Source organism: Eublepharis macularius, chromosome 15 (genome assembly GCF_028583425.1).
Source record: "Eublepharis macularius isolate TG4126 chromosome 15, MPM_Emac_v1.0, whole genome shotgun sequence".
In the NCBI taxonomy this organism is placed as follows: domain Eukaryota; kingdom Metazoa; phylum Chordata; class Lepidosauria; order Squamata; family Eublepharidae; genus Eublepharis; species Eublepharis macularius.
The window spans coordinates 28157116-28226972 of record NC_072804.1 but is presented as its reverse complement, the minus strand read 5'-3'; the positions used below and the strand labels follow the sequence as shown (position 1 = coordinate 28226972).

General features: G+C 44.6%; 4 protein-coding genes across 6 annotated transcripts in view; 2 read left to right on the top strand and 2 right to left on the bottom strand.

Annotated features, from left to right (window-relative positions):
- UBXN11 (UBX domain protein 11) overlaps positions 1-17374 on the top strand; it is a 32504-nt gene extending 15130 nt beyond the window's left edge. For both annotated transcript variants that reach the window (XM_054999166.1, XM_054999165.1), the window contains 10 exons: positions 1267-1321; positions 1837-1916; positions 3415-3526; positions 4214-4431; positions 7660-7737; positions 11071-11191; positions 12561-12664; positions 13587-13657; positions 14970-15116; positions 17172-17374. In XM_054999166.1, the coding sequence (XP_054855141.1) occupies positions 1267-1321; positions 1837-1916; positions 3415-3526; positions 4214-4431; positions 7660-7737; positions 11071-11191; positions 12561-12664; positions 13587-13657; positions 14970-15116; positions 17172-17331 (1146 nt within the window). In that variant the 3' untranslated portion in view covers positions 17332-17374. The remainder of the gene's footprint in view (positions 1-1266; positions 1322-1836; positions 1917-3414; positions 3527-4213; positions 4432-7659; positions 7738-11070; positions 11192-12560; positions 12665-13586; positions 13658-14969; positions 15117-17171) is intronic.
- Positions 17375-19399: 2025 nt separating this feature from the next.
- Positions 19400-23880, bottom strand: SH3BGRL3 (SH3 domain binding glutamate rich protein like 3). Its single transcript, XM_054998871.1, has 3 exons — positions 23680-23880; positions 22913-23080; positions 19400-20765 (listed from the first exon to the last, which is right to left on the bottom strand). Exons 1-3 carry the CDS (start codon positions 23878-23880, stop codon positions 20700-20702), a joined length of 435 nt encoding a protein of 144 aa, XP_054854846.1. The 3' UTR covers positions 19400-20699.
- Positions 23881-26970: 3090 nt separating this feature from the next.
- CEP85 (centrosomal protein 85) lies at positions 26971-45706 on the bottom strand. 2 transcript variants are annotated; one of them, XM_054999623.1, is made up of 14 exons: positions 45638-45706; positions 43313-43446; positions 41568-41631; positions 40503-41188; positions 38647-38780; positions 37954-38071; positions 37611-37796; positions 36672-36824; positions 36273-36427; positions 33656-33773; positions 33179-33229; positions 32977-33084; positions 30383-30608; positions 26971-29702 (listed from the first exon to the last, which is right to left on the bottom strand). In XM_054999623.1, the coding sequence occupies exons 2-14, from the start codon at positions 43340-43342 to the stop codon at positions 29539-29541; spliced, it is 2193 nt and encodes a 730-aa protein (XP_054855598.1). In that variant the 5' UTR covers positions 43343-43446; positions 45638-45706; the 3' UTR covers positions 26971-29538. The 2 variants fall into 2 exon arrangements, with proteins under 2 accessions (XP_054855598.1, XP_054855599.1); XM_054999624.1 differs by lacking the exon at positions 41568-41631.
- Positions 45707-51234: 5528 nt separating this feature from the next.
- Positions 51235-66248, top strand: TMEM222 (transmembrane protein 222). Its single transcript, XM_054999633.1, has 6 exons — positions 51235-51396; positions 54600-54684; positions 56174-56205; positions 58480-58576; positions 61585-61715; positions 62944-66248. Exons 1-6 carry the CDS (start codon positions 51242-51244, stop codon positions 63029-63031), a joined length of 588 nt encoding a protein of 195 aa, XP_054855608.1. The 5' UTR covers positions 51235-51241; the 3' UTR covers positions 63032-66248.
- The last annotated feature ends 3609 nt before the right edge of the window (positions 66249-69857 follow it).

The window sequence follows — 69857 nt, the reverse complement described above, 5'->3', positions numbered from 1 at the left end:
AAAATCTGTGGGTTTAGAACTATGTTACTCTATAGGATTAAACTTTATTTATTTACAAGTGACACCAAAATGGCAAGCAACACAAGAGATAGCTGTATGTGTGTCTCAGTATTAGGCAGAGCACAATATGCAATCCCATCAAGTTAATATCTAATCAGGATGTTTATGATCCACACCCAGGGTGGGATCTGGCCCATACAGGTGTGTGCCACAATATATTTTTAGCCTTTGTGGTGCCAATAAGAGTCTTTATCGCGACGGATGAACAAAGCTAGAAGGGACTCTACAAGCAGCAGATTGTCCAGCAGCAAGATCCAAGTTCTGTGATTTTGAATAGTTTTTTGCACGTGTGTCTGATGCTCAAAGCATGTGGCGAGCTGGTATTATACCCTAGCATAGCAAATGGCTGGTTCCTGGAAGATACAGGAAATGAATCAGAATTTGCAAAGGCTGCATAAAAATGAATGGATGGCAATTGTGTGTTCACCCAAGCTGGTGTTATTTTTCCTTGATTATTTGGGATAGTGAATGATATGCCTGAAGATAGATGTATGCCAATTAGCTTCTTATAAGTGGGAAATTTGCCTGATTTAGCTGCTATTAATATGTTTGAATTTAGCCCTAAAGGTGCCACCATTTATGTCTAAAGTGAGGAAGAACTGTTTGTTTTGTTTTTAAACAAAAAAAGGAGCATAATGGCAAAAGAAGCTACCCCTTACTGTCTCCCCTGCTGTGTCTCATGTTTTTCTTACAACCTTGCTCTCATCCAAAACTGGAGCCAACTAGAAGAAAAATTATTTATTTTTAAATTTTAAAATTATTATTTTAATGTTTATTATTTTTATGCTATTTAATATTGGTTCTTTTTGTTTCTTTGTTTATTTTTTTAACAATTGTTTTTATTCCTTACCTTTCTCCCAGAAAGTGGGACCCAGGGCTGTTCAGGAAGTAACAAATAAAAATATTCCAACTATAACAAGTCTCAGGCACAAGAAGTCTGAAGCCTTTTCCCAGGAACTAAGGAGGGCAGAGCCAAGCAGCCTTGGCTGGAACAGCAACAGATTCCTAAGGCACCAGTTCTTCCACAGGGAATGCAAGTGACGAATGGAAGGGTCTTCTGGAAAAGCAAAATAAGGTGGCAGAAGGGCAGCATTCAGCTCCCCTTGTCTGCATGCTCCATTAAAAAAATGCACAGAGATACTGCTTTCAGATGCAAATAGATGGACACTTCTAAAATATTTTGCTCTCTTGCTTTTGGATCTGCAGGACAAGAAGATCAAGGAGCTTGAGGAGCGGATGAAAATCCTTCAGCAAGGCAATGGTAACCCTGGTCTGCCCTTTGCCCCTCCTGTCTACCCTCAAAATGGGCAGGGGCCAGGTCCTGCTAGAGATATGAGGGTGGGAATGCTTAACTGGAGGCCAAATCAGTGCCTTACCAAGGGTGGTGGAATGGGCCTGTATGAAGACTTGAGGGGCCCAAATAAGCCTGCAACCAGCTAGGCTTACCAGAGCAATTGGCTTAATTTTGGAAGAAGCATTCCCAAACTGACATCAGTTCATTGTTCTTTCCATTTCACAACAGTTGCGGCTGTTATGAAGTTCTCAAGTATGCTGGGCCCGAGTCAGATCAGGACCATGGCGCAGGGGAGGGGCTTCAGCTTCCCCCTTCCCGTGCCATTTCCTGAACCTACCCTGGAAGGGTGCTGTTTGTCCTGTTAGGTCGCTGCTCTTATAAAGTTCTTTGGTCTGCCTCTCTTCTGTTCTTTTTCCCATTTGACATTACACAAAAAACCTGAAGAATTTCAAATCTTTTCTGGGTTTGTTATTTTTCCCTAGATGACTCTTCAGGGTTGAGCAGAGTGGAAGAGCTGGAAGTGATTTGCCTTCAGCTACAGCATCAGATCTGGGAAATGGAGGTGATGGAAGAGGCCAGAGACAGGAGCCCAGCTTCCTCTTCATTCATTCCAGAGGGATTTCATTTAAGACCTTGGATGTGATGCTCCCAAAGTACTGCATGAATCAGTTTGAGATGCAAGAACTTGTTCCCTGGGGACATGCAAGACCTCTTTCTTAGGCTTTTTCTGTTTCTTGGTTTTGTGGTTCAATGCTCACAATTCTTGTTCTTCCTGAACCAGGGCAGTTTGCTTTTCACATCTGCAGATTGCTCCCCATGCATCAGATCACCTTTTACCTGCTAATACCCCGGGGGAAGCACTAGTCTGCTGTGTGTACATGCTTTGTGCTGCACATGAATCCTGACACCAAGGAAACCTGAGTAGATGGGTGATGTGAGTGTTACAGTGTGATCTTCAGCAGGGTTGAAGTCACCCTGCTTGGGATTGCACTTTAAATCAGCTAATAAAAGAATACTCTTAATACTGTATATGTTTGCATAAAAGTAGCAATGGTAGTTCTAAAGAAAGTGTACTTTGTTTTTGATGATCCATGTGTAGCAATGAGCACCATTTCAGAAGGGGGCATTCCCTGCCTGAAAATGAAGTTAGGGGAATACCTTTTCTAAAATGATGCCTATAGTTCATTTCTGTGATCACTTTATTAAAAATCCGCACACACACGTCTGGCCTGGTACCCAAGGAACTAGGAGGCACCTTTTTATCAGAAAAATATATTTTCAATACAGAAAGTTGGTGGTGGTATTTGACAATTTTAGAAGGGGCATTCCTCTCTCTCCTTTCAAGCAAATTAACACTTCTAAATATTTTGACCCTAGTATACGTGAAATAGTTTGTGTGTATTTGTGGAGAAGGCATGAGATTGACATAAAAATATCATTGCTTTAAAGTAAAAAATACAGAGGTCCCAATCCAATGTTAGTTGTGCCTAAATGCCATTGAAAATAGTGGGATTTAAATTAGCCATTAATCATTTGTCCCATTGGTTTCAATAGGACTAGGCTGTGGCTAACTTACAGTGCAATCCTAACGGCACTTTCCTAGGAGTAAAACCTGCTGGAAAGTCCTGAATAGGACTGTGAGTAGCTGTGCTTAGGATTGCTCTCCTGCGCAGATTTGCTGCAGTCTAAGTCGGCTGTTGCTGTATAATTGCACTGTTAGCATAATCATTTTTAACTCAGTACAGGAGAGAAGTTACACAGGAACCCATCAGGGAAGTATTTACTTCTGTCACCCACATGAACTTCTCATAAAGCAGAGGATGGGAGGTGTCATGCCCTTAGAACCCAGAAGAAATGAAGGTGCTGCTGTGCTCAGCGTGGGAAGCTGGGGCTGAGAATTTAGTATTTACACAAAAAGTTTTTTTTTAAAAAACCCTTCTCCTTAGGCCAGTAACAACTTTATCTTGTCTATGTCGTCTCAGAATCCCGAGGGTTCCTTTTTAAACCCTTGATTGTGATCCACACCCTTTGCTAACCTGTTCCCATTTCCTTCCACGCAGCGGTTTCTGAATGACTACGGGTTGATCTGGGTGGGAGAAGGGAACGAATCTCCAGAAGATGAGTCACTTGACAGAGATGGGCATCGATCATCAAGGGGTCTTTGGAAACCAGGTTTGCCAGAAAAAATAACAGCTCATTAAAACTTACCAGCATCCTTTTAAGATAACCTCTATTGGAGCTTCCATTGTTGCTTTGACTGTAATCTCCCTGGGGCAGCAACTTGGGGTTTTGCTCATGAACTACATAAAAGGCTGTGCCAGTTGAGGCTGTCATATGCATTCCTTCCATTTATTAAGTAATGATGCAAAGTATTGGGTTGTGGGAGCCAGTGTGGTATAGTGGTTGGGCTGGGGTCTGAAAGATCTGGGTTCAGATCCTACTCTGCCAGCTTGTCTAACCTGCCTCACTGGGTTCTTGTGAGAATAAAATGGGGGGGGGGGAGCAGATTCTGTAGGCTACCTGGAGCTCTTTGGAGGTGAACTGATAAGTTCTCATTCAATCAGGGAGCAAGCAGTCCTGTTTCCAATATAAAAGAAATTTTTCCTCTGGATTTTTACAATGGTTATAGTTGCTATCCCTGCTGAACCTTAAAAAAAACAAGCTACCCCTGGCTTAAGATGCCAATTTGTAGCTGTGTATTTAGTTGAAAATGTAACCTCTTGCTAATCCCTTAATGGATTGTGGAACGGGTTTTGCACACCCTTTTCTCCCTGAAGCCTGGAGTTAAATTCCAGGGCACAAGGGCAGCCTGGCCATTTCCTTCCCTTTTAAGACATTTCCTTTTTCCTTTGGCCATAGGCGACTCTGTCGTTCCAGAATCTTCAATCAATTTTGATACTATCTTTGAAAACTTGAAAGATTTAAATGTGCTGGCTGGGGAGGGTGTCTCTCAAATTGAACATGTGGCAGGAGGTGCTCGGCTGAGGCAGCTGGACCCAGTTCCCCTCACCTTCTACCAGAACGGGATTGTCATGTTCAATGGCCCTTTCCGGTCATATGAGGAACCTTCCACACAGGTACAGGCCAGGTCAGAGAGCAAAGAGAAGTGCTGATTGGAGGTGTCCCCATAGTAATGGTTGTGTCGGTATGCCTTTTGTTCAAGCTCCTGTCTACCTAAGATCCCCAGGTTCTACCCAGAAGGTGATCGAGAAAACCCATGCCGCTTAGGGGAAGTCTCAGTACCTTGTTGGTTTATTGTAGGAAGCCAGAGAAGGGGACATAAATAAACAGGGCAGTCAAGCTACTGTGGAACCACATTTGCCCTTATTTGGTCAGATGAACCCTCTTTGTCAAAACCAGTTTTGGTAATTTCCCGCAGAAGCTGGCTGTGCACTGCACTGATTGACAAGTACTTATTACATGACAAAGTCATCCACCCCCCCTCCCCACACACACATTTTTTCAACTTAAAAATAATCAGGGCAGAACAAATATTTTTTAAAAAACTGCAAGCCAATTTTGTGGTTGTAGGGGGCAAATCAGCATTAGATTTGGAGGCAAGTACATATGTCATTTGTAGAGAGAAGGTAGAGGCAGCTGGAACTCAACAGGAAATAACTCACACTGCCTTCCATTAGTATATAATCTGTATGCACCTCTAGTTTCGGTCAGGCAGAACGTAGGGTTTGCTTTCTCTCATGCTTTGGGCTCAGCAGGAAACTGATCTCTGAATTCCTAAACACAAATCCTAACCCATGACCTCTAGAGTGAACTGCCATAGTGAAGTAAGTGTTGGGGTCAGGAAGGCCAGCACTTGAGTAGTGTAAGGAAGGGCTGATGGATCCCAACAGACCAGAAACAAAGTGAAGCAAGGGGGAGGGTGGGGAAGTGTTCAGAGCGATAGCAAACCTGATTCCCTTTTTTAATCTCTCAGGACAGGAGAAATGGCTGCCTTGGAAGTGATTTAAGCAGGGAGCTTTTCAGAAAGTGGAACTGGTTACCATGCATTCAGTAAGACCTGGGTGATAATTTAAGCTCCAACCCCACCCCTTTTGCTTTAAAATTAGGCCTCTTTCTGCATGATTCGGGCAGTTCCAGGTGATGCTCTATGCTGCTTCCTTTGGTCTCTGTGATATTTAATCTGCCCTTCTTACTTTTAAGTTGAAGCAAATATGTGTGTGCGTGTGTGTGTGTGTGATTTTGTGATCTAATAAGGGCAAGCCAATCAGTGCTATGCACTACCATGAACTGTATTTACCAGAGAGATTAGAGGAAATTCCTAGAGCATCACTATGTGGTGGCCATTTTTGCTCTCGCTCCTCAGTTTCTTGGGGACAGTAAATTGGGGCTGAAAGCTGGTAATTCCCCATCCCTGGAGGGAAAATGGGAAGCTTTATGGATATGAAATGGCCCTGAAAAAGCTGCAGAAACAACATAGGGGACTTTGTGCTTGCCTGATTGACCGTGATTTCCTTCACATTTATTTCTGTATCAAAGAGAAAGTCATGGTAGTGCAAGCAAAAACCAAAAGACAAACGCCATGACATACTAACTGCTCCAATTTAAAGAGATATCAAGACATATTTTTTCAATGTATTATATATACACAGATGAAGTGGCATATACAAGAATTTGAAAACAAGTTACAATTTGAAGGCAAGCATCAAATAAGGCATTCCTAACTTTAAGTCTATCAAAGTTAAAGTGCGAAGTGCTATATAAACATTCCTATATTCATATACAAAGTGTTAATGCCTATTTTATAACAACCTAAATGGTATAAAATGTAACCATGAAATATAATACCACTCCAGTAGACTATTTATAACCAATAGTCATTATACAAATTTTAAGAGATGGTGCAAAAAGTCCAATCAACGTGCAAAAAGCATCATGTAGAGTCATATAACATTCTTCTGAGATTATTTGTAGAACACTCTTCTATGTATATGTTGATATCTCTTTAAACTGAAGCAGTTAGTACGTCACGGCGTTTGTCTTTTGGTTTTTGCTTGCACTACTACAACTCTCTCTCTGATACGGAACTGTATTTACCATAGAGACTAGAGGAAATTCCTAGAGCATCACTATGTGGTGGCCATTTTTGCTCTCGCTCCTCAATTTCTTGGGGGCAGTAAATTGGGGCTGAAGGCTGGTAATTCCCCATCCTGGGAGGGAAAATGGGAAGCTTTATGGGTATGGAACAGCCCTGAAAGAGCTGAAGAAACAACATAGGGGACTTTGTGCTTGCATGCTTGACCATGATTTGCTTCACATTTATTTCTGTATCAAAGAGAGAGTTCCACCACTGAGTTCCACCACCTCTTTTCCCAGAAAAAAAAGCCCTGGCGTAGAGCATCACCTGGAGTGATATCACATCCTCCCCAAATGTTGCCTCTCAAATCTCCAGATATTTGCCAAGGCAGTATTGGGAACCCTACATATACAGCACTCTATGTGTTGCAGTTGCTTGGTTTATTGACGCCTCTTGCATTTTCCAGGCCTAGCATACAATGAACCAGCTTGAATTCTTTACCCTGAGCAAAATTTTGCATGCTGTCAATCAACCTCCATAGAGGTGGCTGAACAACTCCAGGTTCTCAGGAGGAAAAGATTCTGTTCTTCATTTGCTTGGAGTTGTTTTGGGGCTTCTGCAGACCAAAGAAAAAAAAACCCCATGTAGCCTTGAGCACTTTTGTTTGTTGTAGCTATGCAGCACCTATATCTGTTAACCAAGGATGTAAGCTTCTCCCTTAATTTGTCAGACTCCTGAGTAAAGCTTGATTTTAATAGTAATAAAAGTTGCTAGTCTTCATGGTTGAGGAGAAGGAGTACCAAGATGACTCCAGATGCTGGCATGACGAAATACGGGCCTTGGCAGTTACTCAACAGTACTGACTCAATAGCCCTGGCTCAGCAATACAATGAAAACTGAATTTCCTGAGGGAAGGGGGAACTTTGCCACAGGCCTGCTCTTTCAAATGGCAAACCCCTTCTTTCTTGCAATATGTAGTTCTGTCCTAAAGCCCACCAGTTTCAACTCTGTGAAAAAAATGTTTGCATACAAATTAGAGACTTCCCATTCAGAACATGGTTGGTGCAATTGGAAATTCTAGAAAATTTCACACTCCCCCCGCACAAATGTATTTCTTTTGGCGCTCTAGCTTGGAAGCTTAGTGATTGAGTATGTGGCGCATTTAAATGATTAGAAGATGTCTATTGATGAGAAATGAGTTTGAATCCACACTGCTTATAGGGGTTGCCAAGAGGGGAGTCTGACTTGTGGGTCTGGTTTGTGGTTTTAGCAGTGTCTGCGAGATCTCATGGATGGTTATTTCCCTTCTGAGCTGCAGAGGCGTTACCCAGATGGTATCCCATTCCAGGTACGTCAGCCCCGCAACTTCCTGTTTGTCAGTGTTTGCAGAAGTTTCATTTGCTTATTAAAAAAATGAGGTCTGAAGTTGGTACAACTTTTTCAAGGAACTGTCTTAGGTTTTTTTTCTGAAAGAACTGAGAGTTACTCCAACTTAGAGAACTAAGCAGTAGGATCCTTTTTCTGCTCAGACCACTATAGATAGTTCTGTTTAAGGAATTGAAACTGAGGGGTTTTTTTCTTAAGAAACTGAAGTTTCTCAGTTTAAAGAACCGAGAAGGGTCGTCTTTATTTTTGCTTATGTAACTTTTCTCAGGGCTTTTTTCTGAGGGTATGCACCAGCACGACCACCTCTTTCTGCAGTACCTGTACTTCTTTTGACCAGTGGGCCTGGGCCTCCAAGGCAGTGAACATCACGTGTACTGGCGCTTCCTTTTTTAGGAGAAAAAAAAAGGACCAACATTTCTTATCCATGAATGGTAGTTAAGCAGAAAGAAAGTTGCATGCATGCATGTGGAGCCCATTCAATAGGGCAGCCTCCCTCTCCCTGGCCTTTTTGGGGTGGGAAAAAGATGAGAGGGAAAACGAAGAATTTCTCAAGTTAGATGTTGAATATGCTGAGGGCATCTAGGGGACAACTCACAGGAAAAATCTAGTGAGAGGTGCTTTCGTTAATCTCATCTGTTACTGAATTATTTATTTATTTTTTATTTATTTATTTAATTTTTTTGTTTTAATAAAAAATAATAGGTGTTTTTGTTAGTCTTGTCTGTTGCTAAATTAAAGAGACTATTTTAAATATAATGTAGAATTGTAATCCATTTGCAAAATGTGCTTTTAAAAAATCAGCGTAACAGATAATTACACTTTTTTTAATTAAAAAAAGAACATTTAATCCCCCCCCCTTAAAAGAATGAGAAATGCCATAAAAATGGGGAAATACCCTTTTGATGACACTTCTGTTATTGATGACTTCAGCTGCTGTACGGGCTGCTGAAGAAACTCAACAGTGATCGGAAACGTAACAATATTTCAAGTGACCTCTGTGCTTCTGCTCCATGGCACAGAATCCAGAGGGACATCCTGTGACTTCGATGACTGGAGATGTGCCCCTAAAAAGCTGCCTGAGGGAGGAGGGCTGATCTGCTTTGGGGCTGTGAGGCTGCAGGGAAAAGGGGGTCAACTGTCCCATTTCTGTTATGGGAAATGCACCTGTCCAGGTAGCTGCTTTAAGTCCTGCTAGAGGGGAAAAGACATAAGAAGAGCAGGAGCAGACTGGGAGGAGCTGAAGTTCCCCTGGAGCAAGCCAAGCCATGCTGCCCCCCTGCAGCTGCCAGCAATCCAGCAGCGCTGTTACCAGAAAGGCAAAGTAGTATTTCATTTCGTCTGTCCTGAACCTAATTCCCAATTCATTTTGTCTGTCCTGAACCTAATTCCCAACATTTCATTGAGTGCCCTGGGTTCTATTATTATGGGAGTGTGAGAAAAAGCTGCTTCTGTCCTCTTTCTCCAGCCCAGGTATCATTTTATAAACCTCCGTCATGTCTCCACAATACAGTTTAAGGAAAAAGGAAACTTAGAAACTTCTTCATGGATAACTGGAGTTTATTCTTAACCTCTCGGAACAGAAGATTTGGATAAAATTTCTGATTATTGTTTGTGTATTTCTTTTCTCTTTTTGCTTGGGGTTGGGAACTTTATTTTTAATTGTGTTTATAGGCATACCAGAAACATTTAGATAAAACACAGAAAACCAGTAATGTCTTCTGAGGTTTTTATAACGAGCCTCAAAGCTAGGCTTTGATGGCAACTGTGGAAAAAAACACCCGCTCTCTTCACTGTGGCAGGAAAAGGGCTGGTTGAAGGTGCCAGAACTGAACAATCAATTGGTATTAGTCAAGAGATGCAAACAAGGTAAAGAGAGAGAGAGAGAGAGAGAGAAACAAAATCCAGACGGTAGCGTGGATAGTTCAGTGTTCTTAGGGCGCCAACTCCAGGCTGCATTATGGGGCGGTCTGGATACTATGAAATAAAACTGCACATAGCACAATTTGATTGTATTGTTTAAACTACTTAGGTAGCCGATTAAAATGACTCATTCATGTCTTAAATTTTTTTGCATCTGGCATCCTTTGTGGCAATAATGGATGGAGACTGTTGGTTTATTAATTAAAATATTTATATCCTGGCTCAAGGCAGATTACAAATTACAATTTAAATCTGCAAAATTGTAAAACGTACAAAATAAAATCTCCAATAGCTCCTCCTATAAAAGCTGTAGTTCAGAACTAAGGAATTTTTTGATAAACTTGTGAATCTCTTGTTTCTCATATTTTATGAGCTGGTCTGCCTGCAAGACATGCTGGTGAAGAAACAATTTGGAAAGCCTCCCCAAATCCCCCCATGACAGGACCCTGAACTGGCTAATTTCCCCATCTGCCTGTGTTTGCTTTCCGTTAAATGTCTCCACTGCACTCTACAATGCCATGCAGTGCTTAGTCCTCAATGGGCCTTCGCTGTGATAGCTGAAGGAAATTGCTCCTCTTGCTCCAGACACATGATCATGGGATTGTCCATCAGAAATGTTTCTTTACATGTGAAGGAGGATTTTTATGACCTTAATTGTTCCCAGGGGTTCTTCAGAGTTGGCCAGGTACCATTTCACACATATTATACACATTCATCTTTGGGGTTTTTTGTGTTCTAAATTCATTTTGTGTGATGCACATATCTACAACAGACTCACAAGCAGAAACCTTCACAAAACGAGGATGATTTTTGTATAGCTGCAGTTCGTTAGGAGCTCATCGTTATGCCTTCTGTTGATGCAAAGCTGCTTTTGTTTCTACGCAGCCTCCCTGTGTTGGTGTTCAGAAGTGTGTGGACAAGCCTCACTTGTCCACACAAGCAAAGCACTGAATGGATGTTGTATGTTGTTGTTGTATGCTGGCTGGGGAGGGAGCTCCCGTTGTGTCCTCAGAGATTTCCCAGGGGCAGCCTCTTGCTTCACACATGAATGGGATACAAGGAGGGGAGAAAGTAGTAGTGAGTGCTCCCAGGCACCATGCCCCTGCCTCACATTCTGGGGCAGGAGGGGGCAATTGCTCCCCCACCACTGAAATTTCTTCCAGATTGGCCTGCCACTCTGAATTCTGAGGGCAGCTGCTTTGGCTAACGTGAACGTCCTTTTTGAGGTTTCCCCAGAGAGCAGTGGAGACTTTTGTTTGATGCTCCATTCCTAGCCAATGCTGGGCTGGCACTGTATAATACTTGCATAACACTGACCTCTGGAGTCCAGAGGCAGGCAGGACACTTACCAGCAACTGGCATCTCTATTCAATAGGTCACCGACAAAAGAGACGTCTTCTTTCGGGAGAGGCAGCTGCCAGAGAGTTTTCCAGGCCAGGGCCAGATCGTTGGCCATCCAAAACCAAGTGGGATGAAGGAAACAACAGAGATTCCAGGTGAAACGGTGGTGGGGTTCTTTCTTTTTTCAGCTACTCAAACCCAGAGCTGGCTTTAATCCAGTGTTTTAAATGCTTTGTTTCACTGATAGTCTGCCTTTCTCACTGAAAGTCCAGGCAGATTGCACAAGTAAATCAATGCAATTGGAACACCATAAGCAATGGAATAAAACAGGACTGCAGACTTAGGGTAGCGCTCTAATCAGATAAACATTTATCTTTTGTCATGCTCAGTTCGCTTTCCCTCCTGGATTCATTTCTTGTATGGTTTCATATTTTTTTAATGCAGTTGTCTTTTGTGAATGAGCTGTGAGCCAGTTTGGGCTGGGGGGAGCTGAAAATTTGGAATACAAATCTAAAAGGAAGTAAAGCTGAGATAAATGTAAATTCAGCGGTCCCCATTTGGCTAGGAAATGGATGCTAATCAATTGTAATAGAAAAGAGAACAGGGTGAGGTAGAAATCAAGAAAGGGAGGCGGAAGGGGCAAGCCATCAGTAGTTGGGCAAATAGGACCAGAGCTGTTGACTGGTTGAGTTTCTGCCTCTTTCACATCAGGGGTCTGAACCAGCCTCTTTTAGCTTGGGAGAGAGGCCTCTGCTTTCCCCCTTAATTCAGGAGGGGCCCCTAGGGAAAGGCCATTGCCAGTTTAGGAGACTAGAGCTACCGACAGGCCCAAGACGTGGCGCCAAGCTAAAGGAACCCAAACCAGACGTTGCTTTCTTAGACTGCAGGCCTCTCAAGGCTGGTATTGGCTCCTTTGAATGGCAGCAGCATTCTCAGGTCTGTATCTTTCACATCACCTATTACCAGACCCTTTTAACTGCTAGTGCCAGGGATTGAACCTGGGGCCTCCTGGATGCCAAGCACACGTTCTGCCGCTGAGCCATGACCCCTTCCCAATGCAGAAATGCTCCCAAGAACTCTTCTGCCTCCCTTCTGCCTTACCTCCCACTAGCTACTGCTGATCATGGCAAACATCTGGGATTGTAATGGATCAGGCTTGAAAATGAGAGTACCACAATTTAAAAAAAAAAATGGACTGACAGGTTCTCAGTGGGCCTTGACCTGGATGGCCCATGCTAGGCTGATCTGGTCAGATCTTGGCTGCTAAGCAGAGTCGGCCCTGGTTAGTACTTGGATGGGAGACCACCAAGGACACCAGAGTCGCTGTGCAGAGGCAGGCAATGACAAACTACCTCTGTCTCTTGCCTTGAAAACCCTATGGAGTCTCCGTTAAGTTGGCTGCAGCTTGACAGCACTTCACACACACAGGCTGTCAGGGCGATGGCCCCTCGTTTTGCAGGTGACTCGTTCCTCACTCTTCTATGCTCTAAAGCATCGACACTTGAGAATCCTTTCTTGTGGCAGGTCCCAAGCTCACTGTGGAACAGTTTATGAACAGACTTCCAAGGTCGCTGATCCGAGATGGGCAAGTGATCGATATTCGTGGAGAAATCAGAGAAACCTTGCAGGTACCGCACCACCCATTCTCCAGTTGTGTGTGTGATAGACCCTAATCTGGACCCAGGAGAGCTGAATAACCAGGGGCACCTTTTACCAGCTCTGGTAAAACAGGGCCTGAGGACACTTCAGACTCATGTCAAACATGCTGTCTAGCATGACCCTAAATTGGAGACGCTGAGACTGAACCTGAGAGCTTTTCTAAGTAAAGCGTGAAGTCTACCACTGAGTGATCGCCATTCTTGTTTTCCTCCTTTAATTGTTGCACTGCCAACACACAGATTGTAACGTATGCTTCTGAGCCAAATTGGATCCTGGTGCACATGCAAACACAATTTCCCTGACAATTCATGTCAAATGTTATCATCCAGCTTGGCCCCAAGAAGTTCTCAGGTGGTAGGTTAGGGGAAAGAAGCCAGAGAGCTGCTGCTGTTGTCAGGGGAGGCAGCCCTGGGCTACGTGAATGAACTGCTGTCCTACATTCCCATTTAGTTTTGGTTGGGAGTGAAGGCCAAGGGGCAAAGCAGGACTTCAGTTTTTGCTTCACAGGACTGTGGGACGCAGCTCCTGCAGACATGCCCCTCTCTTCTCTGGCTGGGAAGGCTCTTGTGAAGGGGGAAAAGACTCCCGACCCTGTGATCTCTGCAAGCATCTTGTGATCACAGCATGTCTTGGCATCCCTGTCTGCTGTTTAAAACAAACAGATTGACTGGTGGAGGAGGGCAGGGATCCACTTTAGAAGGGTTTGGGCGATCTAGTAGGCAAGTTAGAAACTTGCAATTAGCACCAGATGACTCAGGACTCTAAATCTGCTTCCTCCAGCCTCATCAAGTTAGCTTTGTTTCTTTGCTAGATTTGAGTGCGACAGGATCAGCCGCATCATGACTCTCCAATTAGTCAGGTTTTTGTCCAGATTTCCTTCTTTGATTGCAGGGCTCTAGCGGGACACAGAAGCATGAAGTTATTTTGGTGGAGACGCCCAGCCTCATGGCAATGAAGAAGAGGTAAAAATCTATCACCAGCTGTTCTTGCGTGAGAGGATGTGTTCTTGAGTCCGTGTCAAAAAAGAAGCCTCGAACTGTGATGTAACTCTAACTTGGTTTTCATGGTGAAGGGCTGCGCCTGACTCCTGAAGTGAAAACAGGACTGGGGGACAGGGGCTTAACTCACTTTCCATGGGATGCAGGGTAACTGGTGTCCCAGTCCAGTCCCTTCTGCATGAAGAGGGCTTTCCTCAGAATAGTCTGTTGGAATCCTTCTCACCCCTTGCTAAGCATGCACAAGATGGTCTGCTGCCTGCAACATGCCTGGCTGTTCCTGGTGAGCCAAAGCACTTCCCATCTCCAGGCCCATGTTGTGCTGCTACAACTGTCTGAAGAAGGGAGCCCTGACTCTAAAAAGCCTACACTTTGAAAATCTTGTTGGCCGCTAAGGTACCACTGGACTCAAGTCCTGGTTTACAACTGCTAAGTACAGCCTGAGGAGTGGCATGCCCTCTGCTTGGCCATGTGCCAGGAACAGCAGGTGATGCTGGAGGGTGCCTTCCCCGTTCTGGGCACAGCAGGATAGTGTGTGCGGCCAGGGATATCTTCTCAGGCAGGTATTTCTCCAGAGATGGCAATCAGCAATGAGTCACCCATGCAAGGGGCTGATATAATGTTACAAAAACATACACAATCCTAGTCAAACAATTGCCCTTTAACAAAAAATACACAAGATACATGTAAGTACAAAAGCGTTCAAATAAAAAAACCCATACCGGTCCCTATTCCAAAGTACTTCTTTTAAAATTTGAATGTTTCTTAAGTTGATATATCTTCTGTATCCATTAAAGGACAATTGTTTGGTTAGTACTGTGTGTGTTTTTATAAGAGGTTTCATCCATTCCTCACCTTTTCGTTTATCGGTCAACCCACACATTGACCAACCAGTCCTGGGCATGCATCAGCTCAGCATGTGACCTTGAACTGTGCCTTTCCAGATGTGGGATTGGCCTGTAACCCAGGGCAGCATTATGGGATTCATTGATCAGCAAGCACATGGCAAGAAGTCATGTGATATCAGTCATGTGATCTGAAGAGGAGGAGCCAGAGCTTACCTGTGCTAAAAGAGAATCTCCCCTGCCTAGTAACCTCGTCTTGCTGTCCTTCTGCCCCTATATGCGCGTGTGCAAAAAGAGGCAGGTGGCAGGGAATTCTTGCAGCACCATTCTGGGGGCTCATAACCCACTCAAAATGATTCTCAGAGATGATGATCAAATCTGTCTAAGTGTCTCTGACAAAAACTTTTTTTCTCTAAACCTTTCTGGCTTTTCAGGTTGGAAGGGGACAGTCAAGAGAAAACACCTGACCCTCACATCTCAACTCTTCGAATAAAGTCTGAGAATGGGGAGAAGACATACATCATCAAAATGCCATTTACAGAGACCATTGGAGACCTGCGCCAGCACCTTGCCCGAAGCAGGTAGGGATAGAGGGCATTCCAGTGGGTTTTTTAGCTAGTGTTTGCCAGTCTGCACTGAAAAGATCTCTCTTTGCTGACTTCTGTATCTGAGCTCCATCTATGCATGTTTGCTCAAGTTTGCCCCAATTTATTCATGCCATAAAGTCGTGAGGTTGGGCCTTGCAAATCCATTCTGCTACCAGAGGTACTTTTGCATTGCAGGCAAGTGTCTTCAGTCAGAGGAAATCACTTTCACTTGCAGGACGGATCTGCAAGACCAATACTAGGTTTTTGGGAGGTGCGGCAGAGGGCACGTAGACATAAAACATCCATGGGAACTGGGCTGCAATTAAGGTCCTAGTGGTTCTAAGATGCACCCAGAAAGGTTAGGAAGGACAAGACATGCTGTGTTGTGTTTGAAATCCTGGGCTATTGGAATTGATTGACCTACCTAGCCAAGTTGGATTAAGATGCTTTCCCCATTCTCCAAGTTGTATATCACTACCTTATCTCCTATGTCCCCTCCCCACCCCATCTAGCCTCTTCCCGATTCTCCTGATTCTACCCGTGTCATATATTTTGACCTTTGCTCATGGAATGAGCAAGAGTGACTATGTGTCATGTTCCCAAATGTCAGCTCCCTCCGTTTCCTGACACTGCTGATCTGCTTGGTATTTTCCTAGAACTGCAATCAGCTGGGCACAAAATATGCCGGATCCCAGCAAATCTATTTAATAGCCCAGTCAGTTCTATGCTCAACAAGTGTGGTTGAGCCAGCTGGGAAACGACAGACCACCAGTCCCAGAGAACAAATGGGGAAAAGAGTAACTCTGGGTGGCCATGCAGAGAAGCTTCCTAGCTCAGCTGCAGAAATACTGAAACTGCTACAGATGAGTCTTCTGGCTTAATGCCAGCCACTGTTACAAACATTTACACCTCCTTTTTTGTTTAACTTCCCTTAACATCCCAATGTTTCTTGCAGAAAACAGCAAGCTTCTGCTCTAAAAAAATCATTGCTGTGGGGTCTAGATTGGTTTTCTACCCACCCATCCTCTTCAAAAATCCTGCAATAATGTTTAGGGCCCCAAACCAAATGGTATACTGAAAGAGAAAAGTTTTTTGTGCCCCTTTCCAATTTTAGTTAACTTCTGAATACTTTTTGATAGCATTCATAGCCAATTTCATTACTTTGATGCACAATTAGCAAGAATGATTTCTTGTCATTACACATTGGCTAAACCCAAAATTAACATTGTGTTAATGCAGGCATGCATCTTTCCAATCTCATGAATGGTATCCCACTCACTCACATGCTCACTTTATTGAATGGGAACTGATGTAACTTTTCCCATGAACTAAAACAGAAGTGATCATCAATACAGCACTAGCCATGCAGCTCGGCATTGGCAGTTCTACAACAGAATAGATGCCATTCATACTCTTTCAGCTGGTCAGGGAATTGAGGGCTCGAACTCGGTGTCCTGCCTCCACAGCCTGATTTCCAAGCAACTGCTTGGGACACCTACCCATCTAATCCAGTGTTGGACTGGGATCTAGGGAGACTCCAGGTTCAAATCCCCACTCTACCATGGAAGCTTTGGCCACACTCCTACTTGAATCTACATCACAGGGTTGTTGTGAAGACAAAATGGAGAATGAAGTAAATAAATGACTTATAAGTTGGCAGTGTTGGGTCTTAAGTTTGTAGGAGAGTTAGGATTAACTCCATATAGTTCTTTTTTGCAAAGGCTGACATCAAATGTTCTCTAATACTGAACTGTTCGCCAGACATTCCCCTAGATATTTCATACACAGTGATAGATAATGCTACATATTACCTTTGAGGCCACATTTCATATCAGAGGTTATGGTCCTGATAGAGGAACATGCAGTGGATTTGACTTTTTAGGTGATTCATCATTTGATGCCTGTTAATATTATGGGTATAGCAAAATTTCATTGTGAATGTGTATTTGCATTTTTAAAATGTTTGCATTTGAAATCTGAGTGGCAAATTACTTCGCAGATACTCCTTTCTGCTCTCATTTTATAAAAACTGTTACGGTTTTTTTCTAGGGGAGGAGAGCTGGAGTCATATGAGATCCTCAGCATTTTCCCCCAGAAGGTGTACAGCAACAACTCTGTGACCCTGGAGGAGTGTGGGTTGGTCCCCAACGGCGCCCTCCTTCTGCGGAGAAAGGCCCCTCCGCCAAAATTACAAGGGCAACAGCTGTAATGTTTCACAGTGGATGATTCATCAGGCTTGGCTGCTGTTTGTTTGGCTAGGAAGTAATGCATCTCGTTCACCTTCCCTGGGTTGGCCTCTGCTCTTAACAAGGAAGCTGTTATTTAGGGTCAGAGGGAGCCGTGATCGAACTGCTGTCTAGATTGCCTGAGTGCCAGCTTTCCTTTGTGGAGAAATGTCAGGGTGCACACACAACTTTGTTCCCATGCGTTCCCTGTCACTCTGCCCCAGCCAGCCAAATACCATTGCCCCCAGTGCAATAGGAGCTGCCCTGAGCAGCCTTTCCCTGTTAAGCCAAGGTGAACGCAACTGGGCTCAATGGTGCAATTGCTGCTTTTGGCATTCCTGCTAAGCTTGTGCAGTGTGTCACTCCCAAGGCTGTGCGCTGCTGAAAGAGCCAGTGTGCGATAGCATCCATAGTATACCACAGCCTATCCCCAGGGTCTCAAGGGTATGCTCAATAAACCTGGTAAGGTGTGTGCACTAATTTATGCCCTGTAATAGGAAGCCTGGCCACCTGGTCCTCCTGGGAGAGATGTGCCAGGAAGGGTAAGCTGGACACTCAGAAGTTAAGCTGCGGGCCCAGCTACGGGCTCTGACACGGCCCACTTCTTTTGCCCACCTGAAAGCTGCAACTAATTTCAGCCCACTCCTCGCACAGAGTGCTGAACTGCTCTCTTCCTGCAACGTGGACAAAGCCCTTGATCATCCCATTTACCTCCATCCCCAGACAGACAGTGCTCACTTAATATTAACCTGACCTATGGAAAGTTGGCTGCCTCTTCCAGAGCCAGGATAAAGTCATAGGCATTCTTCTCTGCAGGGCTAGCTTTCTACCTCCCATGCCCACAGTCTTTTTGCTTTGAGGGAACAGCCAGAGCGCTCTGTTGTGTAGCCTGCCCATCTTCTCATTCTTAGTCCAACATTAGATGGACACATTTGCTGAGTCGGGTACAGAGAAGGGTGGGCAGAAGTTACCCCACACCTTCTGGGTTTCCTTATAGTACTGCACTGCTGGTACTATATGTTTGAAACACTACATGTTTGAATGGCTCCCTTCAATACAGAAAGTGCAAAGAAAGCATTGTAATTAAGAACAGAGTGCTCTGCCTAAAGTGGTGTTTAACATTGTGTGGAACTAAGTCTCCTTCCTGCTGTGTTTCCCTTTTTCAAGAGACAGGAAATTGCTGTCAGGGAGAACGGACTCTAATATATGCAAGTTTCTCTCCCCCTCTTTAAATTGTACTGTTCCTGAACACAAACTTAAAATTTGTTCCTACTGTTATGTCCTTGAGTGCCTCAGCAACTTGCCTATCACCAGTTATGCAGCCTAAAAGATTTTAAAAATGCAAGGCCTTCCTATGCCAATGTTAGACTGTTCTCTTTGCATAAGCACCACCCAAACCACTGGTACCTGCATCACACCTGTTATTTCCCCACCCACAAGAGCTCTTCCATTTCTCATACTGACACATCAGGAACATCCCTCTCCTGACACAGCGACCTGCTGGGTCCCTCTATTGGACCACCCCAGCACCTTTGAGAAGCCGAGGTTCTCTCTCACCGGCCACTAGCAAATGCTTATCTACTCATCCTTTATGCATAGCATAACTTTGTGCAACAGGCTTTTCCTACTGCAGGAATGAATGGCTCCTGCCCTTCTCAGGGTAAGCCTGTGGAATGACCAAGGGTGACCTGGCGTTCTTGCAATAAATACTGTGCAGCCAGGGCCGGTGCCAGGGCTTCTGGTGCCTGAGGCGAGATACCTACTTGCATCCGTCGCCCCGTGTACGCACTCCTGCCCTGCGCGATGATGTCATTTGTGATGTCATCGCACAGGAGCTGCCCCCTCACCTGAGGCAGGCAGCAGCAGCGAAGGGGCAGGGAGGCGAGCGGGGACAGGGCCCGCTTCTGGGTTGGGGAGGGGGGGGGGTCGTCACGGGCCAGTATGGCACCTCCTTCAGAGTTCAGCGCTTGAGGCGGCTGCCAGCACCGCCTCCATGAACACTCCGGGCCTGTGTGCAGCTGTGGTCGTTATTCTAGAAAACACATCAAGATGTTGAGAGAAAAGAAACCAATTTTAATAGGTAGTTCAGCACGAACCATGCAGCTCTCACGCCTCCCCTGCCCCCCAACCCTGGCTCTAGTTCAGCAGTCAGGGCTTTGCAGTTTAGGGCTGCTTTTAAACTCAGGTCTCCTTTCCTTGATTTGGGTGGCAATGAGGATCACCAGTTACATCCATCCCACTTTACTGGTTTAGCTGCTGCACTGTGCCCTTCCTACCCCTTGCACAAAATCCTATTTTAGAAATACAGACTAGCTTAGAGCGGTTGTGTCAGACCTTTTGGTCTCTGGCACTCGGGCAAAGGCGTCTTCTTTCTGCTGAGCCATACTTATGGACACACAGCCTACATAAACACTGGCAAATGGATTTTGGAATCAATAAGCAGGGTGGCATTTATCTTTGAAGTAAACAAGTTTTTAAAAACCACAGGAAGTCACAGCAAGGTTTTTAGCAACACTTAATAGCATCTTAGAAGAGAGTGCTGTTTTACAAACTTTGCTTTTAGCAGGGGGGGAACACAAAACAACAAAAAAAATGCACTTGGTCCATGTTTGTAAAATGCTCACTCCCAGAAGGAAAGCATCACGTTGGACATTACAGCTGATGGCAGAGCAGACCTCAGAAGTCATGGATTCCACCAGACTGTCCTTTGACTGCTGTAAATGAAGCCTGAGGTCTACTCTCACCACCGGCTTAAAGATGCTTTCCTTAAGAGAGTGCTGGATTGTGTTGAAGTGATTTTAAGACACACACAACCGCTGTTCCTCTGGCCCAGAAGGATGTTTCAGCCCACGACCCAGTGCAGTGCTTTTGCACTGCCTTGTAATAAAAAGAAACAGGCTTTCTGCTGTATTAGTTTTCTGCAATAAAATGAAAGAGGACAAGCAGTGTTGAGTGTTTGCACATCGAAGGGCAAATGGTGATAAGATGGGAGGCAACACCCAAGCCCATGTTCAGCTTTTACAACAAAATGGGGAAGACAAACTCCAAGGTCCTTGGACTGGGCAGATTTCTTTATCCAGAGAGGCACAAGAACCAAGGCATGGCATTTGAGGGAATGTGCAAAGTATCTTTTGGTGGATTCCCTTCCAAGGCCCTACTGAGTGAAGCAGGCAACAGAAGTCAGGCAGCTGGAAGGGAGCAGAGGTTTGGTCCTACAGGGCCAGGACAGGTTCGACGTTGACTTGCGAGGTTAGGTGGTGATTCATCCGGAATGCAAAGTTCAAGTTTTGGTTGGGGTGGGGAAGAAGGGAGGGAGAAGGCCAGCAAGGATGGAGGAAGAGAAGTAATGCACTCAGGCTAGCTTCAGGAACTCTGGCAGGGTGTTTTGTTCCACTGCTTCCACAAATAACTCGTAGTCCTGCCAGGTGGGAAAAACAAAGACGCAAAACTCAAATTCAAGGATAAGAGGAAAAAGACAAAAGGGTTGGATCACTTTAGATTTGTTCCGACAGTGGAGGGGCTTTCCTCCAACACCACAAGAGCCAGCCCCTGGGGACAAAGGCACCTGTTTTATAGCTCCAGGCTATGAGGGACAGAAGGGATTTTCACGCCCCAGCAGAGGGCTCCACTACAGCTGGAGTACTCTGCCAGCTGCTTCTATCCTGATTTGCCTTTCTCTAGTCTCTGCTCCTACAATCACAGTGTTTGGCAGAACCTGCCAAGGAAAGAGTGCAGGGCCCTGCCTGATCAGGGCTCCTTTCAGAAGAAATTAGTGTGTGAACAAGGACATTGCCTCCTGTATGCAGAAGTAGACTGCATTTAGAACTCATTACAAGAGAATGAATAAGGGTACAAAGGTTGTGTAATAAAGACAAACCTACTAAGCTGGATCCAGAATTTTGCTTACCAAATGAGACTTCCCTACCCCCTCCTCCTTCCACCCCTAAACAGCAGCTCTCAAGGGTCTGAGGAGCCTCCAGAATAGCACACAATTTACAGCTGGAGCAAGGAGGTTCTTCTACCTTCTTTCAGGAACTGAAGTCCAATTCCACAAGGCTGCTGTGGGTTGGATCCAAAAGCCTTGGATGCTCCCATTGGAGGGTGTGTTTTTTAAATCCAATAAAAGACACGCCAAATTGTCAAGTCATTCAAGGAGAGCTCTCTTTCTTAGCACAGATTTGGCTAAATACCACACTGGAAATTTACCACCAGTTGGGAGGGCTGCAGCTTATTTTTAACACAATTTTCACACTTGCCATTTGAGACAAGCCTCTTTCTCTCCAAGATAGACTTCTGCTCAGCTGGGCAGGTCAAAAGGAAGTGGCAGAACCTTAGAAAAGTCAGGCAACTGATGTTAATAACAATGGAAGGTTTTGCTGCATCTCTTTCAGGAGATTTTGAGGCAAGCAGGGGAGAGACTAGCCGTGTAATAGTACGAGCCACTGCTTGACAATAATAATAATCCTGGCCCAGGTAGCCATGGCAGCAAATGCCCTGCACCTGCCTCCCAACATCCTCTAAGAATGCCAGCTCCCCTCTCCCCATTCTTCATCAGTGCGCATGGGCACCAAACCCCACAGGAGCCACCCTTGCCCATAGGAGCTATGCCTGCAGAGGCCACTGCAGCTGGTTAGCTGTCAGGTACCCTTACCTGGAGGGAGTGGCAAAGAATGCTGGTAGCTACACTAGGACAGCCTCTTTGGCCAGATCCTTCTCAACACTATTTCCCCAGCTGCCAGCCAATCACTGAGCTCACCATCCCTTTTGGTGCATCACTTCCCTCCATGCACCGCTACTAATTCCAAAACCATCTGGAATAAGAAACCCTTGGCAGAAGATGGTTAAGGGGGGGGGGAATGGCCCCCCCTTCTCCACCTCTAGCAACTCCCTTGATTTTGAGCTAAAAGGAGAAACAGCCTTCAAGCAGCCTACCAACACTCCTAGGAAAGTTGTCTTCATAAACAGGCAGGGCTTCTGTGTCAATTTTCAAAAGCATCCTGCAAACAGAACCTAAACTCCAAATGCCATAGTCTCCAATTTTCTTCAAATCACTCACAAAAGTTGTCCAGGCATATCTCGGGGCCCTCTTAATTTTGCACAGCTAACTTTCTTTACTGTGGGCGGTTTTTGATGCAGGCCAGGTACTGTACACAAGGGAGACCAAAGGAACAAGCCCCAGGCTTGCATCCTCTCTACCAAAGCCACCCCCCAACCTTGAATACAAAGCAGGGGCTATGAAAGGGAGGGTCGGCTTAGACAATTTCACAGCAGCCAATTTGCACAAACAGGATTAGCTTCTTAGGGCCTGGTTTACACTGAAGGTTGCACGTTCCAAAACTGAGGCTCTTACACCCTCATATGTATAACTTACATGTTTGATACATATGTGAAGGTCCCTATAGATTTGCAAGCCAGCTGTTAAGGCTCTGATCCAAATCAAACATTGGCATTCCCTTGCACTTACATAAAGTTCTCCTGGCAATCTAAACCGGTTACACCCACCAGGCTCCTGTTTCACTAACAGCCATTAGCAAGGCTCCAGGTACCCAGCAGTCATCCACTCACCCCGCAGTAGTGGTCCCCATTGAAAATCTGCGGAGGGATGGCTTTGGGGTTGCCGGATTTGGCCCTCATTTCTTCCCGCAAGGCATTATCCTGGGAAATATCCACCAGAACGTACTTGATGTTCTTTCCATCCAGGATCCTGGTCACTTCGCTCTGTTGAGATTTGATCTGCAGCACACACCAAAGGGGAAGATTTCGCCTCCCATCGGGGCTTCTCCACATGCAGCGGCGCTACACGTGAAGGGCGCCGCAAAACAAAAGAGCCAGGAGCAGGAGAGGAGGACGGCTCGACTCCTGGCACGCAGACCGAGCCCAGGAGGCACAGGCGCCCGCGGCAGGCACGGCGTTCCGGGCTGCCCTCGACGCAAGCCCCACAAGGCAAAAGGGAGAGAAGCGGCCGCCTCCAGGGGGATCGGGAGCAGGGGCGGCGGGCGAAAAGGATCCGCTGGGGCTGCGGGCCTCTTCCTGCCTCCGCTTCCCTACCACAGAACTGGACTGCCCCCACCCAGAGTGCTCGTGTGTCATCCTAGCACAAGGCACGGGGGGAGAGCCGCGAAGGGGCTCTTCCGCCAGGAGAGAAACCCGCCCCTTGGAAAGCGAAGACCGGGAGGGAGGCACATCTGGAGCCCAGGGGCGGAGGCGCCGCTGGAAGCGCCCAGGCAGCCCCGGGGGAGCGCACGCCTACGGGAGGGAGGCTGCAAGGGAGCTCGCCGGGGGAGGGCCGGGGAGCACCCCCGCTCCCCTACCGGCCAGCTGGCGCCGCTTACCTCCCGGGAGCCGGTCACCGAGGTGCTGTAGACCGTGAGGCAAGCCATGGCGCTGCGGGGCTCCCAGCTGCTCCCTCTCCTTTGGCCGCGGGATGGCTCAGAGCGCCGCGGAGCCGAGGAGGGCGGGGGAGGCAGCGGCTTCCTTCCCGCCCCGCCCCGCATGTGATCGCGGAGACCAATGGGGCCGGCAGCCGCGGGCATGCGGGGGAGGCGGCGCGGGAGCCTTGCCGACCGGGGCCGGGTGGGGCCGGAATCCGGGAAGCTCCCGCGCGTGTTTACTCGCGAGGCCCGGAGGACTGCAGCCTTCGCTGCTGGGCACGGTCGACTCCTGCCACTCCTTTAGCGGAAGCCCCTGCCTTAGGCGGCCCTTTCTCGCTGCCAGTTGTCTGCATCTAGGGCCGCCAGCAGGCCTGACGAAAAGCGCTTGTCGCTTTAATAGTGTGGTAATGTGCTGCTGAAGCTTTTTATGGTGTGATAAGAAACAGCCTTCCATTAAAGACCAACTAGATTTCCAGGTGAAAAGAGCTCTTTTCTACAGCTACAGACAGCGTAACACGGCTTCCCCATCTTGATCTCGATTTCCTGGATGTGAGCTTTTGAGAGTCAAAATGGAAAAGAGTTCAGTAGCACCTTTAAGACTAACCAACTTTACTATAGCATAAGCTTTCGAGAATCAAAGTTCTCTTCGTCAGATGCACAGAGAACTGTAGTTCTCAAAAGCTTATGCTGCAGTAAAGTTGGTTAGTCTTAAAGGTGCTACTGGACTCTTTTCTATTTTACTACTACAGACTAATACGGCTAACTCCTCTGGATCTTTGAGAGTCAAAACTCCCTTTGGCAGACAGCAGGAGTGGGTCTTTACAATCCAGGCAGAGGGTAGGAGGGGTATTGTAAATTAAGAGTGACTGGAGGCTAGATATTAATACATGGGGTAATTAGCTTAATAGAGGAGGGGTGCAAAAGTGCAGAAAATTAGCATCTGTAGTGGGAGCCAAATCCTGAGCAGGGAGTTGAACATGGCTACCTGGCTCAGCCAAGACCCATAAACCTGCAAACTACTATGTTACAACCAGAAGAGAGTGACTAACACCCACCCCAGCACATTCCAGCCAAACAAACATTTTAATTGGCGTTTTTGTGTCTTTGTGTATATAATTAGCTCTGGTTTTAATGATGTAGGGATATGTGCATAGGTTTTAAAATGGTTTTATGAGGTATGTCTTGTTAGCTGCTTTATGAGAGTAGAAAGGTACAATATAAATTTTGTAAAATACAATAAATAAACAAACTTCATACCCGGGAGTCAATCAATGGGTTGTTTTAATGAACATCTGTACTAGCCCCAAGATCCGTGACTTCTCTGCAAACAGAATACCCACCTACTGCTCTCTGTGCAAAATCTATCTATAAAATCTCAGGCTATATTTTCTGTCCCGCCTTTCTAAAGAGCTCAGGGTAATGTACACAGTTCACCTCTCCAATTTATCCATAAAACAATCTTCTGGGATCAGTTAGGATGAGAGAAACTGGCTCAGAAATAACCGAGTTCAGTGGCTGAGTGAGAGTTTGAAGTTGATCTCCCAGCTCCTCCAGATTCACATAATTAGCACTAAAACTTAGATATCCCAATGCCTTGTAACAAAAAACCCCAATCATTTTCCAAGGACACACTAAAAAACAAACTAAAAACTCTTACTGCCCTTTTCCAAGAACAGGCCCGGAGCCATTCACAAGTTCCCCATAAGCCACCACTGAGTTAGTTCAACAGAGAGCTATTTCTGAGCCAGTTTCTTTCAAACTACCCTACCACACAAGATTGTTTTAGGGATAAAAAAGCAGAGGGGCAAATTGTGTATGCCACCCTGAGCTCTTTCGAAGAAGAGTGGGACAGAAAGCTAGAGCTTGAGATTTTGTCGGTAAAAATTCAGATTCTGTGCTAAAAATAACATGCACAGCACCTATAGTGGAACAGTGCACTACACTATACAGACCCAGGTATTTGGATCACATCTTTCATCTAAGGAGAACACTACAGTTCCAAGTCCACCCTGTATACTGAGCAGGGAATTTGAACCCAGCTCTCTGCCTCATCCTGTAGTATATACACTACAGGGGCCAGGAATGCTCCACAAAGAAGTATCCATACATTAAAACGCACGCACACGCATGCACGCGCATACACACGCATGCAAAACACCAGAGTACTACATTTCAATCCCACTTTTCACCCTGCACTGAAGCAGCTTCAGAGGTTAAATAACAACCTCTACTGCAGCAAGGCAGCATACCTGCTAGTTTTGTTACATGTGAAGCAGCCCTCCTACACAGACTACTGGACTCATCTCCTGCCGGCAGAGCCCTGCATGCTAGTCCAGAACTACCTGGGACTCTTCACTATCACTCTCCCCCCAGCCTTTAGTTACTGCTGCACATTGCTATATTTCTGTGTGCCAAAACAAGGGATACAGGAAAGTGCAGGAAAAAAGAGACATGTGCTTTATGCTGTTGCTAGCATTATCTGCAACAAGTTCAGAGTCCATGAAAAGATGCAGGCATAGAAGTCAGAAAGATTCCATCCAAGCAATAGTAGGCCAACTCACTCCTTCTGTTCCCTTTGAGCTCTCTCTCCTGGTGTGTTCTGGTATTTTATTCCTCTCTTGCTTAAAGGAACTTAGCTTATTCAAAAAACAGAATGGAGTTTGTTTAACTTGAATGTTTTTAGTGTTGCCAGTGTGTCATTTTGGTTTTCCTACTGCAAAACTTCACTATTTGCATCAAGAACACCTTTGGGAAGGTATGATTGAAGCTGTACGTTCTGAACAGTCAATCAGGACTGCTTTTTTAAAAAAACTCTGCTCGTTCAACTCTATTGAAGTCAAAAGAACACGGTGAAGGCAACAACCACTGCTTGACTGGCGTGTGGGGGGGATTGATTCTTGGTGATGAAACAGGAAGTTGGCAGGCCAGAGGAACAGTTGAGCAGGGCAAAGTACAGCCATAGGGCAAGACTCAATAAAATAGTTCTTCTACCTGAACAGAACACCTTTTTAAAACAAGAAAACCCAGTTTTATTACCAAAATACTATGTACAAACGCCAATGAAACCACCATTGTGGATGCAGACACAACAGTGTTTAAATCTATATGCCTGAGAATTCGCATGCATGAAAACAAGCTCTGCCCCAAGCAGCTGAAGCACTTGGCTTGCCTACAGTAAAAGAGCCTTTTCTCACTCCGGAACTGGCCCCAAGGAAGCAAATATTAAAGGACGATGCATCACATTTCTGAAAATGAATGGAAACCTGGCATTTTATTTTACGCTGAAAAGAACTTCTCTTAGGCAAGAACAGTACTGGAAAACAGCCTTCTACAAGTTCATGCACTAGAGGTGCTATCCAGGCACCCTGAACAGAAAAAGACTTCACCACTTGACCCCAAAATGAAGCTAAAGCTATACTGCAAATTAATTTTTAAGCAGCTTAAAGTGATCCATAATTTTTTTTAAGTCTTTGGATTGGATCCGCTGCCTTTCTTCTTGCTCTAGCACTGAAAGGCTCTTTCATCGTAAATGACCAGAGCCTGGGAAAATCCCATTTCTATAATGGCTGTCCTGAAAATCAAAATGGATTTTAACCTTCAAGCATGATCGCGTGGCCCCATTTTTTGGAGATTCAGTAGGTGTTCCACATGTCTTTGTTCCCTGAAGTTTGACAGGAGACTTAAATACATGGTAGTGTATACATGGTAGTTCCCCCTTTTCAACTCATGCTATTTTCATCAATAAGTTTGTTTTAGATGGTCTCTGAAGCTTAAATTTAGGGTATACATTCAGATATTCCCAAGTCAAAGTTAAACCCTGAATCCCCATTTTAAGTTTGGGCTCGGGGAAATCCACAATGGGCCCAAACACTCCTGAAATTCCAGAATGCACAATAATTTCTCTTCTGGAATTTCAGAAGTGTTTGGGGAAGGGAGCATGCCCCAGCTGGCCACAGTGCACTGACCCTTTAAAGGTTAAAGAGCCATGGGCAATAGACTTGGCACCCAGAGTCCCAGTCTATTGCCCATTCAGAGTGGCCCTTTAAGCTTTACAGGGCCAGTGCACTGTGAGCCAGCTGGGGCATGCTTCCTCTTTCCCTCCCCGCTGCCAAGGGTAGTCAGAACAGGCACTAAAAATAACATTTTCATTTCTCTCTTTTTTAAAAAAGGCATGATTTTCAGGGGCCAAGACTGCAGAAATGAAAAACTGTGCCTGAAATTATTTCCTAAAGCAATAGTGCCCTTCTATTTCAGAAAAATGATAATCATACCTTTTAAAACAACCCAACATTAAATTAAAACATTGTTTTGCACACTGCTAGCGTAAGAAGTTCAGGGAGGTTTAATCCACCATTTTGATCAGACAAGTATTCAAGCAAGGAGTGGATCCTGGTATGTCACAGGACTGCACATTAAGGCACTGAATATGCAAAGCAGTTTTGATGCCTGAGAACAGTAAAGTAGCAGCAGGAGGTAGCACAAGCATCTACCCTAAAAGGCCCTTTAAAATAGCAGTTGCACCTGTAATTCATGCACAACAGGCAGAGGATACCCATTACAGTATTTGCATATGTATCTCTTCAAAAGGCTGACCGAACCGTTGTATAGCTAGCAATGTTCAGGTACGGCTACATCCATCCCTCCCACCCACATTCTGTGCCACCTCATTTCCTAGATTTGTACAGCAACTCAGTCAGTGACTAACCAGAAAACTTCCATTAGCCTGGAATCAATGCAAATGTCAGTCTGGAAGGCAAATTCACATGATGGATAGAAAGCATGCCAGAAGGTACTTTGAGGGGGAAAGTGGTGGCTAAGTATAAAGGTATCTAGAACATGCCACCGTCTAGGCAAATTTGCTTTGGTTTGTTGCTGCATTGTGAAAGTTGCATTTCTGTTTAAAAGGCACGTCATTGTGAAAATCCACTCTCGAGTGGCAAGTTCATACTTGCATAAAGGGGCACCTGTACAGTCTCTGTTAAAAACGTGACTGGGAACTTGTGCAACAGCATGAGCCAGCTTCCCTTTCCCGTGCAGTTAGGCAAGTAAAGGCACAGATTCAGTTATAAGGATTCTGGCTATGAATCCATTAAAGCAGCAAAGAGTTGCACAACTCCAGCACAGCATCAAGACTTCTGGCTGGTTCCTCTCAAACCTGAGAACTTCAGAATTGAGTGAAATGTTTTATATGTAATCTCCCAGTTATCTAGTGGCCAGAGGGATGCCTGTTTTTTGTTTTCCTCATGGAAAAATTTTTGTGGAACGCTTTTGCACAAAGGCAGCTAGCCAGACAAGACAATTTAGTTTTCTACATAAAACTACCATGGGCCCGCCCCTAGATACATGGGTCATACTGCAAACTGGGCCATACATTACAGCCACAACAATTCTCAGGACTATGGTTGGGAAAAAGTCCTGCCCCAATTGCAGGAGTGACCTCTGGCCATGCACGCCAGTATTTCCCCATGAGGCAACAGACCCATGACTGAGGAGGGCACATAGCAGCAAGCACAGAGGAGAACCTGCCAGTGCAAAGCAGCCCTAGAACTGCTGTCAGTTTAGGAAGAACTGACTATTGAGTAACTCAACCAGCATCAAATCAGATCTAGTAAACAAGCCTTTAGGATTTCTCTCAAGGCTGCTAAAGAGACCTTGTTAGAAGGTAGATGAATATTCATTGCGTGAGAAATACTCAGATTTCCAGTTGTGGGAAATGTGCTTTACCAGGCACCCCAACAAATAATTTAAGAAGTTTCTGAATCCCCCCCACCCACAAGCAGCTTTAAACATTCTTAGTCCCCAAGTCCTATCTTTTTTTCTTCACTGCGTGATGCAGTTATCTCCCATGTCCTGAGCATATCGGTCAGATACAGCGGTCCGCAAATCCTCGATCTCCTTGTGCAGGTGTCTGATATCATCCAATTTCTTTGCAAGCATGTTTGGCTTCAACAAGTCTCCCTTTTCTGTAACTGAGCACTGCACAGCTGTGAGGGCACAGAGCACAAACACAGAAATAGCCACAGATTACCCAAACGGCAACTTTACAGACTAATATCTTCGTGGACTCCATTTAAGACAAGCACTAGAAATATAAACAGTAAATGTTGTGCCCCTGCTGTTGTGGGCACATTTTGGTCTACAGATGGCTCAGAAGGCAGAGTGCAGGACATCAGTAGTTAGAGTCACCAGACAATCATCAACTCGCTGCAAAATGTACAGTTTGCAATCTTGCAAGTTAAGTATGTACTTGCTGGTGGTAGAGAGTGCTGTCAAATCACAGCTGATTTATGGTGACCCCTGGTGGAGTTTTCATGGCAAGAGACTAATAGGTGGTTTCCCATTGCCTGCCTCTGCAACCCTGGTCATCCTTGGAGGTTTCCCATCCAATTACTAACCAAAGCCAACCCTGCTTAGCTTCTGAAGTCTGACAAGATCAGGTGTGCCTGGGCTATCCAGGTCAGGCATGTATGTACTTGGGATTATCCAAATTTATGCAGAGCAAGGCCACTTAATAGGTTTGCAAGAACAAAACTTGCAGATAAAAGTTCTCCTACATACTTCTGGCCACTAAAGTCTAAGTAACAGCTAGGAAAGTAGGCAGAGCCCCTGAGAAAGAGTATAATGATCCAGTTTTATGTATCCAAAGGACCTCAGAATTACTTACAGTGAATGCCCAGCAGCAAAGACAGATTGGGGTCCTTCCCTTGAGCCCTCTGAGTCACAACACTGTAGACAGACTGCAAATCCTGCAAGCAGCGGGCCAGCTCCTTGTGCATTTCTTCGGCAAGATGGGCCACTTCACCAGGCACCTGCTGGCCTGGTTCAGGCTGTCGGAGGTGCTCTTGGAGAGTGAGGTTCTTCTCAATTAGTTCCTGGTTCTGTGCAGACAACTGAAGAAAAGGATGTACAGAAGTTGGAGCTGGCTCTCTATTGCCCCCTTGTGTGTGATGCTGCAATTTCACAGCTAAGTTTGAGCAGGAACCAAAAGGCAGTGTTCACTTTCTAATGCTCTCTCATAAAACCTTAGATTGCAATGTCTTTGGTCTCAATTTTAGCCATACTAACATTCCAGGGATGGGGGGGGGGGATGAGATGCTGAGCCCACATGGTATAGTGATAGTTATAGTTAGTACTATATTGTTATTGTCTATTCTATATTGTAACCCACCCTATGAGTCACAAGGTTAGAATGTGGTATAAAATTATTTCGTAAAAAGAAAATATGCCAAAGAGAAACTTGTTCCAAGCACAGATGTAAAATTTCCAGAAATCTTAAAGCCATAAAAAGAAAAAAACCTACATTTTCCTAATGTTTTTCAGGGGGAAAATGAAATTTATGTAACTCTTGAGAGAAGTAATAATGCATTAGTCTTCTGCAAGCAAAACACCCATTCTAGAGAAAAGCTATAGACAACTGTACCCTATGCTACCTATGCACGGGTATTTCAGTTTTAAAAGTCCCCACAGAGTAAGATAAGCAGCAATTCCTTTGCAAAATAACACACCACTGTATAATCATTACATGAAGACAGCAGCAACCAATGTATCTTGGATTTAAGCGTTGAATCTGTCTACAATCCGGCCAGAAATTACCATTTTCTAATATTGCAGATAAAAGTTTTCATAATACACACAGAGCAAAACGTTGTAAAAAGCATTTTACTCATTCTAAAAGAAAGTACTTCAGAGGGAAATCCCCCCCCCCTTTTTCTCTATTCCACTCCCCGACCTTCACAAGTCTCATTCTAAGGGTCATTTGGTGTGTTGACTTGGGTGTGCTATAAAACTTTCAATGTTATAGCTTTTCCCTCATGGATTATAAAGGCTGTTTCTGTGCAGCCTCTATGATTCTGTGGTCCAGGCATTTAAGAACAGCCAGGTCTATGGCCATACTGACAACTCTAGGATGGGAAAGCAAGACAAGCGGGAATATTCTTGGCTGCTGGGCCTTCAGATGCTATTTTCAAAATTTACTTTGGTCATTTATATTCTGCCTTTCTCACTGAGACTCAAGGTGGATCACATAGTGTGATATTAGTACAATCAGTGGCAAGGACAAGGGCAGGCATTTCCATACAGTGTCAAGATCATTTCCATAAACAATGTCATGGGGTAAATGAATATAAGTTTACAAAGACATAGTATTAGCAAGGATCCAGTATGGGGTTGAGGAATTGCTGAAACAGAACATAATCAATTCTAGGACTTACATTAAACACAAAGCACAGGTAGTATATAGGAGTACATATTTAAAGCAACAGATAATATGTAAGGCAACATAATGGTGAAATCTATGGTTTCTAACTCATTAGCGGAACATCTGGGACCCCTTTCCTACAATACTGCCCTCTAAGCTGAGAAAAAAGGCCTTTTTGAGTAATTCACAGTTTTGCATCATTTGGGGAAAGCCAGGAGCATGGGGGCTCTCCTGACCTCCTCAGCCAGGCCGTTCCATAGGGTAGGGGCCACCACAGAGAAAGCCCATGTCCAGGCTGCTGTTGATTTCACCCATGTCGAGGCTGGCACCTGCAAGAGACCCTGTTCAGATAAGTGAAGCTGCCGTGGAGGGACATAGGGAGGGGGGCGGTCCCATAGGTATGCTGGACCTCTAGGAAGTGGGATTATGGGGAGGGCTGGAAAGACAAATTCATGCAAGGAGTTAGCAAGACATGGCTTATCTAGCAAGGATTCTAATCAACTGGCCCTTTGGGAAGTTCAGTGGCATCAGCTTTTTGGCCCTATGCAGAGACATTGGGTTCAATCCTTCATTTTATGTTATTTACCCAAACTCTTGTGGGCACTCGCTATATTTGAGCCAGCTAACAGAATGCTAAAGTTTCTCAAAGCATAAAGACTAGGTCCACAAGCAGACTGGGGTTTGTGGTGCTGGTAACTAGCACCAAGCCTGCAACAAAGCGCTCAGTTGGTTGCATCACTGGTAGGAGATCTAGTGACTCTCCACTCAGCCTCCTGTTATAGCAGCCTGGATTCCATGTTCCCACTGAAGCAGAATGGGAAACCAATTTGCAGCAGATTCAGTATGCCACGGCTGCAGTAGCCATACCCCATCCTACTAAAAGGACTTGGCAGTACCAAAAAATACACAGAAGTATAAACTGCGACTCTGCATAGCAATACAAAAATCAGAACTAATCAGTAGGCTAGGGTTGTTCAAGTTCTGCACTGGACTGAGGCACCGATCAATGTGACAGGAGGCTCAATACAAATGAACAGAGCAGTAGTCCAAAGGAGTGTTACCTCTTTCACAGCCAAGCGTAGCTGCTGCAGCGCACTCTCCTGCCTGGTTGCTTCCACTCTTAGAGCCTGGCCGGTGCCCTCCTCTTGAGCAATCCGTTCCTCCAGGTCCTGGAATATCGTGGAGATACTCATTCACATTATGGCACAGGTGATACTTCAACACATGACCCAAACACGTGATCTGCCAACAAGGACCTCTCACCTTAACTTGTGACGAAAACTGATCTAGTTTCTTCTTTTGATTGTCCACAATCTGAAAACAAAAGATGCATAAAAAATTCATTCACTACTATCTTCCAGATGTAAACTTGATTAAAAAAAATACTTGAATTACACCAAGGGAGACCACACACACGTTTTCAATCATATGACTCCAGGGCCAAAGGCTGGATAAACGGTGTGATCTGGATAAATGGTGTGATCTTCACACATTCCTAAACTAGCGTCCTTCGGGAGTCCTCAGAGAAGATAATTTCTTTTGAAATCTGACTGGCCACAAGAATGCAGAACGGGCATGCTTGTGGGAATCGCTCAGTTGTGGAACATGTATGTATGTACGGTTGTTCAAGGTTAAGAGATTTTAGTTGCAGTGCTTGAAGCAGAGTAGGGAAAGAAGGAAGGAAGAAAAGATACTAGAGAGCAACAGCCTCCTCCAATTGCACACTACTAGCAGAGCTACCTTCCTGAGGAGTTCACATTCCTTTTGTAGAGAATCCTTCTCTCGTTTCCTTTTCTCCATCTCCTGGGCATATCCTTCTGTTGACGAGCTCTTCAGACACTGTGTCTTATCTTGCAAACTGGGAAAACAGAATACAGCCACTGAACTAAATGACCACAACAAGCTCACCCTTTGGAGGTGGTTTCTGCACAGTCACTGCACAGAACCACCACCACCACCTCCAGAATGACAGGGAAGAAAATCCTCCTTCATTCCAAAAGCACACAAAAGCCTTCAGCCGTGACTGCACACAAGCTGTGTGACTCACATTACTTTATAGAACGAGAGAAGAGACAGGCCTTTCTTGGCCAAGTCTTCCTCATCCCTTGCCCAGTCAGTGCAGGAGGAGTTTCACAGTATGACCAAGGCAGCAGGACAGTTTCCTTAACTGATCCAGTCCTTAACCTTCAAGGTAACTTTCAAGAAAAAGACACCATCATGAAATTCTACATCAAGACTTCACTTAGGACCAAGCTGAAGTCAACAGCAACAGATTCACTCCAAAATACAGAAAGCAGAAGAACTGACATCCTGTTTCTGGATGGCCCAGACCAGCCCAATCTTGTCAGATCTTGGAAGCTAAGCAGGGTTGGCCCTGATTAGAACTTGGATGGGAGATCACTAAGGAAGTCCAGGCTCACTATGCAGAGACAGGCAATGGCAAACCACCTTCTGCTCATCTCTTGCCTTGAAAACCCCATGGGGTCGTTGGCTGTGACATGATAGCACTTCCCATCACCCCCTCCTGGAAATGAAAAACAGAACCCTCCCCCTGCCTGCCACTTACTACTTAGCAGCTCCCTTCTCCATTTGCTTTTCTCACATCAGAGCACAGATGGAAGAAATGCACCTGGGAAGGCAAGGGCCAGTAGCCATGCATTCTTCTGGTTTCTATGGAAATGGGACAAATTCATATTTAAACACATGGATGCGTTGCATCTAGCTTAACTCTCAATAGCAGCCTCAAACTTTGTATCATGAGCTACTCTGGTACCCAAGCTAGAATGCTCACCATTTTATTAGCTTGGAAGTCAAACTGCTTTGTTATTCTTAGCATCACAATCATTAAAATGTTTTGATAAACAGCAGTGAAGCAATGCAAATTTACCAGAGGTGCACAAGTCAATATTTTGGTTCGTATCTATGCCAATGGTAATCACTCTGCTGCTCACATAGAGCCATATTCATGAAAAGAGATTTATTTTAGAGTACTCTGTGTGCCAATTCAACCCTGCCCCCTCCTTCAGCCAATAACCTCACACAGGTTTAAAACACCAAAACAGTGATCTATGAAGAAAAATGAGTTTTATTGATTATCTAAAACTCAGGTGCATATCCTTTCTAGAATAGATGCATAAAGACCAGAGGATCTTACGTACCCTTAGCACTGATTGTTTATAGAATAATTGCTAATTGTTTATAGAATAAATATCAAGGAGGTTAAGACAAACAGTTCATCAGAATTACATTTCTCAGGATACAAGACCCCAACAGCCTGACTGACAGGCCAGTAAGATCTCACTGTAATGTAAACACCTCAGTGTTGAAGTCATTCAACAAAATGCGTCTGGGAAGTAACACATTCAAAGTTAAAATCTTAGCTGCGAAGTGAAAACAATGAAAAATGTTTACAGCTGAAAGGAACTTTCTCACCTCACTGCAAGATCGAGCTGACCTGTAGTTCAATCTCTACAGTTAAGGAGAAATAATCCATTTACTGAGGCAGATTTGCCTCTTGTGTCAGTGTCTTGAGAGAATGAATACTCATATATGGGATTTCTGAGGAGAGGTCCCCAAAATCCCTTAAAATTTCACAATTACCATCAACCGAAAGACACACATTTACTTGCATCCCTGGCATAAGGCCTGCACCTCAGGGAGGCTCAAAGCATACCTGTTCCTTCAGCAGCTATTTCAAGATAATAACAACCTGCCAATCAGAACCCCCACCAGGTAGTGACCTTGTCCACTTCCCTGAAATATGAGGCACATGCCACATTGGGAAATGGTACTAAGAAAAGCCACAGCTGGTTCCTGACCCACTGATTATATCTATCCACATGCTTTCTAGAGGCTGTTGGTTGTGAGAGCTGCCACGCCATCATTTGCTTTTCTCTCCCTCTGCCATCAGCCTGATCCTAACTGAATTTCATTCTTTTTCTTTCCCTATAGCTTCCTGTGAGGTTACTGTCTCTCCTACTAACCACTTTTCTCCATCTCTCTCTTCCTTGGCACCTGGGCCATCTTGCTATCTCTGAACACACAAAGTTGCCTCCTACCAAGTCAGACATTTGGTCTATCAAGATCAAGCTTGTCTACTCAGACTGACAGCAGCTCTCCAGGGTTTCAGGCAGAACTCTTTCCCATCACCTATTTCCTGATCTGTTTAACAGAAGATGCTGGCGATTGAACCTGGGACCTTGCGTGTGCCAAGCAGATGCTCTGCAACTGACCCACAGCTCCCTCCTGACATACATGCTGCATGTGGCAAGCTTCACTGCCAAAAGTATAATACAATGGAAGGTAGCATTTGCGCATTTCACTCTGCCTCTCCTCTCCTGGCCCTAGTAAATGTTACCTGTGCATAGTGGAAAGCAGTTCCATCTCTTTGTGCTTCTGCATTTCTACTTGTGCCTCCTTCTCTCTGCAACTGGCACGAACACCCACAAGCTCCTTCTCAAGGGCTGTCACAGTTTCCTGCAAGACTGCAACTGTCTGCTGAGATTCCTTTAACTAGGAAGAGGGAAGGGAGGGGGAGAGAGAGAGAGCTCCAGAACCAACCAGGGTATGACTGGGGGGGAGGAGGGGGGGAGATACAACAATATTTCTGGAAGCTGCTACATCGCTTTAATGACTGCAAAGAACTTGATGCCCAAGGTCAGAATGTTTCCCTGCTTGTTAAGACTGCCAATCCAGTCACCCACTCACACCCAAATATACTAAGAGACTTTCCTTGGATCCACTGATTCTGTTCTACCTGCTGACTTTGTTTCTGGTGATCCTCTAACACGGGGAGGTCAGCCAGGTAGCGCTCCAAGGTCTCGATTCTCTGCTGTTTCTCCCGATTCTGCTCAGATTCTTTTTGGCATTTCTTTTTCAGATGCTCAATATGTTTGTCTCTTGCCTTTACCTGCACAAACAAAACAGCACGTGCTTGGGCTCTCTCATTATAGTGGTTCTCCACCATGGCAGCACACAATTCAGGTTCCGAGGCCTAAAGCCAAACAGCCAACTCTGTTCTCAACTTCCTCTAGCAGCAAGTGAAGATTATATTGGGGCCTTCATTCAAGCATGGCACTCCAAGGAAGAAAGACGAGACCATCAACAAGCATTTTAATCCTACTCACATGGGAAGCAGTTTGGCTTGAGGGTACAAGCTGTGTCATTTGAGATGTGACAACAAGGACTGTTGTGCTTATCGCACCCAGAACAAATAGTTATTTTCGTTTTGAAAAGTACAGGGTTTTGACAGACAGGACCAGTCTAATTCTGATGCAGTCATTTCCAATAGTTTTGATGGTCTCCATTTCCTTTCCTGTGTCCTCCAAATCCCCATTCGGAATCTCTCACATAGAGGCCGTTCTCACTTCCCAACAGTTCATGACATAAACCAGCATGTACTTTGAGGCTCTTGTAGGTAGAAAAGTATACTCTTGGCTCTCAAATCAATACAAATTAGAGCCCCTGAACTAGCTGTCCCCCTCCTTCACACCCAACAGAGCTTATAACTTTGCAGGGGGCAAATGCAGGCAGGCTGCGAATAATCTGGCAGGCTTTTACTACCCTACATGAAAACGTTGCGTATACCACCCTCCATGTACGAAAAGGTTCCCAAGCAGGCATTTTCCTTCTTTTAGCAAGTGTAGTAAATGGAAACCAAAAGAGTCCTCTAGCACTGCTAGCTTAGAAAGCCTACCCTCTCCTCTTGTTTCTTCAGCTCTGCTGTATACTTCTGTACTGTCTCCTTGTGGGACTGCTGGATCTGTCTTTCACCTGCTTCTGAAGCAGCCAGCTTCCTCTCTAGTTCAATCTTTTCCTTACCCAGCAATTCTGTTTTTTCAGTAAACTGAGCACGCAAGAATACGTTCTCCCGTTGCAACTCCTGCAAAAGGGACAAAGTGAATCACAACAGCTCCTAAGGCTCCCCCTCCAAATACACCCCCACAGCACAGCAAGAAAAATCGCTGTGACTCATAAAGACCACCTGGAGCATTAGCACCATCAGTCCTGTTCCTGTAGGAATTCTGACGTGCATTTACCTGAATTCTGAGCAAGTAGATGTCTCCGTAAGGGGCAGGAGGGCCAAAGAAAGCGCTGTGGACCTGCAGCTCACTTTCACGCACTTTCTGCTCCAGCTGGGAAATGTGCTGCCTCTGCCTTCGAAAGAGAAGGGCCCACAACACAAAACTTTTCACAAAACTTGAACTCGGATACATCCGGGCTGATAGAATCTCAGAAAACAGGTTAGGAAGTTGCCTTTATTGAAGGGATTTTCAGTAAAGCACTTTAAATAGTGCTTATAATCTTAAAATGGGAATGAAGGTGGTGATGGGGACAATGGGAGGTAACTGAGAACAACGATCTTTTACTCCCTCTCCCTTTGATTTATTTACCTGCCTACACTGGAGAAAAAATCTACAAGCAAGAACCCTGCTGTTCCAGGTAAGAGCTAGGCCAGGTTTTCTCAAATCCAGTGTATACAAAACAGGCCTCACAGACCCGCCCCCTCCCCACCCATCAATGCACTTTCTGACCCTGATTAAGCAGGAAGCACCCATTTTTGCAACGGATAGCTGTTTTCTCCCCCATTCTATACCCATGAAGTTGGCAGGCACCTGTCATTGCTTAGCCAGTCAATGATTTAGTGAAAATAATTCTATTTTCTCAGGAAGAATTATTTCCCAGACTTGAAATGGAATGACAGGAATACTTCGAAGGTGTCTGTCTCCTACCTGTCAATGAGCATTTCTTTCTCCCTGAGCAGATTCTCATTTGCGTTCACAATACCAACCCACTGAGCTGGATCAAGAGAGTGCAACGAAGAGCTGTTCCCCAGGGGAGGGTAGCAAGCAGCTTTGTTCTGCAGCTAGAATCATAAAATTCAAACAGAGGAGTTGTGAAGTTCAGCTCTCAAAGGTAGCTGCAGTATCAGAGGCTGTCTTGTCCTTCTCAACCTACCAGTACACAGAAGGCTCATCCCATATGCAACTATTTCAGACCCCTCACCCCCACCCCGCATCTGTGCACTCTCTTTGTATACTACTAATAGAGTGTATGGAATAATTTTAGATCATTGTGTGTCACATGAGAATCTTTGTTTGACGTCACTAAACAAAAAACGTTTCCTACTGAAGGGTGTGTGGAACTTATGGCAAGCTGGTTTAGACAAAATAAAGAAAATGAGTCACACGATGTGCTAACTCAAATACGTGTCAGTACTTTTTTCCTATTCAACATTCAAAGGAACTATTCCAACACAGCACCAGCACTTAATAAACTAACAATGCAATGCTAGGCAGTGTTGCTCCAGTCTAAATCCATTGAATTTACTGAGTTTCAGCTGGAGTAACTCTGTATAGGTTTGCAACGCCTGTTCATGAATTGCAAGGACTCCTCTATCAAAATGCTTAGATTGGGATGCCTTCAAATTTAATATAAACAGATGCACAAAGGAAGGAACGATCACTTATCTTGGTCTCAGTGTGCAGATCAAGTAATGAGCGCAAAAGGGCAATGGTATGAGAAAATGGTATGGAAAAAAAGAGATGCTTCTGCAGATCAGGTGGTTTAACCAGCCCGCCCCCACTCCAAAGAGTGGTATGTGAATAGGTATACACAGCAGAAATTTTAACAAATGGCAACTGAGATTTCACAAGATCACAGTTGTTGCAATGCCATACACAAGGCTTTTTTTAAAATGGGGGAGGAGTAGAAAGTGCCAGTGGGTGGAGAGAGAAAGCAGTATTGGAAGGGCAGCAGAGAAAAAACAGCAATAACAGAGGGTAAGCAAGAGCAGAGAATGAAACAGTCCGTGCAGAGGGTTAGATTTTCCCTCCTCCATGAGTCATCACAAGTCCCGCTCTTGTTGTTGTCCTGGTCTCCCTTTCTGCCCATAATGCCTGGAATCTAAATATCTGTAACCGTATCACCCTGCTCTTCCTCCAAATCTCCCCTCAAAACCCTGCAAAGTATCATATACACAGACAACACTCTCATCTTCCTCACTGGGCATTAATCATAACAGTATATAATAGTGGTGTGTTCTTTCAACAAACATACTAAGGATGTAGGAGGTGGAAGGAACATGCAGCAGTTTTAGGCAAAGACAACTATATGTATGTTTCCATTTTTATCCTGCAGTTCGCAGGGTCCAGGGCAGATAACTGTGTAATGAAGAAAGAACTTCAATTAAAAATAGCTAAACCCTAGTTATACACTTTACATTTAATGGCAAGATTCAACTCCAGTATTACCTTAAAGACTAACAAGATTTTAAGGGTGTAAGTTTTCAAGAGTCAAAGTTCCCTTCATCAGGTACCTACAAAGAACTTTGACTCTCGGAAGCTGATACCCTGGAACTCTTGTTGGTCATAAAGTGCTACTGGACTCGAATCTTGCTCTTCTTCTGAAGACCAACATGGCTACTCACCTGACACAATATATTTAAGTAACTAAAAAGTTAAAACTGACTACCCAACTAATGTACAACTATGGATAATAACTAAAAGTCTTATTCTGATGCAAGCAGCTGTTTCTACATATAGGCACGATTTAGCTAAACACAAATGATTATAACAGGGTCTTCTACCTGCATCTGATCTAGCTGCTGACGAACCCGGTCCAAATGCTGTTTCCAGGCACTGAATGCACAGTTCTCATGTGAATGTAGTGTACAAGTTTGCTGTGTCCACACTTGAGGCTGAGCAGTTGTTGAATTAGAGTATTTGACAGGTGGATTAGGTCCCAAGGACAGCTGTTTTTCACAGATTCCACTGGCCTCGGTTGGTGGCTTAGAACCAAGCTGCACTCTACCTGGTTCCTTTTCGAGGTCAGCAACACTGAGGCTTGAATTGCACATTTGGAGCTGGGTCCAAGGACCATCAGACTGCCGTTGCAGAACAGCAGAATGGTTCAAGGTGCGTTCAGCAGCAAGCCTGCCAGGTTTCTGAGCATCTTCTGTGCTTGCTTGATCAGATGAAGGGAACAGGGATCGATCAAACCCTTTTTCCAGTGAAGTCCGGTACATAGGAAAATGGCCCCTGGGCAATGCTTGAGAATGTCTCGAAACATTACAGCTTGCTACCAGTCCTGCCACGTCACCTGAAGAGCCAGGCAAAAAGGAAGTCAGGCCAGCCATAGGTGTGCTTGATTCACCCACCACACAGGGCTTGCAGGGAGGGCTCTCCAGCATGGAAGGCATGACATGAGCCGTAGGAATGGTGACCTGGGTTCTGATGGGCTGAAAGGAAGAACCGTCACTGGAATTGCAGAATGCTGTAGAAAGAAAGTTAGGGGAGAACTAGAATCACAATTGCTTTCTTTCTAAACAAGCCTGTCTTTTGCTATGACTCTTCTGTACACTTGGTGAACTAGAAGACTCACATGTCCTAGCAGTGCTTCCAGAAACAAGAAAAGGCCTTCTGCCAACAATGATTTCTTTCTCCTAGCACACAAAATATTTTCTGATCACAATTGAATTGAGACATGCAGCCACATTATGTTCATTTGATCAATTTAGATTATGTAACAAAGTGCATATTTCGAGCTGTCCACAAACGAATCTTGAAGTTGCTTTTAAAAAATACTGAGGCTTACTCAGGAACCAGGAGTTGAGCTCTTGGCCACATTCCCAACCCTGACCCCTAAAACTCACTCGCTGCCAGATCTGTCAAGTGAAGTTGGCTGCAGCCCCAAGAAGCAAAAGTCTGGAATGTCTCCTAGAAAAAATGAAGCAATTTCTGTTCTGTTTGGCACTTATCTTCCTCCAAAATCAGCTTCAGTTCTCTCCCAAGAAATACAGCAAAGCTGAATACTGAAAATCCTGACACACTGAAACACCAGATCAGACTAGATGGAAGTGTGAAGTTATTCTTAGCAACTCTCAGGTTTCAATACAGGAAAAACAACAGCAGCTTAACCAAGCAATAGGACACATTAGTTTTTATCAGCTTTCCTTCCTTCCCTTCCAGATACCTGGTTATGGCTACATGAATTTCTGGTTCTTGTGCAAGATAAAGCCAGTAGAAAATCAGCTTAAGGTTTGAGGTACTGGCTCTCTCTTATTTTAGGACAATGAGCTCATACCATCACATGTCACTTACACCCATGTGCCAATATGAGGCAGAACATAGGGCTCAGATTTGGCTGTCACAGGAATGAGACTGCATACATCCAGTCTAAGGATCTATAGACAAGATTCCAACTTATGGTAAAAAATATTAGAAGAGCCAGCAAGCCTAAAACTCCTTCAAGATGAACAAGCTGCAAGAAGAGGAAAAGACCATTCCTATGTAGGCAAGAAACAAGAGACTCAGCAAAGCTGTATCTAGAGCACAGCTACAAAATATGTGACAGAGCACATATATCCATGGGTGATACCCCACCTTTGATTCCTAGCATTTCTAATTATTCTGATATAAGGGCTAGGAAAGACTTGATACACTCAGGCGAACAAACGAAAAACAGAAAAGAGTCCAGTAGCACCTTTAAGACTAACCAACTTTACTGTAGCGTAAGTTTTTGAGAATCACCGTTCTCTTCTTCAGATGCATCTGAAGAAGAGAACTGTGATTTTTAAAAGCTTATGCTACAGTAAAGTTGGTTAGTCTTAAAGGTGCTACTGGACTCTTTTCTATTTTTGCTACTACAGACTAACACGGCTAACTCCTCTGGATCTATATGACCATGAAACAAAAAACATGCATTCTGCCCTTTAAATAGAGCTACTGGGCCATGCCCGGAGAGAAAAATTTACACCTCAGCCAAGTCTCAACCTTGCTACTTCACTTGGAGCTTGTCAGAATCGAAGAGTAGTAACATAATGGCACTTTCATACAATGTTTTCCCTACCAGTATAAGTTAAGTGTACTGCACGAGCATACACATGTGTAGGGGAAACTATGCAGAGCAGCTCTACACTGAAATGGCATGTCCAGTTCCTTAAGCTGCAAAAGAGTTATCCCAAGTATGGTTCTTGTACTGTGAGGTGTACTAAAAGCAATTAGCTCAATAGCCAAGTGGACAGTTAGCAACATCAAGGGAGAACTTAAGCTCAATTCAAATAAATCTCAGGGAACATAAGCAACAGAAATGAGTTGATCAGTAGCTGGGAGACTAAAAGCTTAGAAAATGGAAGATATTTGAAGTCACCAATTAGTTGGGAGAATCTTACAGTGCAATCCTGCACATAATTATCCTAATAACTACTCATTGAAATCACTGAAATTAGACTGACATAATTTTACATAAAATTGTGCTGTAAGACATCCATATTCTTTCTGATTCTATGTAGGAAGGCGGCAATACAAAAGGACTGTCAACTTTTGTATATAAACACTTGTAAATAAACAAACTGATAAAGGATCTAAATAGGATGAAGAAATCAAAACAAAAACTTACCCTCTGCACTACTAGAGCTAGAAGTCCCATTTAGCGTGCCCCCAAAGGCAGCCATAGTTGAATTACGACCAGAACGTCTCCAGATTTTCAGATAGAGCTTGTAAGACTTTCTCTAGAGAACCGTCTGGACTGAACTGGAATGGGGGAGGGGGGGGAAATGTTACAAAATTTACACGGCAATTCATGACCCAATCTCACACTATCAAACCAGGGCTCAGCAGAGGCTAGAAGCAGCTTTGCACACAACAGAAATGATTTGTTCCTCCAGTCATCTTACTTTACCACTTCATCAGCAGTTGAGTCTCATGCATGTCTATTCCAGTTTGATTGTTTGCATTTTTTATCTGATCTTGTTTTTGTCTGCAGTGCAATGGGACCATATTTTGGAATGCAAGACCTTCTCAACTCTTTTCATAACAGCTCCTCGACCCTGTGCCTCAGCAGTGTCTGTTCGCACACATTAGAAATGCTAATGTACGATGAATACGTACATTAGTGCTAATGTACGATGAATACGTACAGCTGTGTGTATGTATCTACAAGTATAATGCTACATGCTCGATACAATCCCTAAATCCTGCCCTGACAGTAGCCCAGCTGTTGGGTTTTGGATCACCTGATGTTTACAAAGGCAGCCCTCCCCCATAAGGGCATTACAGTAATCTAACCTGGATGTGATAAACATATGGATCACCATGGCTTTCAAAGAATTATTCTGGCTGGTGTATCAGTCAAAGCTAAAAAAAATGTGCTATGCACCATGGAAGAGACCTGCACCTTCAATCATAGGCCAGGATCCAGCAGCACCCCCAAACTATGAGCCCACTCCTTCAAAAGAAGTGCAATGCCCTCCAGGACAAGCTAATTCCTCAAACCTCAACCAGCTCTGATATTAACGAACACCACCTCAGTCTTGTCGGGACCAAGCTTCAGTTCATTAAGACTAAGGTTGTAAAGTTATGTATTTCCCTCCCCCCAGAAAAAAGTCAGCGATTGATCGCTTAAACCTTGGATAAAGACAGCATAGCAACTGAAATATGCAACTTAAAGAAAGTAAACAATCCAGACTAGGTTTGGCAAGAAGTTGAAAACCTTTGATCAACTTTCAGAACTAACTAAAAGCTAACACTTATTTTGGCATTGATGTTTATAGTTTTTTAAAAATTTAATACAGTATAAATATGTTAAGATAATTATTTGTGGAATTCATTTTCTGTTTCTCTTTACAGTGCTGTGTACAAAAACAACCCAAACAAAGGCAATACCAGAAACTTTTTCTGCTGCTATTTCAAAGGCTTTTGCTGTTTGTGTACAGATAGGTCAACCAAAAGGTTACAAAATGTACAAGGCAGCCAAAAACAAGTTTCCCTCCTAGCATTCATGTATTTGTATACATATGCATGAAGAAATAATTAAATCTATAGATTTACAATTTACACCCCATTTTTCTCTCCAATGAGGATCCAAATGAGGTTACATCAAGCAAGCTTTCCTGCCAGCAAGCTTTCACTACAGTACAGGGATTCTAACCTGAATCTTTCCAGATCCTACCCTGACCTGGATAGCCCAGCTGAGCCTGATTGCATCATATCTCAGAAACTAAGCAGGGTCCACCTTGGTTAGTGATTGGATGGGAGACCAAAGAAGACCAGGATTGCAGAGGCAGACAATGGCAAACCACCTCTGTTAGTGTCTTGCCTTGAAAACCCCACCTATGACTTGAAGGCACTTTCCACCACCACTCCCAGATCCTAGCCCTGTGCTCTAACCACTATACTACACTCGCTGTCAATTAACTTATTTAATTTTTCCATTTACTGTATTTATGCCCCACTTTCTCGCCCAAATAGGGAACCAATGCAGCTTCCACCATTCTTCCCCCTCCCTCCATTTTCTCCTCAAAACAGCCCTGTGAGGATGGCTGGCTCCAGGTTACCCAGCGAGCTCCTATGGCAGAGCAGGGACCCTCGCCCCCAGGCCGCTCAATGAGGACACGACTCTAGCATTTGCCCCTGCCGAAGACATCCGGCCTTTGCTTTTAATCCTCTTAAGCCATCTCTCTCGTGCGTGAGGCTAAGCAGAAGCGCTCTCCGGCCTCCGAAGGACCCGCTCCCCCACTCGAGCCGCAGGGAGCTGCACGCAGGGGCTTCACACCCGAGCCGAGGGCGGCGGTTTAAAAGGCTACCCGGGGATTTTCTCTCTCCGGTCACCGACGCGCCAGAGGCGGGCTGCCTGTCAGACCTGCCACGTGTCGGCGCCGCGGAATTCATGAGAGAAGAACGAGAGCCGCCCTCGCGAGCGGCAAAAGCATTTCAGCGGCTTTACCTGGGCAAGGCCGGGCGAGGAAGCGCCACGCGAACGCCGCGAGAAGAGCCCCAGCGAAGCCCCTCAGCTCGGCCCCGAGCGACGGTTGGTGAAAGGCCACGCCCACTCCCTCCTCGAGACAGTTACGACTCCGCCCCTTCGTTTGGACCCGCCTCCGGTGCCATCTGTTGGAGGAGGGGGAAAGGCAGGGTTACGCCCCCGGCGTCTGTGGCGTCCTCCCACCATTGGACAGGCGCCGGACAGAGCAGCCTATCATGGAGGGGCGCGACTTTTCTAGTCTGTCTGTCTCAACGGTTGTCTGGCGTAAAACGGGTTGGGCCAGCCACCTTCCACGCCCCTTCGATGGGTCCTATAAAGGCGAGAGAATGAGGATTCCTTCTGTGGTCACGCCTCCGCTTCCGCCCCTCTCCAGCACATCAAGAGAGGAGGGGGGAAACGAGCACTTGGCCACACCCTTTTGTTCCCAAACGGAGGGGCGGTTCCTAGCGCCGGCCCCGCCAGACAGCCGCCAATGAGATGCTGCCTCGGATAACGAGTCCCGCCTTTCCATCCGTGAATCAAAGTGGGATGATCCAAATACGTTTTTTGCCCACTGTCGAGAGCCGTAGTAAGGGAGAAAAGTCGCCATGGGTATTGAGGGCGGAAGTGGCTGCAGGTCTTACTTTGAAGCTGTTAGATCCGTTGGGTGGGTACCCATCAATGAGGAGCCCCTTTTCCTCTCATTTTTCAAAAGTTATTAGAGTGTCCGAGTGGGATCTAGGACGCCCAGGTTCAAATCTTCACTCTCCTAACCAACCTCACAGGGCTGTTGTGAAGAAAAATGGAGGAGAGGCGAATGAATGATGCTCAAAGATAGCTAACAGGAGGATGCAAGCAGGGACACTGATTCATTCAGGCTGTTTGTCGTATTAGTCTTATCCAGTTTTAAAAGGAATATCCTGCAAATTGGAATAAGTTACAGAAGTACCCAGAAGTCGTGGAAAGAATAGTTCAGGTTGCAACTATTAAACTGTAGTCTGTAGATAGGCCTTTAATAGCTATTTGATCTGGAGCAATTAGCAAGTGGTAACGTTCACCGCCTTTTCTGTGAAAAGATTTACTGGCCAATTCTTCTGTATTAAGCTACTGTCAAAGTTAAAACAAGCTGTGCCATTTTTTTCTCTGGCCAGTTGGCATTGCAACTTAGACATAACACATGTTCTAATAAACTTGCCAACCTTTTGTTTCTGGCAAGAGCCCTGCATTGTTAATAGCTGCATAATAACCAAGAAAATGTCAATGAAGCTTTTCCTGGCGCAGATATTCAGTTAATCTTTACTTGCTGATTTTTGTGCAGTTATACAGCTTTCTTCAGTTGACACAAAGCTTGCTGTACTCTTTTGGAAGTGGTGGAATTTCTGGACATGGGAAATATTTGGAAAACTAAGGCCTGGCATTCTGGGAACACACATGTATTGGGTGCAGATGGGGAGGTTCAGCACAGATTGAGTTAAGAAGAATTTCTATATTACCTGCCAACTTCTTTTTCACACTGTGACACTGAGAGATCTCTGTCTTTTGGTGCTACACCTCTGAAGATGCCAGTCACAGATGCTGGCGAAACATCAGGAACTACAATGCCAAGACCACGGCTATACAGCCCAGAAAACCCACAACAACCATCGTTCTCCAGCTGTGAAAGCCTTCGACAATACAATTTCTATATTTTAGGTTCTATTGAAAGTTGCCAACCAGTCAGTGGCCCAGCCAACAAAATCATGTTTGGTCAAGTAACCAGTATTAGGATCTGAAAAGCTACTAAGCTGTAGGTTCTCCCTTGGCCTCATTCCTGACCCCTTCTGACATTTATTCTAATTCAAATTCTGCCATTCCTCTAGCCATTGCCTGGCTCTGCCTTGGCACCGCTTCCCTTGGCTCTGCCTGCTGGCCTCAGTTGAGGGAAGAATCTTTTGGGACTGAAAGGTAGGCAGCCCTAATTCCATCCAGAAGAACATCAAAGAACAGGATTTGGACCCATATCTAGGCAAACACTGGCAGGGAACAGTTATCAGGAGGCATCCAGTTAATGGTGGATATTCCTTACCTTTGCTGTTGCAGAGATGATACTGAAGTGTTTGCCCTCAGGTGAATGGGCCATCCAGTATGCTCTAGTATTCCTGAACCCTGTGGATGGGACCAAGGCCAACCACAGTAACCAACTTTACTGTAGCATAAGCTTTCAGGAACCACAGTTCTGAAGAAGAGAACTGTGGTTCTCAAAAGGTTATGCTACAGTAAAGTTGGTTAGTCTTAAAGGTGCCTGTAATGATTCCAAGTAAATGGGTGCATGTGTCTTTAAATGCTTGATTTGAGCTAGGTGAAGAGTGGGGGTGAGAGAGAGAGAGAGAGGGAAGAGTGAGTGATATGATTGGTTGATGACTAGAGTGTGGGCGGAGTGAATGGAGTTTAGACTGACAGTGCAGGGAGAAAGGTTTCAGTCAGAAGAAAGCAGGCTAGCTGTGTGCTGCCTGAGTATACTGAAGTATTTATGACAGAAATATAACCTGTGTGGAACCTGAACTGAGCATGTTTGTGAAAGGACACTCAGTCAGGGAAAGAGAGGCCAGCTGTGTGCTGCCTGAGCAGGTTTAATATTTCTGTCATAAATACTTCAGTATACTCAGGCACACTGGACTCTACTATTTTGCTACCTCATAGGGTTGCTGTGAGGATAAAATGAATGAGGGGAACAATGCTGTAAGCTACTTTAGGTTGCCATTGGGGAGGAAAATGTGATAGAAATGTCTAAAATAAATCCTGCCTTATAATACTGGGTGTACATTCTCATTCAATCCTTTCATTATTTCCCTTGGGGCATGTTAAAAGAGGAAATTAAATCAGAATATAAACTAGTGAACAACTAGTTTAGCCAAGTATATTAATAGCAAGTTCTTGGAAGGTGATTTGCTCTAGTCTTGAACATTTGGAATGATACTGTTAAATAAAGTAACTTGTTTTAAATATTTATGGGAAGAAAAATTTAAGTAGAAAGTGTTTATAGAATAAGGTTTGGCCCAAAGAAACGGTTAGAAAATCATTTTTGCCATTAATTGGATTTTTTCTGTTGACTTAGTTGTCTACTGAAGTTATTCACAAATCTATTCAATTGTTCAAACTTTTATGTTAATATTTATTATAATAAATGTATAACAATATCAACTGGATTTTTTTTAAATATTAGACATTTACCTACATCATATGCTTGAGAGTACCCCTGTATAATCTGATAGAGATTAGATTACTACAAAACTTCATGCTCATTCAATATTATTTATGTGCTGTACCTATATCACATTTCTACCATTGCATTCAAGGTGGTTTATTATTCAAAACAATTAACTGCAATGTGATACATAAAGAGAAAAAGCTGATAGGAAAAGTGAAGGAAAACAGGGGTACCATTTCTGACATCCCTTTTGTAACGATTACAGAATGACCAGGTAGAATGGCTGTTTGCTGGAGAACATTCTGGGAGGAGAGGAACCAAATGGCAGCCAAGCCAGACTGATGTAAGGGAGCCTGTCTATCTTGCCTCTCCTTCGGAGGTAGCAAATGGAATGCCATTAATGGTGGAAGTCCTAGAAGCTGATCATGCTCCATTAGTATATGTGCAGCCCATCAATCCAAGGAAGTTTCATTAATGGGACAAAAAGAAGCTCCACATGGCCATTTTGGGTTGAGAAAATAGTGCAGAGAGTGGATGCTTAAGCCCTATGCATTGTGGCCACTGGTCCTAATCCGAACCAGGCCCCCAAACTCCCAAAAAGTTTTAACAGGAAACTCCTAGCATGCATCTCCACAGGGCCCTGGGCAGGCTCACAAACAGTGAAACGTGTAAGTTTAGAAGTGGTTCCCCTTTAAAAAAATAGTTTGAGAAATCCCGCATTAACAGAGTATTATTTTGGGCTGCTTTCTGGTTGTTATACATGACAGATAAACCGTGCATGCAAACAAAGTTGCGAATGAGTGAGGTTTGAGCCCAGTAGCACCTTAAGTTTCCAGAGTATATGCTTTTGAGAGTCAAGCTCCCTTTCTTCAGATCCAAACAGGAAAGTTGTGAAGTAAACTACTACTGCTATAAAGAAAAACCAGCTACCTAGAAGTTGAAAAAATGAAGTGTGTCTAAGGTCCAAAGGTGCTTCTTGAGTTCCATGTGGTCTAGGACCAACTCTGAATATGGTCAGCAGTTGTAGCTTGGAACATATACACCTAGATCCTAGAATTGCTTACTGAAAAGCAAGCCTCGGAGTTCAATGGGACTTCTTAACAAGGCCTTCCGCAGGTGTCATTTTGCACAAAGGCAGAAGCTACAGCTGTCCATTCAAGTACATTCTCTGTGGTGGCCCCCACCGTATGGAACGGCCTACCTGAAGAGGTCAGGAAAGCTCTCACTCTCCTGGTTTTCTGGAACTGTACAAAGGTGAATTAGTCAACAGAACTTTTTACATGGGTAGGAGGGGTGTAATGTAAGGTGGTTGTCTCAAAGAGATGCATCAGTAAAGGGACAGGAACTTTAAGCTTTACTACTATGTACTGTCTGTTGCTATAAGTATTATCCTACTGGGTAATTTTTATGTTCTTTAATATGTCTTAGAATTGTTTATCTTGTTTCAGCATTTCTTCAACTCTGTATTGGCGAAACCACTCCTTCTAACCAAACAAGAGTCAAGGAGCAGTTTAAAGGCTACCTTTTTTTTTATTCCAACAAGCGATTTTGGCTCACATGCTGAGAGGCAGGAATTGTGTGTCCACAACTACAGGCATGCAATAACACCTCTGATGAAGGGAGGCATGGCTGGCAGAAGCTGGTGCTGGAATAAAAGTCTGTGAGTCTTTAAGGTGCCACAAGACTTCTGCAGCAAACGAACAGAGCTGCCCCTTCTGGAATCACTATCCACCTGCTATTATATATTGCAAATGTAATGCCCATGCGTTCTATATATGATGTCAATGTAGACTACATCTACTAATAATCCTGTAGTTTCAGGTGGGTAGCCATTAGGTTTGCCAGCTGCAAGTTGGAAAATTCCTGGAGATCTGGGGGATGAAACCTGGAGAAAATGGGGTTTGGGGAGGGAAAGGACCTTGGCATGGCATAATTCCATAGAGTCCACCCCCGCAAAGTAGCCATTTTCTCCAGGTGAACTGATTTCTGTGGCCTGGAGACCAGTTGTAATTCCTGGAGATCTCCAGCCACTACCCGGAGGCTGGCAACCCTAGTAGCCATGTCGGTCTGTAGTAGAAGAGCAAGATCCAGTAGCACCTTAAAAACCAACTAGATTTCCAGAACACTTATAAATGTATTTGAAGAACGGAGCTTAAACTCTGGAAAACTCATCCCCTGGAAATCCAGTTGGTCCTTCAGATGCGACTGGACCCAAGTCTTGCCCAAATAACTTTATAGTGAAGCATCTGAGCATCCCTCTTGGCCTCCTGCTCAGGTAAATCAGCCCGACTGGTCCTTCCCCCGCAGTTGCCCCGGAAGCGGGACGTCCGTTTCCAGGAAGTGACGTCACGGGGCGCGGCCCTGCGGCCCAGCCTCCCTCCCTCCCCCCTCCCCCGGTGATGGAGGAAGAGGAAGCCGCGGGGGGAAAGATGAAGCCGTTCCCAGCGGGCGTCGTCAGCATGGGGGTCGGGGGCGGCGCCGCCGGGGCGGGCGTGGACCCCGAGCGCTGCCGCTTCCCATACTGTGTCGTGTGGACGCCCATCCCCGTGCTCACGTGAGTGCCCGCCCTCTTCCCGGGTCGAGGGTCGCCCCACTCTGGAGGAGAGGCAGAGAAACGGCCCCTTCCCGGAGGCGGGGGTGGCTGTGGTGTTCGGGCTCTCGCGCCTGCTTGGCTGCTTCCCGGAAGGCTTGCGGCGTTGGAAACATCTAGTGGGGGACGGTTCCGTAGGCTCTTGACATCTTCGTTAGATGCGTGAAGTGGGGTCCATCAGTTTACTTGTGTATGAGGGAGAGGGCCACACACACGCGCGTATACTAACTGAGGTTTCCCCTACTCCGAGACATGGAAAGTGGCGAGCAGGTTCCGGGTTTGTTGTATAATAGACAAAGAAGGCAATCCTTAGCACAGTTGCCTGGGAGTAGGATCCCTGGAACGAAATGGGACTTACTTCTGAGTAAGCGTGCCTTGCGTTGCACTGCAACATGGCTGTCCCTCTGGAATTCTGAGGCAGTCAAGGTGAGATTGCGCAAGGAGCGTTATATCCAATGTAAATCCAATGAGTTGAAGAAGGGTGTGACTGTTCAGTGACTGTTCAGGGCAGTTAGTGTGCTGCAGCCAAAATAATAACAGTCACAGGGCGCATCAGGACAAATAAATTGGATAATGGCATATGAGCTTTGGTGAGCCACAGTCTGCATTGTGAGATGTGGGGCCATGGCTCTCAAAAACTTGTGCTGGAATCAAAATGCATTCTTTAAAGTGCCCCAAAATTCTTGTGTTGTTTATTTCTCCATAGAAATTTACAGTTTTTATGCCTCTGCTTAGAAATGTCAAACGCTGTGCCTTTTTGTTCCTGTTTTAATGCCTCCCCCCCTCCCCAGCTCCTTTGCACCTTCTTGCTACAGTTTTAGGCAAACATTTTGACAGTGTAGGTGTGAACGTGTCGGCCTCCCTGGCCATGTTGTTTGGTTGCAGAGGTTGGACTTTTCTGTATCATGCAACCTCTGGCAGTGTACACCAGCCAAATGTGTAGGTGTGGGCCATGAGGGAGAGGCATAGACTTCTCCCTGGAGAACTTGCTCAGCCGTGTAGGAGGAATGTTGGTTTTGTGATTACTTTTGTGTGTGTCCTCCCAACATTTCGCAAATGAAAAATAGAAATGGTCTTGTATACTCTTGATACTAGTGTTCTCACACCAAAGCCTGCCGCCTGTCTTCCCACCTCACCTACTTCAGAGAGTTGTTGTGAGGGGAAAAAGGAAGAAACAAGAATGATGTAAATAGTTTTGGGGAGAAAAGTGAGGTATAAATGAAAAAAATAAGTACATTAAATTATACTGTTGAAGGATGTTCTTTGCTTGCTAATTTTTTACTTCGCAGTTCTTCATTCTGAACTAGCATACCAATCAGAGAGTATTTACTTCTTTTTTTTTTTGTCAGAAAAAGTATTCTTTTTTTGTCAGAAATGTAATCTTATCATAAATCTAGTTGCTGAATAGCTGGATTTGAATTCATTCAACATTATTTATTATTTTGATTGCCGGTTATAAAGGGGAAGCTCCATGCGTGAGTGTTTACCTGTGTGCACTCTTGACTCATCCATTTTCTCAATCATAGATTTGATGTTTCCAGAGATCGGGTGGCAATCTGGAAAACAGTATTGGTATCAATCCTATATTAAGAGTTCTGAAAAGGGCAAAATAGAAACAATGACTTACAAGGATCGAATCCCAGAAAATAGATAACAGCCTACTGGTCATCTCCCCAGTGAAATGGAGACACAAAAAGGAGCCCCTACAAGAAGCAACTGTAATCTGGGATGGTTTTGTGTAGATGACTTACTTGGTTGGGCCTCCTTGCACTGATCCTGTTCGTCCTGGGTCTGTCTGATCTCACATGTGAGCATGGCATAGTGTTTGTACTTGAAACTTCTACTCTTAAACTTTCTGCAGCACCTGCATTCCGAACCCTCACTTTCTCTGCCAACCTAGCCCAGCAAATAACTCCACAGACATTTTTCTTCCCACATGTACCTGTGGTAGCCATTTTTGATGGCCTGAAAGGTAGGGGAGAGGGAAGCTCCAGCTCTTCCATTTTGCCAAGTTTTCTCCTACTTAGCTGGCTGGAGGTAATTTCTCCTTGCTATGAGTGATGAGAAGATTGACTCAAGCGTCATGATAATAGGAGAATATTGCCTGCTGTTATGCAGATGGCCATGGGTCAAAAGGAGAAAATGGGAGAAGACCGAGGCTGTTTTTGATAGTAAGTTTTTGATAGTAAGTCTACATCTGCAGCAGAATATGGTAGCAATTGGAGAGAAAAAATGGCAAATCTCCATGCAAGTAGAAAACTAGAACAGCAAGGAGAAGCCTGGAATAAAACCTGTGTGTTTTTTTTAATCTCCAAAAGTTATTTACAACGTATGGGTTGGTCAGTAAAAAGTGCTCCCCTCCACACATTCTGAAGTGGTAGAATCTGCTCTACCACCCACAAGAGTTCCACCACCTCATTATTATTATTGTTGTTTGTTTATAGTTCCCTTTTTCACTGAGATACAAGGTGGATTACATATTGCAAGAGAATATAATCTGTAGCTAGGACATTCACAGAGTAAAAAATACAATATGATGAATAGTTAGGCCATTCAGTGAAAACAGGTACAGTACGTTATGGTAACAGCAAAATTTAAAAATAACATAAAGCGAAAATGTTGATGAAACCTTACTGAATTAAAGTGTAAGTGTTCTGGTGTATAGAAATAGAATTCTATACCTATTTTTGATATCCAGTTCATACGTGCAGAGTAACAAAGTAGGATTTAATTGGTAGAATGCTGATGCTGTAGAATGGATCACATTGCTTTAGATTGCTGGTGATGGGTTTCAGCTTGGAATGTTCTTTCGTCTGAAGGGCTGCATGCCAACCGAAGATTAGTATGGCAGTAAGTAAGAGTTCTGTCCCTTCTTTTGCTTGCTGTGCTGGTTTTCAGTTTGTGGGGAGATAGTAACATAGGAAAGCATCCCAAATGTGGTCCTCCACCTGCCGGCTGAAGCCCATGATACCATCTTTGGTCTTGGCCACCTCCATCTTCTGCAATATGTAAACCAGGTCCTTGCCTTCAATGGCTTGTGCCTCAGTGCCTTTCTTGATTGTCACTTTCTGTCACTGTCTTCTCAGATTGGTTCAGTCTGGCCCAGTGTTTTGTTTTCAGGGCGAGCAGAGCTGCTCCTGACTCTTTTTGTCTTCTTCCTTTGGCAGATGGCTCTTCCCCATCATCGGTCACATGGGCATTTGTACGTCGGCTGGAATCATCCGAGACTTTGCAGGGCCTTATTATGTCTCTGTAAGTAGAAACTCGCACCTCTGCTGGCTTTGTTTTTAACAGGTTCCTTTTTTGAATTGAAAAAGGGTTGAAGGGTCAGTGGTATTGTCCCTACCTACTGCTTAGCTCCTGCTTGAATCAAGACCTTCCACCCAAGGCTCTTTAACCCTCTTCTCCCCAACAGAAACCCAACTGAATCCTCCTGCCAGCAGTTCCCTCCCTCCATGCTTTAGTTCCCAGCTAGGATTGAACAGCTGAGGTCCACATGGAGAAAACTGATGCAGCACTTGTTGCTTTTCCTGTGGTGGGAAGAGGTAGAAGAACCTTTGCCTTAGGAGAAATCAGTTGAAGCTCAGAAGAGAGGGCAGTGTCTGTAGTACAAGGGTGAAATGCCAGGAGGTAGATGGGGCTGCTGGCCTGTCCATTTCTCTACCTCTGCTGTATGGGAAACTGAGAGCCCTGGTCATTCTTCCTCCTGTTATCAGCAAAGAGTTCTGGGAAACTACCCTGTATGCTCTTGAAAGCATGTTGTTCTTTCATACTAGTTGAAGAGCATTCTAAAGCAGACTAGGTTGCACACATCTCGGCCTCTCCCCAGGAAAGGGGCCAGCACTGAATATAGAAAAAGAGGCCTGTTGCTTCATTCCAGGTAAGATTGGTAGATGCTGGAGCACTAACAGGAAACATTCATTCATTCATTCATTCATTCATTCAATGTCATTTATAGTCTGCCTTTCTCACTGAGACTCAAGGTAGATTCCATTCTGCCGGGTTTGTTGTATGTATATGTGTTCCTCAAGGGGTGCCCTTTCAAGAGTGCTCAGAAGCTTCAGCTGATCCTGAATCCAGTGGCTGAGTCTTGGACTAAGGCCTGTCATAGTGAGCTGCTTTTACCAAAAAGATCTTTGGTGGCTTCCAGTTTGTTTCCAGGAGTGATTCAAAGGAGCCTTGAAGTCCTTAACCGTCTGAGGTCAAAGAGTCTTAAGGATTGTCTTCTTCCTTACCAACCTGCCCCATCAACTGAGCTCAGCACCATCAGAAGTCCTTCCAGGGGTGCCCTGCCATCCTAAGTTAGGCAAATGGTGACTGTGCTGGTTCCCTGATCACGGAACTTTCTAGCTTAGTGCCATCTTTGTTCCAGCTTAGATGCCAAGCAAAGTCTGTGATGTTTTCCCAAGCTTTGGGATGTTAGGTTTTATTTTTGATTTGTGTTGTCGGTTCTAAAAGGTGGTTGAGTGGAATATTCCTTTGACTGTTTTGCTAAGTAACTGATCAATAGTTCACTAATTTGGTTAATGCCACTGCTTCTGTTTTACTGCTTGTTTTTCTGTTGTGCTAATTGTTTGTTTACTGTAGCTTGGGTGTGTTTGTAAGCTGAAAACCATTTTTGGTGGAAGAGTGGAATAAAAAAGAAGTTTTAAATAAATAAGTGTAGAGTGTCGTGGCTCAGCGGTGTAAAATGTGCTAACAGAGATAGACTTTTTAATTTTTCCCTCTCCACTCTGTCTAGGAAGACAACATGGCTTTTGGGAAGCCAGTGAAGTAAGTAATGCTGTTTCTTCATATACATTCTGAGCCTAATGAACGTTCCTGAACATGTTGGGAGCCAGTTTGGTGTAGTGGTCTAGGATCTGGGAGGCCCAGGTTCAAATCCCCACTCTGCCATGGAAGCTTACCAGGTGATCTTGGACCAGTTATATTCTCTCAGCATAACCTACCTTATGAGGTTGTTGTGAAGATGCCATGGGGGGGGGGGGGAAACCAAGTGTGCCTCCTCAGCTTCTTGGTAGAAGGGTAGGATAAAAGTGGGTTTAATGAATTAACAATGAATTAATATGTAGCTAAGAAAGAAGAGTGGGTGTTAAAATTCCTACATATGGCTGGAGCCTGCATTTCAAATGATGAACATAACACTGAATCGCTGTCAGGAGCAAATCATTGGTCCCTCTAGCTCTATAGCATCTCTTCTGCTTGGCAGCAGCTTTCCAAGACCAGAGGAGGGTGGATCCCAGCACCTGTTTCCAGGAGTCCCTCCTTTACCTGGAGATGCTGGGGATTGAACCTGTGACCTTCTGCATGCAAAGCAGGTGCTTTTCCACTGAGCACCAACTCCTCTCTTAAGAAGCGAGGGAAGATTCAGCAGGGAATATGCATCTTCTTTATACTGAGTCATGCCCTTAGTCCATCTACTTCATTATATTTGCCAGCTACCAATATTTTCCTTGTACCTTAAATACAAAGAGATGGCCAGTCTTTAGGATTCACAGTATAAATCAACAGCTGACAACTTTCTGGGCTAGTTCTTCTGTATCTTGGAGAGATTCCAGTTTTGAAATGCTGGAAGGAAAGACTTACAGTTCATTCTTGACTTTGTGCACCCTTTCTCTTTTGTTTCTGCTGCTTGCATGTTCTCCTTGTCACCTGAGCATTGGCTCTGCTGTAGGGCAGTGCTGCCAACAACCCTCCCCCCCCAATAATAATTCCTTTCAATTCCTTCACTCTTGCCTGATTGCAAGGCTGGGGACAAACAGGCCTCTTGCCCTCATTGACCAATGGCACCAAAATGAAATAAAAAAGGTAAATGGCTTAGTGGAATATTTGATGAAATGTGACAAGTAACTGACCAGCATTGCCAGCCTCCATTCCCAGCACAACACATATGTTGTCTTGTTGTAATCCTTACAACAACCCTGTAAAGTAATAGAAAAGAGCAAGAGTCCAGTAGTACCTATAAGACTAACAACATTTCTGGTAGGGTATGAGCTTTCGTGAGTCACAGCTCACCTGAAGATGCCTAAAGATTCCTGAAGAAGTGAGCTGTGACTCACACAAAGCTCATACTCTACCAAAAATGTTGTTAGTCTTATAGGTACTACTGGACTCTTGCTCTTTTCTACTGCTACAGACAGACTAACATGGCTACCCATCTTGACTTGTAAAGTAAGTTCATATTGCTATCCCCTTTTTCCAGGTGGGGGATGGAGAGAAAATGGCTTATCTGAGGCCACCTACTGAATAGAAGGCAGAGCTAGAACTAGTAGGAACTTCTGTAAATATAACACACAGTGCAGTTATTATCACTGAGCTTAGAATGGTGTACCTCTGCTTAGGACTGTACTGTCAGTCTTTTAACTGTTGCTCCACACCCATTGTTATTGGTGTCCAGCACACTTTCTCTTCTTGGTCCCTGGGCTGGTTCTGTTTCTCATCCTCTACGGAAACATGGCCAAAGTACATCTGGCCTGATTCGTTTCTACCTCTCCCTTGCCTTTCATTCCTTTGTAGTCCCCCACCCCTGGCATTGTACTTTAGATTGCAAGCTTCTGTTGCTCTGCATTAAGGCTGCTGCACTAATCTCTTTAAGAGCTGAGGCAGCAGCCTTGAAAACCTCATGGGCTTGTCCTACCATTTTGTATCACTTGCTTACATTGGGATTGGGTTTGTCTTGTCCTTTGACTAAGGCCATTACTGAAGTATATGCTTGGCATGCCAGCCCTCTCCTGGCTTTCAAGACTTGGCCGGCCATTTTCCATGCAATTTCCGGATAGTATTTGCTGTCTTAAGGGCTAGAAACTTGCCTTTTTAAAGAAAAGGGGAAGTGGAGCCAAGATTTTGCACTTACATGATGCAGTCATGGAATGCACACAGATCCATGTTCGTAAATGTGCCACGTACAGGCCAGCACTGATGCTATCCAAAAACCTGAGTTGTAGAAAAGTTTACTAGAGGGGGGTGGGTCTTTCATCTGGGAGGAGAGCAAGACAGCTCTCAAATGCCTGTGTTTAAACAGGCATCTTTGGTTCTTGGCTTTTTAAGGTACTGGAAGCTGGATCCTAACAAAGTATATTCCTGCGGCCCCAATGCTTGGGACACTGCAGTCCATGATGCCTCCGAGGAGTACAAGCACCGTATGGTGAGTACGCTTTGTTCATATCCACTACATACTTGAGGCAGTTTCCAGGTTAAAAATCATGTGAAAATGATAAAAACACAGAGCAAAATAAGCTAGTAAAAATAGCATTGTAAAAAGTATGAAACGGTGTTGAAATTAAGTTAAAAGCATCAGCAAAATGCATCAATGTAACCATTCCAGTTAGTTGCTCCCTTTTCAAATTAAACAGCATAAACCAAATCCAACATGGGGTGTAAATTTGCAGGTGCAATCAGAAAACATAGTGTAGTGGTTAATCTTGTTCTTATCGACTGGCTAGTTAGGAATATAGTCCAGCAAAGGAGAGAGTCACGAGATAAACAATAACCAAGATAAATAATCATGACGAACTAACTAACAAGTCCAATATAAATTATTCATACACACCAATTATTCACACAAACCAATTATTACAGTGTTTCAGCATACATTTTATAAGTAGTATTCAATGTAACCAATTAAACACACACACACAGAGACCTTACCACGGCGGCTGCAAAGCGCAGTACAATCAATTGAATTCATACGGGGGTTTTCACATAAAGTGCATCGTGCCAATTCTAACATTTATACAACATCCATTGCATAACTAAAGTGCAAATGCTACAATGTATACAATCAAAAAGCACAATGTGCCTCCCCCACTATCATAACATTACATAGAAAATCTGCAAGCAGACAGCTCGTGGGTATCGGGGAAGGAGAAGAGGTGCACGTCCTTGACTGAACCTCTTCTCCTTCCCCGATACCCACGAGCTGTCTGCTTGCAGATTTTCTATGTAATGTTATGATAGTGGGGGAGGCACATTGTGCTTTTTGATTGTATACATTGTAGCATTTGCACTTTAGTTATGCAATGGATGTTGTATAAATGTTAGAATTGGCACGATGCACTTTATGTGAAAACCCCCGTATGAATTCAATTGATTGTACTGCGCTTTGCAGCTGCCGTGGTAAGGTCTCTGTGTGTGTGTGTTTAATTGGTTACATTGAATACTACTTATAAAATGTATGCTGAAACACTGTAATAATTGGTTTGTGTGAATAATTGGTGTGTATGAATAATTTTATATTGGACTTGTTAGTTAGTTCGTCACGATTATTTATCTTGGTTATTAGTTTGGAATATAAGCAGGCTTGACAGTTACCAACAATCAGTAAGTAGTAGATTGATGCCCACTTTCTCTGCCCTTGGATTCCAACTCTTACAAAGGAAACGCCAGTAAAATGTTTTAGCAGTGTTGATTTTTTTTGGCAAGGCTCCTGTCCCTCTGACAGCTGCCTAAAGAAATGTGCTCAGGTGAAATTTTGCTCAGCACTGAGATGAAGTGGTTGGCAAAGCTTTGCCTCATATATCTGTCAAAGACAGAACAGCCTGGCTAGAAAAATATCATAAGTATTTGGATTCTGTTTAAACTAGTGGATGTGTTGTTCTTTGCATGTTTCAGGCAAGTGTACATACAGTTTTCCCAGCCCTATATTATGGTAAATGTCAAGGTTTGCCTACAGATGCCATTCTTGCACAAATTTGCATCTGATCTTGTGCCAAATTTGCCTTCCTTATTTTACTTTGGTGTGCAAAGCATGTCCTTTACTTGTGTGAGAAAGAGACAAAGGGAGAGAGAAATCAAGACAGGAATGCTGAACAAATTCAGCAAACCAACAATTCCTTACAAGCTTTAACTGACCATACTCTGTACACTATAGTTGCTGAACTATTTATCCAGTTTACTTAGAGATCAGCAGATAATTGCCCTACATATGATTACAGCTGTCAGATTGGTTTTTGCCAGACAATGGAAACAAAAACACACCCCTAAACTACAAGATTGGTTGTTGAAAATAAAAGAGATCTATAGTGAAATTAATTGCATATCAGAAAAACAGAGATACTGGTAACATAGATCTTTTATGGTCAGGAGGAGCAATACAAAGAATGGAACCTGTAATTACAAATGCCATTCTTGCACAAATTTGCAGCTGAACTCGTGCCAAATTTGCCTGCCATATTTTACTTTGGTGCGCAAATCATGTCCTTTACTTGTGTGTGAGAGAGAAAACAAGACAGGAATTTTGAACAAATTCAGCACACCAACAATTGTATTGTCGAAGGCTTTCACGGCCGGAGAACGATGGTTGTTGTGGGTTTTCCGGGCTGTATTGCCGTGGTCTTGGCATTGTAGTTCCTGACGTTTCGCCACAGCTGCTGGCGAAACATCAGGAACTACAATGCCAAGACCACGGCAATACAGCCCGGAAAACCCACAACAACCAACACCAACAATTCCTTACAAGCTTTAACTGACCGTACTCTGTATGCTATAGTTGCTTCCTAGAAAAAAATGAGGGCTCATCTTGGAAATACCACATGGTATAGATTTCTTGAATCTGCATAATTGTAGACTACCTGGGTGGGAAGGGGTGTGTGTGTGTGCACATACGTGCGATGCAGTTCTTCTGACTTTAGCCAGCTGTCATGTCAACAGGGAGAGAATGCTTTTCCTTTCCTTAGACAGAGAAAATCATTGACGGGGGGAGCATTCAGCCTGCAATCTGATTTCAATGCAGACTCATTTCAGTGGGCTTACACTGGAGTAACTCTGCTGAGGATTGCAGTATCAGGCATAGAATCTCTTGCAGTGTGAGATAATACAGAACCAGGAAGTCCATAGCCCATGCTTTATCTTCACATTGACTTCTAGTCATTCTCCTCTCCCCCTGCCCCACAATGCTGAAGTTAAATTTGGTAAATTTGGTAATTATGTCTGTAACAGAATTACAGACAAAGAAGAGCTGGGATCCTTTCTTTTTTAAAGACATCACAACTGAGCACTTCATATTTGGTGTGGTAAAATAATGTTTTTTCATACGAACACAATGGTCTTCCTGAGAAAGCAGATTTGATTGGTACTCCAGCACTGACTGCTGAGGATATCTGTAGGAGAATGTGAGGCCTGGATATCTCAATTTGAAATTTTTTTAAATCCCAGCACAACCTCTGCTGCGACAACTGCCATTCACACGTAGCTCTGGCCTTAAACCTCATGCGATATGACAACAGCAGCTCTTGGAACATGGTCAAACTTTGCTTCCTCTCCCTGTTATACAGCAAGTACGTCAGGTGAGTAGGAAACGGACTGCTGTGTTTATCATTATAAATAGGGGTCTGGATTTGGGGATAGGGGTCTGAATTCCAAACATGGAAAATACATTTATGGTGAGGGGAGAGCTTCAGTTTTCACCAGCTTGGATGGCGGGGGAGGAGGAGCCCAATGTCTTAACTGATGACTGACATGGGAGTATAGACATCAACATCCCTGTAAACTTTCCGAGGCTTACCCCTTAATGGGCTCTCCTGCCAAACTCTGGGGCCGCTCTGGCCCTTCTCCTCTGTACTGCATTGGTCTGCTTGCCTGCCCTCTTGTGAGGAACGATAGCTGTTGCCAGCTACTTTCCTAGAGGAAATGATCAGATGTAAGCACGTTAAACTTGCATGATGGATCAGATGGGATTGCTATGGAAGTGGTCTGTTCTGGGCGGAGAGAGGACAAGAGGCAATGGCTTGCATCCAGCAAAGTGTCCCTGGAAGGCACATGAAGTTTTCCTGCAGCCCCTTCTGATTCTCCCCCCACTCCCTGAAATATCATTCCTGGGTCATGGGACCCATGTGGAGGAATAGCTGTGTGGGTTGGGGTAGGGTGTGAAATTGTTCCTTCTCTCCTCTGCCAACTTACCTGTGCCGATGCCAGTGGGGGAGAGAGCAATTTTAACCTCTTTTGCTCTCCTTGCTGCACCTCCTCCCCACCTACATGGCTATTCCTTCGTGTGGATCCTGCAACCTGTCCCTTTAGCCAGTGGCTGCCTGGCTGAGTTCCAGGATCTGCAGCTGTCCTCAACAGCCAGGCAGGCCTTGTGTTTCTCTGCAGCCTTGCCTCTCCTCTTCAGAAGGTGGGAGGGCGGGTCTTGCCTCTGGCATAGCACTGACCTTACAAAGAAAAGTGCATCTGAAGGAGCCCACCTTGGTTGTCTCTGAAGCCAACTTCAGGGGCCAACCCCACTCTCTAAATCTGATGGTGATTCAGCAAGGCCGCAGCAGAGATGAGCATCCCTGTCCCCAGCTCTTCATGTCCAGTTTTGTCTGTAATGAATTGCCTCTTGCAGCCAGAATTGGCTGCATCTGTAACCCCTCCACAGCCACAGTGCCTGCTAAAAACCTGCCTTTTTTATTGAACTCAGCTCCTTTTCTTGGTCTACACTGGCTCCCTCCATATTTCTGTCTGTGGTTCTTTGGGGCCACATCGCTGAGGAGTCTCCTGTTGTTTTCTAAGCCTCTTTTCTGTCCCTTGCAGCATCGGGGGATTTGTCAAGACCTGGCTTCCCTTCATCCTCTTTTTGGGGATTGTCCTGACAGTCAGTCTTACCCTTCACCTGCGGTGATGGACGACCCCTATGGAAGGCCAACGTTGAAAACTGTGGGCTCTTCTGTCCAGCAAGGAGCTGCTGGGTTTTGGAAGCCTTTGGGGAAGACATCCATTTTGCTTTGTGATGCCAAGTCACCATTTGTCCTGTGGGACTCCCCTGTTTTCCCCCTCCCCTCTCGGTCTGACCTTCTAAATGTAGGGGTGGGGAACAATTGCATCTTGCTTCTCAACAGATACCCTTGGTCATGAAGATTACCATAGGACGTCATACGAGGCAGCTTCCGTCTGTGGGGCGTAGAGCGAGGGGTTAGTTTGCCTTGTCGCTGGTGTCGGAGCTGATTCTAAGGTTCTCCTGTCCTGGTGTGGGGGGAGCCGAATCCTGGCAGAATTTAACAGGAGGTGACTGCCTATGGTTGCTTTACATTGTGAGTAGGGATGAACATCTATGTTCATTTGCCCACTTACAGGTAAATTGCATTTACAACACTGTAGCTGGAACAAGTAAGAGCCACACACACACACCCTTCTTCAGGGAGCCTCAGCATCAGCAGCCTGGAAATGAAACAGCACCAGCGTTATATGCTCAGACTAGGGGTGCTGAGCCCAGGATGGGGCTAATGTCCCTTTCTGCTTTTGTGGCTCACACTTGACCACAGCATGTGGCTCATGCGTTCCTCAGAAAGTGGTTTTTCTCTTTCAAGGTTTCTCTTCTGAAGCTGCTGGATTTTCCTCGACCTCCCACCAGCTTAAGCTGTTGGGGGTAAGATTGCCCTTGAGTTGCCCTTGGCGAAGCTTGTGTTGAGGGCCTTGTTACAAATCCTAGTCCCCTTCTCCACACTACAATTTCCAAAATTCTGCGCATGAGAGGGAGAGGCATACCTGATGGTTAAGGTGTTTGATTTTTTTTAAAAAAATACAGATAATACTACTTGGCTGTGCATCAGAAAGCGTAAGCGGTGCTGCAGAAATACTTGGCCTCTCCTGCCTAGAAGGCTGAAGTTAGACTGCTGTAGACTGATATGACATTTAACTTGAAGAGAACATAAGGGGACAAAAAGCTTCTGCATCCACAGAAGCAGTAGAGAATTGGGTGCTTTCTGTCCCCACCCCCCATCCTCTCAATGTCCACAGAAGCTTAATTTTGGTTTGTGGTTTTGTCCATGTTACTTACGTGCCTCCTTTTTTGTAAAAAAAGGGTGTGTGTTTCCCCTTAGCGCCCTTCCAGTAAGCAAGTTCTCAAGTGGTTCAGTTGAGTGTCAGATCAGATGCCCAGGGTGGTGTCTTTACAGTTCACATTAGGTTTTGCAGAAAGGCAGTTTTGCTGACCAAACTCATCTGCTCCTTTGCACTGCCCTCCAGTAACAAGCAGCCATGATAGAAACATGGTTTTCTCTTACCTTTCTCTCCCCTCCACCCTTCCACATTCCCTGGATGGCTTATTTCCCTGCTTGGAAGCCTCTCCTGGTTTTCTTGTTCTTTGGTATTCTCCAGCAGCCTTCTTCACCACCCAGGAAGGGGGAGCAAAAAGAGGCTGCTCTGAAGCCACTCTATCCTTTCAACTTCTGTTATTTCCATCCTTGCCCCTGCCTAGTGCTAATCCTCACCTTTTCCAAGCCTCCTCTCACACCTTAAATGCTTTGCCATGGGCTAAGGAAGGGTGTTGTCTGCCTGTACACCTTTCATTTGCGGTTTGTCCCCCACTCCATCCATTTCAAGCATGACCCGGGCAGCAGCTGTAGAGAGCTGATCGATAAGCTCAAGGCTGATTAGAGATCAAAGCTCCTGGCACCAAAGCAAACAGGTGTGGTCTTCCATCCAGCTGAGCCCAGAACTGCTTCACTTACATACCCAGCAGGGATTCTGGTTTTGATGGAAGTAATACACCAAGACAGCTCAGTGGAGAAACTCGCCTCTTTTTCCTCTCCCCTCCCCATTTGTTTCTCCTTGCAGTGACTTGGCAAAAAGAGCTCTGAGAGATTCTCAGATCTGGTGCTTGATGCCAGCTTCCTTTCCACAGTAGCATCAGTCTAGGTCTGTCTTCTGAATGGATTTTAAAAAATGTTTTGTAATTGCCAAAATCTCAGGCTGAGCACTGCTCAGAGAACTGATATTAAAAATGCTGGGCCCCCCAGGCCGCTTTTTGTATTCCCAGGTGGGTCTTAATTTCCATGTTCTGAGTACCAGTCCAGTTAAGAGATGGCTACGCCCAAACTCAGTGGCGGAAACTGGAGATCCCCCCTGTAGCTCAAGCGAAAAGACCCTGTTGAAAGGATCAATGGCCCTGCTTGTGTTTGCAGATTCAGCTTGCCTTGTTTCCACTAGGTTTTGACCTTGGTGTCCAAGAAGATACCTGACATTAGTTGTAGGTGGTTGGGAGACCTCTTCAGTAGGCTTTTAAGTGGCTGTGGGTCATCTACCCGGCATGGTGTGATTGTGCAGCTCCTGCACAACCAGCTCACGACCCTGCCCACGTTTACCAAGCGGCAGGGCTATGGGAAATGCGGATTGAGCAGGGCCTACCTTGGAGGCACAGCATTCAGCATGTCTTTGGTGTGAGCCAGACCTCCAGACCTCTTCCCAGGCAAAACAGCCCTCCCCTTTTTTCAGTAGCACCAGTGGCAAACCTTGGTGCAGTAGCAGTAGTACTGAAGTTTAATGCCTCAGGGTGGCTTTGCAAGTTAACTAAATTCCTGCAGAGGGGCTTGAGGAACGTGCATAGTGTTCAGCAATGCTGCCTGTGCTTTTCTCTGGCTGCCTACATGGGCTGGGGATGCAGCAGTTGGGTGTGGCTTCCTTGACTAATTTATTGAAGCGGGGTTTATATAGTGAGAAACCAATCCATAGGGTTTTGCCACATTATGATTGCTGCACAGAGGTATTTGTACGGAACAGCCCTTCGATATAGGAATCTGGGAAAATGCAAAGTATTCTTCAAAGATTTCATCAGTGCTTTGAAGCTTTGCACTCCGACACCTTTCAGTTTGTGTCACGTGCTTGACTTTTCCTTTGTTTAGGTCTGTGGGATTTTGCTTTGGAGTTCATTTCTGTGCCACTTTGGAGGGGTCCCCCTTCTTTCCCCCTGCACTTGCTGGCAGTTAGCCAGATGGGTTTCTGTCCTTTTGAGCTGGTTCTCCAGGGGGTGCTGGACTCCTTTGTACATATTGAACTCTGCTGCTGTGATTTCATAATCCTGATGATGATGATGAAAAATAAATGCAGTTCTGTGTCTCCAAGCCACAGTTGTTTCATTGTTCTGGCTATTTCTCGTTCCTTCCAACTGTCAAGAAGGGTTGTATTTGGGATAGAGGAAGGATTAGAAGCCTGCGTGGCTCCATGTTTGCACCTCTGTACTAGTTGGAAAGAATTGAGTATTTTGCACAAATTAGTGTTTCGTTTAATGTGTTTCATTTCCATACAGTGGTAATGTTTTTGTCACTAAGAGGGATGCACTTATGTTTTTAATAATATTTCGCTCCGATACTTCTTTTTGATTTTGTATGTTCTCCCAAGATACTATTTGCAGCATCCTCCCAGCCGGGTATTGATTAGGATAAAAGCGAGGTAGCTTCAGCTCTGTTAATCTTGTTAGGTGCTCCTAGATCAGTGGTCGCTAACCATTCCAGACCCGCCCACGTTTAACCCCTAGATGGCAGCATGATTCTTCATGCAGAAAAAAATCTTAACACACCATAAAGTTTCTGTACTGGCTTGGCTTTCTCACTGCTATGCTACCTGTTTTTCTTGCAAGGAGCTTTTTATTGGCAGGCTGCATTAAAAAAAGAAAAAGTTTCCTCACATAATAACTCAGGATTCTAGCTCTGTATTCTTAATTCCTACACTGGCCAGGCCAAAATTATGTAGACTAAAGTAGAGGATTATTTTATTTACTTCATTCATATTTACTTCATTTATACCATAATTTTCTTCCCAGTGGTGGCCCAAAGTGGATTACAGCATTGTCTTCTCCATTTTATCCTAAGAACCCTGTGAAGTGGGTTAGGCTGAGTGTGTGTGACTGGCCAAAGGTCATTCAACAAGCTCCCATGGCAGAGTGTTGTATTTATATTGGGATCTCCCAGATTCTAGTCCAACATTCAACACTCATGTCGGTGGAATTCTGGCCTGTATTTGATCTATATTCTTAATTTCTGCAATTCTATAATTGAATATTCCTTCAGATTAAAAAAAATCCTGAAATTAGAAAGCTAGCATCTCAGGAGAGGGCTGGAAATGAACTTTTGCTCAGGGTACAAGAGCTCTTGGCTTTCAGTGTATTTATCCTTGTAGCCCACCTGAGCTAGGAAACCTACGTCTTGAGAGGAAGGCAAAAGGCTGTCCATTTCACTGAAGTGTGCAAAGAGAAAAAGAGGGTCACTTTCCCATTTACTAACAGCCAGTTATTCTGTCAAAAATTTTCTAAAATCCTGACTTCAATTCCTGCTGCTCTTCATCGGTTGATTGGTTCCCATGTCGTGGGCTCCCATTTGAAGGAGACCGGGCCCTGGAGTGAAGGTATTTCTGTGCTGAGAATTTACCCTTAATTAAAAGGAGGTCACTCGAGTTGGCAGACTCCATCCTGGAGACCCTGTCGCTTCCTTTATTAAATTCCTTTAAAGCCTCACTCGTTGGCCTAGCATTCTTTCTCCCTCTGTGTGACTCAAATATCTGTTGCCGCCGTTTTCATCCCCTCTGTCGCAACCTTGATTGATCACACAGTGTCTCCACCAGTTTGTGCTGACCTTGGCAAAACACTGCTTGCTTTTGAGGCAAACTGAACAAGGAGGGAGGGAAGCCAGGCTACAAATCATGGTTCAGCCCTTTCCATAGGTACATTGGTGCAGTACAGACATCACACAAAACCTTCCACTCTATATTGGACAAATAGGTCAGTCCTTTCGCAAAAGAATAAATGGATATAAATCTGACATTAAAAATCGCAACACTCAAAACACAGCGGAAGAACATTTTAATCTTCCAAGACATTCCACTGATAGATCTCAAAACAAAAAAGCTTCATGGGAAGATTACTACACGAGATTGCTGAACTTCATTCACAAATTCAAAACAATGGACTCTGCCCCCGCCACCAAGGTTGAATAGGTATATAAGATTCTTCTCTTTCTACATATGCTTATTTTCTGCATTTCCTCCCCTGCTCTCATCACGCTAATTACATCTTGTATTGTACCTCCACATCCTATTCTTTGCAGCACCTCTCCCACTTTCTGACTGGGATACAAAGGTTCAGAGATCTTCATTCCTGCTTGTATCTGATGAAGGAAGCTTGACTCTCAAAAGCTTATACCCTGGAAACTCTCCTTGGTCTTCAAGGTGTTGCTGGACTCGAATCTTGCTTTTCTTCTGTAGACCAACACAGCTACCCACCTGCAACAAAACTATGATATAATTCAATTCACTAGGGTTAGTGTGATTGTCTGAACAAGGGCAATTATGCTATAATATAAGCCAGGTTGCCTACCAGCTGAGGGGGGAGCCCCTGCTCATCCCGTGTCTGACTCTTGCGGCTTGACTCGCTCCATTGCTGGAGTTCAGCTGTCTGCTGCCAGCATCTGCAAAAGGAGAATAATGTTGAACTATATTGGATTTTTCATTTAGCATTTTGAAACGCTCTTCAGTTTCATAGGGAGGCTTTCTGGATGGAGGAGAATAGCTGCTGGGGTGTGACAAAATCTGTATCAGCGTAATGGCATGGGTGGGGAGGGTGGAAACAATGAACCATTTTGTCACCATCCCCAGCAAATGCTATTAATTTTTTTTAAGTGGAAGATTTTTTTTTAATTGGAGGATCTTTACTAAATCTTATTCCAAAAGCCCATACAGTGGCAGAAGGAGGCGATTTTCACTCTCCTGATAGATGTATCCTGTTGGCAGGCTGCTTGCATTATTTGAAACTGCTCCAGATGAATGAAAAGAGTTGCCAAAAAACCCTAAAACTGTTTTTGGATCACTGTAAAGTCTAGTAACCAGCGGACTTGGCTGAATCAATGTGAAAGCACAATGCTAGAGTACAGTACAGATTTTGGCATTTTAAAAGCATGGGCATCATATTGGGCCTGAAGGCTTATTAGAAATCAATTAAGAGCATCACTCCCTGAGCACAAAAGAGACTTGATTCAAGATTCGAGCAAAACACATCTCCCATTCCCTTACGGGAAAATTTAGTCTGGATCTGACCCTGTGTCTCAGGAAAGAATAGTGCTTAGCATTTATATGGCACTTTCAGTAGGAAAGCAGGTTTCTGGAGTATTAAAAACAATTAAAATAATTTAAAAATCAAATTTCAATTTACAAAACATAAAATGGCAGGGGAGGGGAATCAATGTACTTTTAAAAAGTAAATTCAAATTATTATGACAAGTCTCTCAGTGCACGTCAGTCACACGCATTATGCTTTTAGCTTTAATCACTTATTCCAGCATGTTGAATTAGAGAGTTAACTAAAGAGTTTGGGAAAGGTTGTAGGTAGCTGCATTGATCTAAATTAAAATCTAGCCCAGTGAGGAGTTCTGTTGAACCTGGAAGTTTGCACACTGTTTTTGTGTCATTTTGGTTAGTCTTGGGGTAATCACTGTGACACTGAGAGATCTCTGTCTTTTGGTGCTACACCTCTGAAGATGCCAGTCACAGCTGCTGGCGAAACGTCAGGAACTACAACGCCAAGACCACGGCTATACAGCCCGGAAAGTCCACAACCACCACCAATCACGTGAGGCTTGAAAGACCATGGGGTGTGGGGCACAACTTCCCCCTCCTGTCTTCTCTGAATGATGTCCTTAGATTTTAATAGTGCCATCCTAATCAGAACTTCAGTGGGCTTAAAG

What these genes read in the sequence shown, in the direction of transcription:
- CEP85 (XM_054999623.1), bottom strand. Translation starts at nt 43,342, where the DNA reads ATGGGACTTCTAGCTCTAGTAGTGCAGAGG. An exon ending in TGAAGAAACAAGAGGAGAGG is followed by an intron (nt 36,825 to 37,610) that starts GTAGGCTTTCTA and finishes TTGTTTGTGCAG; the next exon opens with GTAAAGGCAAGAGACAAACA. An exon ending in AATGTGAACTCCTCAGGAAG is followed by an intron (nt 33,230 to 33,655) that starts GTAGCTCTGCTA and finishes TTTTGTTTTCAG; the next exon opens with ATTGTGGACAATCAAAAGAA.
- SH3BGRL3 (XM_054998871.1), bottom strand. Translation starts at nt 23,880, where the DNA reads ATGCCCGCGGCTGCCGGCCCCATTGGTCTCCGCGATCACATGCGGGGC. An exon ending in CGGTGACCGGCTCCCGGGAG is followed by an intron (nt 23,081 to 23,679) that starts GTAAGCGGCGCC and finishes TGTGTGCTGCAG; the next exon opens with ATCAAATCTCAACAGAGCGA. An exon ending in ATGGGGACCACTACTGCGGG is followed by an intron (nt 20,766 to 22,912) that starts GTGAGTGGATGA and finishes CCCACCTGGCAG; the next exon opens with GACTACGAGTTATTTGTGGA.
- TMEM222 (XM_054999633.1), top strand. Translation starts at nt 51,242, where the DNA reads ATGGAGGAAGAGGAAGCCGCGGGGGGAAAGATGAAGCCGTTCCCAGCG. An exon ending in ACGCCCATCCCCGTGCTCAC is followed by an intron (nt 51,397 to 54,599) that starts GTGAGTGCCCGC and finishes TTCCTTTGGCAG; the next exon opens with ATGGCTCTTCCCCATCATCG. An exon ending in GCTTTTGGGAAGCCAGTGAA is followed by an intron (nt 56,206 to 58,479) that starts GTAAGTAATGCT and finishes TGGCTTTTTAAG; the next exon opens with GTACTGGAAGCTGGATCCTA.